We start from the raw sequence: 72,089 nt of genomic DNA on the forward strand, positions 1-72,089 counted from the left end.
GAAGACACATCGGAATTTAAGGCTTCGACGTCCTCAACCTCATCAGGATCTTTTCATGTGTCCCCATTTCAGTTTTAAGGATCCCATTCCTTCCTAATCAATGCATTCACTTTAACATTAGGCACCCTGAAAGGCTGGGAATTCGATTTGATTGTAATTCAGCTGCTTGCAGGAAAAGATTCTGGGTTTGGCTTTCAGCAATCTCACCTATCTGGCTACAAGAGATAAGGGACTCTTTCAGGGAAAACATAGAAGCTTTCAGGTCACATATGTAGCACTTGAGCTGGGAATTTGAATTCCTAAACTCATCCTTTTCTTTCCCCACTTTGCCTAGTGAAGTTAGGAGCAACAAGCCATTCTCATTCTACATGTTTGACAAAAATGTCCAAAGGTATCCTATATATGGTCACCTAGATGCTTACCTCTTATAAAGTATTTGGAGTATCCAATGGTGATATTTTGCATATGTCTATTGCCACATCACACTATGGACTATCAGTGCTCTTTTTACTACTGAAAATAGTCTTAGTGTCTTTAAATCTAACAGATCAGAGAAACAATTCCAGAATCTCCAGAACCAATTCAGAAAACTCATCCTTAAGATTCTGTTCCTCTGGAACCACTTCTGGTACCAAAATCTATATTAGACTCAACAGAAACTGGAGAACCAACATGATGAGTGTATATAATAATGATAATAATTATATATAAAATCGTTTGCCTAATAGATAGATACTTAGATCTAAGACAAAGCTTTATTTTAACAAATCGGCTCATGCAGTTGTGGGCTAGCAGGCTGGAGATCCAGGGAAAAGTTGATGTTGCAGCTCAAATCCCAAGACAGACTGCAGGAAAAATTACCTTTTCCTGGGAGTTGTCAGTTTTTTCTCTTAAGGCCTTCAACTGATTGGATGAGACCCACCCACATTGTGGTGGAAAATATGCTTTACTCAAAGTCTACTGATTTAAATGTTAATCTCATCTATAAAATACCTTTGCGGCAACACCTATGCTAGTGTTTATCAAATATCTGGGTACCTTGTCCTAACTAAGTATTGATAGTATTCTACTGAATGGAAATACTACAATTTGGTTACCCTTTCACATGCTTATGGACATTTTAGTTGTTTCTAGCTTTGAATTAGTATGATTAAAGCTGCAATAAACAGTTCTGTGTAAGGCTACTGTGGACATATATCTCATCTCTCTCTAGGAATTGAGTTGTGAGGCACAGGCTATATATAAGTTTAAATTTTTAAGAAACTACCAAATGGTTTCCAAGGTGGTTATATCATTTTAGACCCCCACCAGTAATGTATGAGGGTTCCAGTTGCTCTACAACCTCTGCAATACTTGATATGGTCACCATTTTTTTTTCATTTTAGCCACTCTAGTAATTGTGCAGTCATATCTCATAATGGTTTTAATCTGAATTTCCCTAATGGTTAATGATGCTGAGCATCTTTTCATGAGCTTATTGGCCATAGATCTTATTTTGTAAAGTATTTGTTCAAGGCTTTTACTTTTAAATTAGGCTGTCTTTTTATTATTGAATTTTAGCAGGGTTTTCTGTATGTTTGTTTCTTGAAACCATTCCCTTGATGATATAGTTGAATATTTTCTCCTAATCTATGGCTGACATACTAAGTTTCACAATAATGTCTTTTAATGAGTCAAAGTTTTAACTTTTGATAAGGTCCAATTTATCAACAACCTTTTCATGGTTAGTGCCTTCTATGGTTTCTCTAACAAATTTATGTGTAACCACAAAGCCATGAAAATATTTTCCTAGTTTTTCTTCTATAAGATTTATATTTTTAGTTTTTATGATGAGGTCTATGATTGATCTTGAAATAACTTTTTTGTGTGATGTGAGGTGTTAGCCGAGATTCTGTCTTTCCCTGTCATATGGATATCCACTTGTTTCCACACCATTTTTAGAAAAACAAAAATTATTTTCCCATTGAATTGCTTTGGCATTTTGCTGAAAAATCATTTCATCATATATGTGTCAGTTTATTTATGGAACTTCCACTTTGTTCCACTGATTTATTTTGTCTATTCTTACATAAATACAGTATGTCTTCATCTCTCTTGCTTTATATAAAATTTTGAAGTAGTTAAGTACACAAAATTTGCTTTTCTTTTTAAATAATTTAATCTATATTCTTTGAATTTCTTTTTCTTTTTTTCCCTTCCTGAAATGCAATTTTCCTCTATAATTCTATATAGTAAAGGAATGTCAATAACTACTTACTTTCTTTTCTTTTTGGTTATCTATAAATTATACATGACTCAAGTTAAGAAATATGCATTGCAGTAACTTAGAGCCACTCAACATGGTCCATTCCACAGCATTTCCCTATCTACTGCCACTGTTGTGAATTTTGAGATGACTATTCTTATGCTTTTTCTTTATAGTTTTTTTAAAACCTAGGTATGAATTCATCAAGTACATTAAATTTTCATATTTTAAAATTTTATTTAAATCAAAACACTCTTTTTCATTCTTTTACAACTGTTATTATACTAAACAATTTATTTGTGCAGTTTAACCATCATGACTCATCTTTCTGTAGTTTGGTCATTTTCACTGTTGTATAGTATTCTGATGAATAGCTATACTACAATATATCAGTCTAATATAGTATCAACAGGCCTTTTGTTGGATTCCAGTGTTTGTTATTATTAACAATGTTGTTATGAACACATTCTATTATATATGTACAAGAGTTTCTCTGGAGCATATACTTAATATATATCCTATATATCTCTTCTTCTAGGGCAAGGATTTTGACATGCATAATTTTTTATGTTCCTCATTTTCCCTACTGATATATAATAGGTTCAAAATACATAATTTCTGCTGGATGCATAGATGAATTAAATAAAATCAATTACCCTGGTTAAAAAAAAAAGAACTTATAATTCAGAATGTGCAAAATTTCTAAGAATATTCATTATAGCTCTGCTAATAATAGCAAACAATTAGAAACTAAACTAAGTATTAAATAAAAGAGTGATTAATTAAATAATATATTAATACATGGATTATTTTATATTAATAGATCAGCCAAATCCTGTCAGACTGCTAGATGTGTAGATGAACCTAGCAAAGACACGGAAAGTGCCAGTGTGCCTAGCCTAGGTATCCAACTCTCAAACTGATGGGGTAAATATATGTTTATTTTGTATGCCACTAAAGACGGATTTTTGTTTGTTATGCAACATTATTATTACAATAATAACTGATGACACATATAACTGACAGAACACTAAGTAATCAAAGATTTTAGAAGTTTCTTTGTATCTATTACAAAGAAAAAAATGAAAGAACCACCGAAAAAGAAAGTCTAATGGCCAATAAGCTAAAAAGGATGTGTAATATTAGAAATCAGGGAAATTCAAATTTAAATTACAAAGAGATACTATTATATATCTATCAGGTCTGATATCGTGTATTAGCAAGAAAGTTCCAAGCAGTGGGGACTCTCCTTACTGTTGGTGAAAGTGTAAATTGCTATAACTTTGGAAAATAACTATCATTTATTTACTACCTAATGAGGTAAAAATCCATATACCCAATATCTAATCAATTTTACTTCTAACTATAGATCCTTTGAATTTCTATAAAAATTTCAGAATCAGCTTGTAAATTTATGTTTTCAAAAACCTAGAGATTTAGATTGGGGTTGCACTGCATTGATAGATAAATCTGAAGAGAACTGACATTTTCACAGTATTGAATTTCTATCTATACCATATATATTTCTATTTTTTTAGGTTTTTCTTTTATTTCTCCCAGCAATGTTTCATAGTTTTCACTATGGAAGTCTTACATTTTGTTAAATTTATCCCTCAGTATTTCATGTTTTGGGCTGCTATTGTAAAGGGTATTTTTAAATTTTTATATTCAAATGCTACATAATAGTGAATGTATGTGTGTATTGTATGTGGAGGGGGTGTGTACATATGTATGTGAGTGTATGTATATACAAATGCAGTTTAGAGTACCCTTGTTTTTAATCTCAATTGCTCAGAACTGCATAAATACACTCCTTAGTTCATGGTACAGTCTCACAAGCTCATCACTGATCCCTGCATAGCATATATATTCCATGTATATATGTATGTATTTTTAACAATATAATAAGTACCCTCTAATCCACCTCCCAAAACAGGACTTCACTGGCATTAAACTATATCTAATCATATGGTCTCCTGCCTTCAAAACCCTACAGACTGCTTGTTCACAATCAAGGTACCCTTCATTGGAAAGAGGTAAGTAAAGGGATGGAGAAGGTACAGAATTTGGGAGAGGACTGGAGAGGGTGAGGAAGTTCACTTGATTTCTTAAGCTTAGAAACAGTCTGAGTCAACTTTTCATCTACAGTTGGGAGGAAAGTAATTTTCTCAATGTTAAGCTTAGAGTCCTCTAGATACCAATTAAAATATGCTTCAACTCATTTTGTCTAACTCTGATATTTTTTCTAGTGGTGTATGAAGATAGACTAATTTGGGAATTTTGAGAACTCCCCACCTTGGACAATGTAAATTTAAATAGTCCCGGGTTAAATGGACCCATTTAGATAAATAGTTACAGGACAGGGGTCCACAGGTGTTAAATATAAAGCCGGCTGAGGTTCCTCGGTGGGGCACGGGGGGGTGCATCTTCCTTTAAATTCTTCCTGTAACAACTTCTCATTATTCTGAGAACTCACTAAAAGTAGAAAGAAATCCTGAAACCCAAATCTCTTACCAAGCGGTGAAGACAGAAAACCTGGAACCTGAATCACAAGGTGGAAAAACCTTGAACCCGAATCTTGAGATAGAAAAACCTAAAAGAAATCCTCAAATAAGGACCTGAACCTCAACCAAATGGGAGGTTCGGATCCAGGAGCACTCACCTTGCAGCTCTGATGCAACTGAAGAGAAGGCTGGACACAATGGGTTCGTGTAGGTACCATACACAGAGTCAGAAAAGGTGCTGGACTGCTGAGTAGGGGGTCACTCCAGATCCTGCCAACTACGCCAGCTATGTTCACCAAAATTTCAGAAATGGAGACCTGATTAAAATAAAGAGGTGTTTATTGGGGGACTTGTTAGGACTGCTGCCCCAGAGACACAGATTCAAGAAGCACTTAGATTGTGTTCCCCCAGACTACGAAATGGGGGAAGCTATAAAGGCAAAAGCTGCAAGGCCACAGTTTGTTTCATAAGTTGTTTGTCAATAATTATAATTGGAGCTGGTAAGAAGTGAGGGTTCTTGTTAAGCAACAGTTGGTTGGAGTCTGAAATGACTGCATAGTTACAAGGAGGAACCTTGAGACCATAAGGCTGCAGCTTACAGATGTCATCCTGAATATGGCTTGTGGTGTCCTTGGGTTTGGTACAGTTCAAAGAAAGTTCATGTCCTCAGTGGTGCAGGAATATGTCTGATCCCGGATCCTCAGTGGCTGCCTGATTCCATTTTTGTATGCTTGAATGTTAACTTTTATGGTCAAAAAAGGAGAGGGGAAGTCTTTAATGATGTGATTACAGATCTTGAAATGGGGAGATTATCCTGGATTATCTAAGCAAGCTGGTAATAAAGGCAATTAATTGTAACCTTAAAAGAGGAAGATAGAGAGAGATTTGACATACACACAGGAATAGGTAATATGAAAATGGAGCAGAGAGAGATTTGAAGATTCTGACCTTGGAGACTGGAGTGTTGTGAACATAAGCCAAGGAATGCTGACAGCCACCAGACGATGTAGGAAGCAAAGAATGGATTCTCCCCTAGAGCATGCAGAGGGAGTGTGACCCTGTGAACATTTTGATTTTGGTCCTGTGATACTGATTTTGGACTTCTGATCTCCAGAATGATGAGAAAATAAATTTCTGTTGTTTCAGGCCACCAAGTTTGTGATAATTTGTTACAACAGCTATATGAAACTTATATAGCAGAATATAGGGTTATATAGGGTCGGCTGTGTGGCTCTTTTGGATACTTGGGTCAAGGAAGTCCCTGCTGCTCAAACCTAAAGTCTAAGAGCATGGAGACAGGATTGCAGGAGACCATGGTGGTTTGGGAAGACCAGCTATCATGGGAGAACCACCGAGAGATGATACTGGGTTAGAGGGGGATTAAAGGTTCAGCAATGAAGCTGCTGACCATCTGAGAGATTCAAGAGACTTTTAGGAGACAAAGCCTACAATTCTTCTTACTACCCTGGATGTGAAAAATGAACAAGAGAGTTAAGAAGGATTCCCAGCTTGAGCAAAGAATGAGGTAATTGTTCCTGCCAACCATGGGAATTGGAGACATCAAGAAGAGGCTCTGTGAATTTTGAGGCCATAAGACCTGAAAATATTTAGTATTTTAGGATGACTCTGAATAATTTGAATAGAGCTGTTGAATAGCCATTTGGATTTATGAGTCTGAAAGCTCACAAGAAATGTCTAAGCTGGAGATGCAAGTTTTGGTCATTAAAACAATAAAATTAAAAGATGGAAGGTTTGGACATTGAAACAAGAAACTGTTGGGAAGTGATGTTGCTCTAAAGCCCTCCTAGCCCTGGTTAACACATTCTCATAATGGAATCAGAACTAGCTGGTAGTGGCATCAACCCCCGCCCCCCTTCAGCACACAGCAATCACCCTGCTCTCCCTCTTAGTGAAAAATGATGGTTTATTTAAATAGTTGCATAAGGAAGCATTATCTTCTCCTCCAGCTTTATCTGGAGTAGCCCTCTGATGCCCAAACCCCTCTCATGGATGAGGATATTTCTGAAACACCTCTTCAGGACTGTGCAAGACCACCTCCCACACAAGGCTGATTGTGGGATGAGGTCCTTCTGCATACTTCTCATAGGACAAGTCTTATAAAGCCAAGTTGAGGAAGATAATCATGTTGTTCACAGAATGATCATCATTATGAAACTCCTGTTAGACACTCACAATGCATAAGTCCTTATTAAAATGCAGATTTGGATAGGATCTGTGCCTAGGCTTAATTATATACTATACTATGATTAATGAAAATATGATTCTTAAACACCATGCAAAAATGATTTTTCATCTAGCCCACACTCTTAGCTCCTGAAAGTCATCCACTCATTCATTAATTTATTCAGCAAGTAGTTACTGAACAAGGTACCAAAAGAAAAAAAGTCACTGTCCAAAACAGTAGATAATTGACTTGTAGACATGTAACCTCAGTACAAGGCAATATACAACGCGAGGCAGGAGGAGCAGCATGGCAAAAAAAAAGCAAAAACAAAAACAAAACGCTATAGACCTCACAAATCAGCCTCTATTTCAGAGGTTCCCAGATTTTGAATTTTATTGACCCTTACCATTACAACAATAACAAAAACTTAGGGGTTGCCAACTTTCCATTTTTCCAAATAATAAAACTTTAAAAATTACCCTCATAATTTCTATCATTTTATGAGATAACTTTCCTGAACTTTTTTTTTTTTCTTTTCCTGTTAGAGAGACAACTTCCCCAGCCTGTGGCAGCCTCAAAAGGGGATATATGAAGTCTTCGGGGAAGGCTGATCTAACCAGGTGTACACAATGGCCCTGGGGAGATTCTTCTCTTGTTCCCACACACTATCAACCAATCATCAGCAAGTCCTGCCAGTTCTACTTTCAAAATATGAGCAGGTTCTAAGCATGTCTCCTTACCTCCATTGCTTCCACCCTGTTCCAAGCCACCTTGTTCATCTCTCTCCAGGATGCAGTTGCCTCTGATCTGCCTTCCCTGTCTTTCCCCCTCAGTCTATTCTCAGCACATCACTTAGAGAGATACCTGTTAAAAGTCAGATCATGTGACTTCTCCACTCAAAACCCTCCAACGGCGTCCCATTACGCTCATGATACTACCCCAAGCCCTTACCATGATCTACAAGGTCAACAAAATCCATCCCCACTATCTCCTATCACAGTCTCCCTCACTCTGCCCCAGACACACAGCCTCCTTGTTTTTTCACACACACCGAGCACATTCCACTCCAGGGCCTTTATACTTGCCGCTTATTGTCTGGATACCGTTATGGCCACGGCTTCGCCCATTCTGGTGCTCAGCTCAAATGTTACACTATCAGAGAGATCTCTTTTGTTTTGTGAATCACCTGTGGCTCCAGAACACTCAGTAAGGATTTGACCTCAACCCTATTACGATCATTCATGCTAGTTGTTGGTGTTCTGACTTCTACTTGGAATCCTGGGAAACTCCCATGCCAGAGCTTCTCAAATTTTAATGCGCACATGAACCAGAAAGACGACTAGTCTGTGCTTCTCACACTGCAACATGCAAATTCACTTGCAGATTCTGACTTAGATTCTGCATCCCAAACACATGTCCAGGAGATGCTGCTGCTGCTGTCCCCCTCCCATATTTTAAGCAGCAGGGTTCTTAGGTGAGGAAACTCTGACCCTCATCCCAGACATACAGGCCGAAGGCTGGGCCCCCACCTCTCTCTTCCCTACCTGTTTACAAGTTACTCCATGAGTCAGAGGGCGGTCAGCTCTTCCAGCCCCACGGATCTAACGACATGACAGCTGAGTCACCTTGGGGTACCAGCCCGTGGGGTGAACACTTGGCTGGACTGAGACGACGGCTCGCGGAACTTTACAAACCCCGCGGTTCTTTCCCAGGCATGCGCACCACGCCCACCACGCCCACCACGCTCACGACCGCGCACCACGCACCGGCCGCGCCGCGTACACACGCACCACGCAGGTTCAAGGTGGCGCCGCGGTGTAACCTGTTGTCGGCCCTTGGCACAGAAAGGGGCCTGTATAAGTTGAGAAAGCAGAGAAAACCAGAAAACCGTGAGAGGAAATGAGGTATGTGTTCTGAGATCTGAAGGATGGGAGGGTTGGGGCAGGTGGAGAACGTAGGTGGTGTCTCTGACTGGGGAACAGGAAGTAAAAAGGAGCAGCTCACATTCAGGGACAGTAGGGTGGCAGAGTAGTGGGGGAACACTGTGATCTGAATGATCAAACCCCAACCTGGGTACATTTAAACTGTCTGTTAAAAAGTTACAAAATAGTAAGTACTTTGTTTCAATAAAATACCAATTTTAAGGAAGCATATATTGTTAAAAAAAAAAGAAAGAGAAGGAAGGAAAGGGGAGAAAAAGCTCCTTCCTGTTCGCTGGAGGAAGGAAGAGTTCCCCCAAGTTCCCTTGGAGAGGGAACTGCCCTTCAAGAACTTTTAAGGGAATCTTCTAAGTTGTTTCACACCTGGTTATTTCAACAAAATATACTGGATCTGTTTATGGGCCGATAGTTTAAATTCAATTATATAACATTCTCAAAATGTCAAAATTACAGATGATAGAGGTGGAAAGCACATTAGTGCTTCCACATTAGGGGTACGGAGGTGGATGTGACTACAGAGGTAGCATAAGGGAGAACTTTTTTTTTTTTAATGGAATAGTTTTGTATTTTGGATGCCCTTAATTGTATGTAATGAATGTCATAGAACTATACACACATATTGTGCCAGCATCAAATTCCTGGTTATAATTATGTAATATGTCACCATTGGGAGAACTGGGTAAAGAGTACATTGGCCCTCTCTGTACTGTCTTTGCATCTTTCTGTAATCTTCAATTATTTTATAATAAAGTAAGTCTAAAAAGTTATAAATCTGGAACTGAGGATATCACTATAGAACAGTTTCCCAGGCCTACTGAGCTCTTCATGAATCATTTATCAAGATAAGCCCCTTCTGGCTTGTGGACAATGGTAGAATTCTCTGTTCCCAGGGACGTAAGTGTCAGCTCAGAGAACATTTCCAAAATTCTTCCAAAATGTGCTTTCCCCAGTGAACATTTTCTCTGATAAATGACTGCAAGTCCATCGGGGAAGACTGGAAGGAAGATGTACTTATGGAGTTCTCTCAGGATTCTTTCAAAATAAAACCCAGCCTCAGCTTCTTTGAAGAAATTCTGTATCTATGAATTGACTCAGGGCTGGGAATTACATCAGGGCCATTGAAGGAAATTCATATTAGTCTCCAGAATTAGAGGGCTCCCTCCTCCCGCCTTTCCCCAACTCCAGTTAAGTTAATCAAAGAAGATCTTGGTGAGACTTTAGTCCTAGGCCTCATACCACTGGTTGGCCAAAGATTCATGAAGTTGATGTTCTGATTACAAATGCAGGTAGTTGGCTGTTAGAGAAACCAAGACAGCATTGCTTTAGCAATTCTGTGTTACTGCTTTGTTTCTGCCACTCCAGGAATCCATCAATCGATTCCAAATAGAGAATCTACTTCAGTGGTAGCATTTCTTCTATAACAAATAGAACCGTTTTAAGGAACTGCAAGGCTGATATTCTACTCATCAATGTATGTCTCAGTGCTTTGGAAAATACAGTGTTCTCTGAATTCTCTCAGGGACATAGGTAGGAGGTGAATGTTGTATCACATATAATTCATTAACTCCAACATTTCAATTCTCTAAGTGTTTGGATATCTTCCTCTGTATTTTATCATGGTATCAACTTCAAGTAAAATAAACCACTAATAACTTCCAGATTAAGCCAAGAAATGAATCAGCAGTTACAACCACTCCTAGCTTTTCAAACTAGTAGGTTGATTCAGAAATTTCTGGCAAGTGTTCCACATTAATAAATTTGGCCTAATATACTATTATTTTCTTCTCCATCTAACAATCTAAAAATCTCCACACATAACTCCTAGGTTCCTGGCCTGAATGTATGAGCCAAATCTTGCAATTATGTTGGTGTATAAACCATTTTATACAAGTTTTGGCTTTGCAGTTTCTCTCTTGGAACATCTTGAGTGTTATGTATATTGTAGATCTGGTGGCAATAAAAGAAGATAAGAAAGGAGTATGAGGGGAATTTGCATTCTCATCAATGCTATTTCCTCATGTGGATTCATTATATTTGTTTGAAAAAAGGCTAGAAAGCCTTATCATATTTTGCCAGAGGTTTTTGGAGAGGTTTTAGAATCATGTTCCTGTCACTTGAATCCTATTAAATGATCTGTTTCCAAATTTCACTATCCTGCTTTCACTTAATAGGTGTCCTAATTTTTAACATATTTGAAAAGGCTATATGTTCAACCTACACTTATTATGGATTGAATCGTGTAACTCAAAAAATATATGTTGAAGCCCTAACTCTCAGTACCTCAGAATATTCCCTTATTTGGAAATAGGTATACTTTACAGAAAGAATAAAGTTAAAATGAGCTTATTAGGGTGGGCCCTAATTTAATGTGACAGGGGTCCTTATAAAAAGGGGGAAATTTGGACACAGAGACAGGCATGCAACAGAGGGAAGGCATTGTGAAGACACACAGGGAGAATTCAGTCATGTGACTGGAATGATGCATCTACAAGCCAAGGAACACCAAGGATTGCTATCAGATAATAGAAACCAGAAGAGGCAAGGAAGGATTCTGCTCCAGAGCTGTCAGAGAGAACATGACTCTCCTGACACCTTAATTTTGTACTTCTAGCCTCCAGAACTGGGATACAGTAAACTTCAGTTGTCTTAAGCTACCATTTTTTAGGACTTTGTTAGGGCAACCCTAGGAAACTAACGCAGTGCCATAATTCACCAAACTGAAGGGTTAGATTTTATTTTTGAATTTATACCTATGTGAACCTTGCCGTTAACAAGATAAATGGTTACTTTATTGAAAAAGAAAATCCTGGTGTTCTCACCAGGCTTTGAGGTGAGAATTTAAATCTAGAGCTGGTCACCATCTTTGTAGCGTAGTAGAAACTGCCAGCCCTCCCTCCCTCCCTCAACCCTACTGACCTGTGTGAACATTGTCATGATCATCTGTCCTAATACCACTGCATCTCTTAACGCTTAGCTCTCAATAGGCAATTCGTTTCAGGCAACCTTAGGTAATATTTAAATTAAGTATTTTGCCACTGCGTGCCATGGATTATTAGTGTCTTGCCTTTTTGTGTTAATTGACTCCTCACTGACTTAATCTCAACCTTGTGAAATCACTAATCCTAGATATCCTTGAGAGTGTCTTTTTTTGCAAGCACCTTTGTAATCAATTACTGTATTGCTCATAATTCTTTAGTTTCTGGCAATAATACGCATGCTACTTTATGAAGAAAGGGTCATATTAAATAATTTTCAGAATCTCCCAAATAGGCAACGTTTAAGTACTACATAGCTCGGAATGTGTATATATATATTTGTTTTTCTAGTTATAAATAACAAGATACACTATAATACTCTTCTAAAAATTCTTCTGGAAATTCCATTGATGCACCACCACATTACTCAATATCTGAGATTCTAGGGAGGCTAGGAAAGATAACAGAAAAGGTAGCCTAGTGTAGTGGTTTAAAGCATGGACTCTGGAGCAGGACTAGCTAAATTCAAATCTTGCTTTCACCATTCATTAACCGTGTGACCTTGGCCTTGTTAGGAAATCAGCTGTGCTTCGGTTCCCTCCACCTACAAAAAAGTAATAGTGCCTATCCTCTAACGTTGTCATGAAGATTAAATGAATGAATATTAAAAACATCTGATACTCATCAAGCATTAGCTAAAAGCTTGTGAAATAGGAGATGAATAAGTAAATAGGGATTGAACACTGTAATGTCTGCCTGATTTGTTCCAGATAAAACTACTCCAACCATGCTAGAAAGATAAATCAATTTATTGTGAACATTTTAAATTTTCTGCTTTCCAATCTCATGTGTGTGTTCCATCTTCTACACATCTAGAATCCTGGCAGCAAGTAAGTTTGAGAAATATGGTTTTTAGATTTGGAGTATCCCTATTGAAAATGCACAAGTCATTTCATACTGTGCATGGTACCCAGCCACAGCCTCTTCCCACCCAGACATCACTGTGTTTGGATAACAGAGAGCATGTGATATGAAACCCCATAACTGCCTAAATCTCTTGGAGAAGAATTTCTAAAACATACTACATAATAAAAATATTACAAGATCAGAATTTAGGAAAATTCACTCAAACATCTTTGTAAATCAGAAACTCATTCCCAGCTGCGTAAGTGGCATCCCCAAGATCAAATTCCAACTCTCTGCTAAATGCAGCAAGCAGCAGCTCCAGGAACTTGTTTATAGTGACTCCCCTCGGCACATAAATTTCCTTGGCCATATTGCTGTTTCACAAAGACCATGTTTGGGGAAAAGTAAATTTTGAAAACATTGTTTTTTACATAAAGTTCAGTCTGGCTAGCCTATGGTGAGCTCGTACTGTTGGTACAGAATGATTATTGATCTAGCTAAAACTTTTTGCTCTGGTTTCTCATGCTGTCTGCCATGTGTGATAATACACACAAAAGTTGTCTGAATGTTTCCAGTGCTGAGTTTTTCAATTATTGCTGTCTTTATCTTGTGGCCTGTGACCAGGAACAGTCAACCTGGTCTTAGCACACCTTCAATCCAGTGATACTTTCTCCAAAGCCATGCTAATGTTTTTTGGATTCATTCATTCATTTTTATAGTAACAGAGAATGAGTAGAAGGCTGTTCCATTAGCATTGAAATTATTCAGTTACAGCTTTCATAATTTCATTACTGAAGCAAAGTTTTCATTGTAAGTTTTGGCTACTTCATGATGAAAAAGAATTTTTACCTTGTATTTTCATTTACTTTGCATCATAACACATTTCTGCAGCCAACCTTTTGCGTAGTCACACTCACTTCATGCTGCATATGAGCTTGTTTCATATCCAGAATAACTGGTGGTCTTAGATACATCTTCACTTCCTTGTCAAAAATTGTCCAAGTTTGTCAAATTATTTCTTCATTTGTCAAATCCTTTCAGTTATGACATTGTCATGGTTTTCAGTTTTCAAGCTGTGGACTGGTCTTTTGTTTTTAATTGTTTCTAGATCATTACTGTCTCTAATAAAACACCAACAACTTATGATTATGCTTTTTAAATTAAATATGGTAGTAGTTTCTGACCCCATATTTTCAGTAAATTGTCTCAATTCAATAACACATTCAAACTTCTGTAATAATTTATTTTTCTGCTGTACTATTAAAAAGATGCTTCGTTTTCTCTTTGCTCTGCTTTTTTGCTCATTTTTATATGTTCACACAGTATTGTCACTGACATGCACACACAATGCAGTATTACTGAACAGCAGAGTTATATGTAATTGACTGGTGGGAGTACTGAGATAAATTGATAGGCTCACATGGATTTAAGTCAGGTGTAGCTGCCAAATAACCATGGACAACAACCTCCAATGGTTTTAGTGGGTTTTTTTTAGTGGATGCAGGAGATGCACATATAACCTTATGGACCTATATTAATAAGTGAAATAGGCTGGTTTAATCATCAGATTCAGAGATATCAAAAATTATTTTTCTGATACTTGTAAGTTAAAATTATAATTAAAGTTATGCTTTAATCCATGTTCTGAAAACATTAAAATAAAAATTATTTTATTTCTTATTACACTTTTATTTGGAAACTGGCCTCTGAGAGCTTTTGCCTTTCATCAAAATGTCAATTACTGTTGTTTGTTTTATATTGCAGTATCCAGTACAGAAATTACTTTTGAACTCTGGGAGTGATATTTAAAATTATTCAATTAGAAAACAGAAATCAGCTAATGAAAATTGTAGTTACTCCTAAACACTGATAGAACCTTTGAATTATTATTTTTTTAATTTTGTAAGGTAGCTACTTCAGAGGTGGTCATTGAATTCTGATATGTCAAAAACATCATTTTAGTTTCAAGTCCCAAAAAACAGTCCAGGTAAATAATTCCCATTTGTAAACCTTTTTTCCTTCCTCAACAATGTAAGTTGAGAAAGCTGATCTGGACACTGGTTAATTCATTTTTCTAAAATGTGACATAAAAAAAAATTCTGGACTTTAATATTCCATCCTGCAATTTTACAGTGTGGTAGGGAGTATGATATCTCTGAAAATTAATTTTAGCATAGGGAAATTAATCTGATTTTTCCTTGACAAATTAATAGTTTAGAGATAGGATATTGCCAAGAGTGAGACATTAAATTATATATTCAATTTAATAAACTACTCCACCTTTGATGATACCCACTTGCCATCTTTGCCTATGACTTTTCTCTTGCCTCTCCCTATTCTCTTGCAGCCACCCTAGATGATGTGTTGTGTTCAGACACAACATTTCTCCCAACATAGTGCATTTATGTTATTGTCTCATTTTCGAAATCTGGACAGATCTTTCCTCAGATATTTATATGGGTTACCCTCATTTTTTTTAGTTTATCCATTAAAACATCAACTAATCAGAAATTTTTCCTGGTCACCATAGACAAGACACTCAAATCACACTTATTCATTATCATTTTTGATAACTTGTTTGTTCATTAACCTGTCTCAGTCTCACCCTCCTCACAACACTTAGAATGTAGATGCATGAGATCAGTAAATGACAATTTACTGTTTATTACTGTATTCCATGTCTTCTGATACTTGAAAATTAAATAAGTTCTGTAGACATTTTTGAACACATCTTTGTTTTTATATTTATGTTCTCAAAGCCAGTAGGGAGATATGAAGATAATATAAGTGAAAGATCAGTACAATGAACTAATTTCTATGTAACTGAAAATAAAAATGTATGTAATACATGCTACGTGGCAGACACTATTATAAATTCTTTAGAAATTCTAATTTATTTACTCTTCATTTTGAGGAAAAGAAAAATGGCCCCTAACTTTCAGCAACGGTCTAGCAACAGCTAAGTCTCAGTGTTATTAGCTGGGATGTCAATACATGAACTGTGGATAATAGTTTTTGGAATGGAACAGTCCATAGTATCTCACTAGAGCCTGTAAAGTTTTTAAAAAGTTTTAACTTTGTAGCTTTGCTAACTTTATTAATTGCATGCTAATATTTCTTTTTCATGGGTTAAACTCATTAATTTGATATATCAAGGATATGTAAGTCTCCTGTTATATTTGACAAATAATACTACACAACTGTAAAATCTCACTATTAAAAATAACAGTATCTTTCACCATTCCTTTATATTTTATTTTAAACTAAATTATTTATACAATTGCAATTATGAGGAGTACTATCCAGAAGAAGGAAGACTACATGTTATTTATAAACTGGATTTCATCTGGTTATAGCTGAAAGTGAGACGTTGCTCTATATTTAAAACGTGTTCTTCTCTACATAAATATCTGACCAAAATATGTTATAACTATTCATTAGATGAACGTGGTTGTCAATGTGTATATAAGGCAGTAGCTGAAGTGAATAGTTATTACAATCAAAGGCTTTAATAATTCCTTTGGTAGAAACATGGGGATATAACTCCCTTGGTAGAACTCCTTGCAGTTTTTATTAAGACTAAGAGAAAATTTTCATATGGTTAAACACAAGAGTATACCCCAGAGAGTTAAATAGTGAAAAAAATTAAAAATTCTTACAAAATAGCGAAGTAGTTTAGTTGATCTATAAACACTGAAATAAAAGGGTAAGATATAAAGGCTTCACAATCTGTAAAGCTGTATAAATACAAACAAATATCCTGTTATATAACTTCTTGGACAACAGTAAACTTTAAATTAATATGCAGGTTTTTTTAAACCGCGTTAGAATAGAACTATTCATGTAGAAAATTTAACATTATTCCAGTTTAACAGTTTTGCCCTAAATACCAAGGTAGCTTCACAAGTATAAATTCTATTTCATCCTAATGAGGTTTAGGATCAAATATCACTTCATAATAAAATTTCATGTTTTTATTCACAAATGCATTTGGTAACTTTTATAGGGAAGAAAAAGATTTAGTTGCTCTTCCCAAATGCTTTCAAAGTGACTTTGAGTAACAAGAGCTGTTAAATATTTCTATATTAAAACTTTTTTTCAGAGATTTGAGATTTCCATAAATAAATCCAGAAACAAATCCAAAGCAAATTCATTATTCTCATATGTGAATAAGTTATTTAAATCAGTAGAATTATCACTTATTATATTCATATAAAATGGCAATCACAATTATATGCTTTTATTATTAATAAAAATTATCCATTAGACAAAAAATACCTTTCAAACCTTTAATAAAGCTTCAAAACTTAAAAAAAATTCATGAAAGTTGTATCGATGTGTGTCAAGTTCACTAATAGTCAATATTATTTCTCTGATGTTAAAATGGCATTTTATCAGTTTTGATACAATAAAGTAAAATAGAGATTTCTTTTGATATTCCAGAATAGAACAAAATGGCTTTGAAGTCTATTTTTGGGGAGCCCTGTAGCAATGATAAAGAATTGATGAACTGATGGTAGCAAACTTAGATTTTATGTCAATCTAAAAATTTATATAAAAAAATAGTGTAACGTGACTGAAAGTTTTACTATCAGGTATGTTAATTGTGTATTCCTAAAATTTATTTTGAAATATTTGAAGCATTTCCCCACAATAATAATGTCAAAAAACTTTTAAAAAGAAAATGTTATACTTTACAGTTACGCCATGTAGCAAAACTTAATATTCACACACATAAATAAAAGTTGTAATTTTATAAACATATGTATTTTTATTTATGCAAGGTTGTGTATCTTCCTTAATCCAAGAAGAGATATTTTAGTGCCTTTATCTGATATTAATACTTAGTAAAATGTGTAGCATGGAAGAAGTGCAGGTTAGTCATTTAGAACAGTTGTGAAAATAAAGTCATGAAAGAAACCTTGTTTTTGAAAATATGTTAGTTTTCTATCATACTCTTATTTCCAAGATACATTTTTATTTGGAAAAAAATGTCATGGCAGCTTATCAGGAATCTCAGAGATAATGAAGATTCTCTTTAGTTCACACTGTTTAATACCAGAATGATCCTTTTTTGTCCAGTCTGTCCCACCCTTAGAGTGGTAGGTGAGCAAGAATACTTGGACTTTCCCCATATCAGGCCCATCCTTCCATGCAGACCTGCCTTTGCTTTTGATGTTTACACTTACCTTATAGACCAACTACAATTGGTTAGGTTAATAAGCAAAAGAACTCTCCCTACCTCACTGTTGCCAGTCACTTTGCATTTTTTTTTCTTTTTTTTTTAAAGTTTCTTTGGAAGTACTTTGTGCATGTGTGTGTGTATCGGCGGGGGCTGTTATCTGGTTTAACAGTAATTGGAAATCTGGGTTATGAGATCCTTAGTTTGTATCTGATCAAGTTATTTGGTATTAAAAAAAAAAAAATGAGATATGGATATTTCCAGAGATGACTTACTTGTTTCCAAAGTTTTTCAACAAGGTCTGGTAAAGTTTCGCCCTAACCTAGATGTTAGCAAGATGACTGGTGAAAATCCTTTAAAAAAAAAAAAAAAGTTGTCTATTCTACTTGATTTTCTGTCTCTTCTTATCATTATTCTGTTTGCTATGCACTATACTAAGAAATAGTTATCCTTGATGTCCCTTTAGGTGACAGTTATCTTTAAGAAAGTTTATCAAATCTTCCAAGTTCTTTTTTGTTTTCCTTATCTTTGCCTTATTTGTCCTGATTATATGAGTATCATTATGTATTAATATTTTTCTGGTTATTGATTTGTAGCTTTGTCTCTGAACCTTTATTTGAAAATATGTTCTTATGAATCTCTATATTCAGCATCCTAATTCATGGTAGTTTTGGAAAAAATGTCCAATGAATAATCTATTGAGTGAATGGATAAGTAAATAAATGAACATAGGACTCTTTGGACCATTATCTTAAGCATTTATTGTTTCGTTTTGGGCAGTCTTATTTCCCAGGCTCTTCTTATCTCAGGTTTGTCCATTTTATTTTTGTCCTGTTATATTCCATTGCACTGCAGTATTTCTGGCCAACCTTAGATTATCTTGTTTCCTATATATCTAGTTTTTGTATTTATAAAGTCATTGTTAATATTAATTTATTAACTTTATCAGGATTATAAAATCTTTGAAGATAGTGATAATTTATATCAATATTTTTGAATCCTTTCCAATGCCTTTTACCAAAGTAGAGACCCAATCAGTTCTACCATTGATTCTGTTGAAGTCATAAGAACATCTTGTACTTGTCTCTCTTCATCTGGTATGAATAATCCAAATTCATCTTTTAAATTTTCTTTAATATTTTATAATTGCATATATGATGCCTCACTATTTAATCCTCAGTGGCTTTCCCTAGTTTTCAAAATGAATTTCTAACTTGTAAACTACAGAAATAAGTCTCCTCAGGTTCAGCTCCTTACCTCCACCTTCAGTATCATCCCTCACCTCCTTTCAATTCCATGTTTGTTTGTTTCTTCTACTCCAGTCATACTGTAAGGTATATTGTTACTAAAAGGGAATATGTTGTATAACATCTAAGCCTTTGCATATTATTTCTTTTTCATCTCATGTAATTTAACTCATAAACAGCCTCAAGTCTCAGCTTAAATTTAAACTCTAGGAACCTTGTTTGGCTCTCAAGATAGCATTATAGGAATTTTGGTTTACTTTTCTCTCTCTCAAACTTGGTTGGAAACTCCTTGAAAATTTTCACTACCATTTCTTATCTACTAGTCTAACACTAGCAATCACTATAGTGCTTCACATTTTAGATACTGCTAAATGAGGAAATTAATAAATTCAACTGGACCAGTATGAAACAGTTGCCCCTGATCATGCAATCCACAGATTATGTAAACTTTTCAGTTCTTGCATACAAATTAGGAAGGATGAAATAAAACTATCTTTGTTCAAAGATGACATGATTGTCTGTGTATAAAATCCTGAAGAACTAACAACAGCAAAAGCCCTAGAACTAATAAGCAGTTATAGCAAGGTTTCGGGATGATTCTAATATACAAACGTCAATTGCTTTTTTATATGCCAGCAAAGAATAATTCAGATTTTATAGTGAAACAAAACACCATTTACATTAGCACTAAAAAAAGAGAAATACTTAGGTATAAATCTAACAAAATATACACACAGTATTTTGTAGTGAAAAACTACAAAACTGATGAAAGAAATTAGAGTAGACCTATATAATAGAAAGATAGTGAATGTTCATGGATAGGACCCAATATTATTAATATGTTAGCTCTCCAGATCTCTGCAGTTTGATCTAGAGATTCAATGCAATCCCAAGCAAAACCTAAGTTACTCTGTAAACATCGAAAAACTAATTCTAAAATTTATATGGAAATGTAAAAGACCCAGATTTGTCAACATAATAAATTAAAATTAAATCTTCTGCTCTGAGAAAGACAGTGTTCACAGAATGAAATGATAAGCCACAGACTGGGACAAAATATTTACAAAACACATATCTAATAAAGAACTTGTATCAGGAATACACAAAGAACTCTTAAAACTCAACTGAAAGAAAACATATAATGTAATTAAGAAGTGGGGAAAAGATCAAAACAGACACCTCACCAAAGAAGATATACAGATAGCAAAAAAGCATATGGAAAGATGCTCAATATTGTATTTCATTAGGAATTGCAAATTAAAACAACAATAGGATACGACTGTGCCCCTATTAAGCTAAAACCCAAAACACTAAGAACACCAAATGCTGGTGAGGGTGGAGCAATAAGAACTCATTCATTGCTGGTGGAAAGATAGAATTACATATCCACTCTGGAAGACAGTTTGGCAGTTTCTTACAAAGCTAAACATAGCCTTGCCTATAATCCAGCAGTTGCAGTCCTAGGCACTTGGTGAAATGAGTTGAAAACTTACGTACACGTGAGAACCTGCACACAAATGTTTATATTGTAGTTTATTCATAATCTCCAAAACATGGAAACAACCAAGATATCCTTCAATAGGTGAATGGAAAAACAAACCGTGGTACATCCGTACAATGAAATATTATTCAGCGCTAAAAGAAATGCTCTCTCAAGCTGTGAAAAGACACAGAGGAACTTTAAATGCAGATTGCTAAATGAGAGAAGTCAGTCTGAAAAGGCTGCATACTGTATGATTTCAACTACAGGACATTCTAGAAAAGGCATTACTAGAAAGTTAATAAAAAGATCAGTGGTTGCCAGGGGTTGGGAGGAAGAAGGGAGGAAAGAATAGGTTGAGCAGAGGGAAATTTGAAGGCAGTAAAATTATTCTGTATCATCCTGTAGTTGTGGATATATGACAGTATGCATTTGACAAAACCCATAGTGGATTCTAAAATAAACTATAGGTTTTTAACAATGTATCAATATTGGTTCATCAATTGTAACAAAAGTACACATCAGTGCAAAAGACTAATATTAGAGGATTTTGACGGGGCAAGGAGAAGGGAATATATTAGAACTCTCTGTACTTTCTGCTCAGTTTTTCTGTAAATCTTTAGCCACTCTAAAAAGAAAGTCTATTAATTTAAAAAAATAAAATACACAGTGCCTATACAAATGATCATGATACAAAAAGAACTGTGTTTATTCATTTAACCTCAACTACAATGTTTCTATTTAAATAAACCTTTTGGTTGGTAACAGGGTAATAACTAGATTTCTATAGAATGTCTGCAATGTCAGTAATCTTTTTTGAGAATATTACTTGACAAAAGTTAAAATTAAATATGTGCTAATTTTCATAAGAAACATTTTTTAAATCAGTGAGTTGAGGTTATAGTTCAACTGAAGAACAAATGAATCATTACTGCATCACAATAACATTGACAATAATGAACAGTTTTTATAAAATATTTTCACAAATATATTCTCACTGAATCCTGACAGTAATCCATTTGAAGTTGATTCTGTTTTATCTGAAGTTGGTGCTGTTTTCTGTATTTGAAAAATGGATCAACTTTCATTCTGAAGGATTCTTGGACAAATGGTGGTACACCCCAATCATGATTGTGATCTGTATTTCCTAAGCCCAGGACAAGTGAACCTGCCTTCTCACACTGCTTCCATCTTCATTAATAGGAAGTTCAAGAGCAGAGCTAGTGTCTTCAGTGAACTTGGGAAAGGAGAGGAGTACATAATACTGTTGTTTGAACAGCTTATTACACAAGTGAATTGTAGTGCTTGCTAACTAATGTGTACTTAGCAATATGTGCCATTTGTTTTGAAAGTCTCAGAATACCTCATAGAATCTTTCAACTTTCTGCAAGCTCCATATACATAAATATGTATCAGTTTTTTTAAAAAAGGCTTCAAAACAGCATGAGCTTCTGTATTATTGCCTCTGGAAGTATTTGCAGTCTAAAACACAACTGGTTTAATTATATGCTGACTGCTGAAACCATTACATACACAAGTATCATCCTAAATATTTAAACAATTTCTTTCCAAATTTTAAATAAGCAAACAAAAAGGAAAACAGGGAGATTCATTGAAATCTCAAGATTAAAAAATGTTCTGAGTGTAGGGTTGCCAGATAAAATACAGGGCACCAGCTAAATTCGAATTTAAGATAAATAATGGATTTTTTTTTTAGTGTAAGTATTAAGTATTTAGTATAAGTATTATGGGGATATTTATACTAAAACATTATCCATTCTGTATCTGATTTTCAAATTTAACTGTGTGTTGTCTATTTTTATTTCCTAAATATAACAACCCTATCTCAGAGAAAAATCCTCTTTATATCTATGAATTTTTTAACTAAGTCCTGCTGTTAAAAATCAGTGACTAAAAAGATTAAACAAGAATGTGTGGAAAGTGTCAGGAGTTAAGAATGAGACTGAGAGCCTTTAAGGAATTGGCTCACACAATTAAGGAAGCTAACAGTGCAAAATCTACAGGGCAAGCCAGCCGGCTGGAAATTCATGTAGGAGATAATGTTGTGGTCTTGTTCGGACAGGCCAAAGGGCTAAAAGCTCAGGCAGGGTTTCAGTGTTGCAACCTTGATGCAGAATTTCTCCTTCTTCAGGAAACTTCAGTCTTTTGCTCTTAAGGCCTTGCTCGAAATGATTAAATGAGGCCCGTTCACATTATGGGGCATAATTTGCTTTACTTAAAGTTACAGATTGTAAATGTTAATCACATCTTAAAAATACCTTCACAGCAACATCTAGACTAGCGTTTGACTGAGCAACTGGGCACCAAAGCTTAAAATTAAGAAAATTAATCAACACACTAATCTAGGCACTACTGTAATGGATTTTGAAGATGCAGTTAAGATCCTAAATCAGCTGATCCTAAGATAGGGTGAATACTGGGGTAAGCCTGACATAATTACATGAGGCCGTTAAATCTGGGTTAAGTGGTCAAAAAAGGAAGTAAGATATGTTTAAATCATGAATGGCAACTGAGCCATGAGAAATTTTCCATTGCTGGCTTTGAAGAAGAATGAGGCCCATGGCAAGAGGGCAGGTGGCCTGGCCCCTAGGAACCAAATGCTCCAGCTGACAGCAAGAAAATGGAGACCTCAGTTCTACAACCATAAGGCAATGAATTCTGCCAACAATCTGAATGAGCTCTCAAGCAGAATATTCCTCCAAGCCTCCAGATGAGAACAACCTGTCTGACGCTTCAGTGCTGCCACATAAAAACCCTATCTTGTGATAACCTGAGCAAAGAACCCAGTCATGCCTTGCTGGACTCTGACCTAGGGAATTATAAGCTGATAAATAGGTGTTACTTTAAGCTACTGTCTGTGGTAATTTGTTAGGCAGCAGCAAACTGATACACACTATTTATATTTTATTATAAATAGATTGTCTTGAATCCTCTATATATATGGAAATTGAATATGTTAAATATATAATATACATTATGCAGTGTAAATATGTTTACACATACGTGTGTATATATATTTCTAGTTTTTTGAAAATTTAACATACACATTTTTCTTTAACTTGTCTTAATTATCTTCCTAATATAAACTGGATATATTGCCTTCTTAGCTCAGGAAACTCTATGCATTGTATGGTGGTTAACAGTGTAGCATGTGGAGCCAGCCTGCCTGATTCAAATCCCAGCTCTGACACTTCCATGTTGTGCAACTTTAGGCAAGTTAGTTTTTCTAGTGTCACTTTTCTCTTCTGAAACATAGGGACAATAAGGCTGCTGTGAGAATTCAGCAAGACAAGGCCTGTGAAAACACCTGGAACAACTCATAGCACATAGTTCTCCAAAATGTTAGCAAGTAGTGCTATTCCTCTTAAGTTTTTAAATTGTACAAATAATATACAAATGCATTCTCTTGTAATAAGAAAAGGAATACTGACACATATAAGTATAAAGAGTGAAAGTACTCTCCTCACTCTACCCACAATAATGTTCTCTTACCTGCATCAGTAACTTACTCTCTGAATTTTTACAGCTTTACAGTTTGCTGTTACCTCATGTAACAAGTCCTTCTTCATATTCATTTGATATTCTTGCATATTTTCATGTGTAAAGATATTAGTTGATATTTTTAAGTATGTAGTTAGCTTGTCAAACCCATCAAACATCCCATTGAAAGTTTTTTTAATGCCATTGATTTATTAGATTAATTTGGGGAGAATAGTCATTTTCATATGGTGATACTTTTTCATGGATTTGAATTTCTACACAGAAGTATTATATTGAGCAGAACCTCAAGGGAAAGAAAAAATGTGAGCAAATAAATTAATAAATGATCTAATAGTTGACATTTTCAAATTCCCTCCATCTAGAACTGGCAGATAATTCATTATGACATTTGTGCTGATCTCTTTTAGTTACTAAGGAATCTATGTGATCTATATGTGTTCAAATTAATACCTTGAGTTACACCGGTAAAGCATTGGGAAACTAGTGTTAGAAATCTATGTCATGTTTACTACCATAGAATTTGCTTCTAATTAGAAAAAGAAAAAAATTGTAGAAACAATTTTTTTGTTTATTTGTAGCTTTTATTTTTTTTAGAGCAAATTTAGGTTCACAGCAAAATTAAGAGTACTTCCTATATACTCCCAGCCCTCACACCTTGTCAGCATTCTCCACCAGAGTGGTACATTTGTTAGAATCAGTGAAACTGTACTGACAGATCATTATCATCCAAAGTCCATAGTTTACATTAGGGTTCATTCTTGGTGTTGTCCATTCGTTCTGTGACTTTGACAAATATGTAATGACGGGTCTCCATCATTATAGTATCATACAGTGCATACAGAGCAGTTTCACTGCCCCAGATAGACTCTGTGCTCAGCCTGTTTATCCCGCTGCCTCCCCAACTCCTGGCGACCACTGAGATCTTTTTGCTGTCTCAATACTTTTGCCTTTCTTAGAATGTTATATAGTTGTATCATACAGTATGTACACTTTTCAGATTGGCTTCTTTCACTTAGTAATATGCATTTAAGGGTCCTACATGTCTTTTCATGGCTTGATAGCTCATTTCTTCTTATCGCTGAATAATATCCCATAGTATAGATGTACCACAGTTTATGTTTTCATTCACCTTCCAAAGGACATTGTGGTTGCTTCCAAGTTTTGGCAATTATGAATAAATATGCTATAGACGTTTGTGTGCAGGTTTTTGTGTGGGTGTAAGTTTTAATCTCCTTTGGGCAAATACCAAGAAGTGTGATTGCTGGCTCATATGATAAAAGTATATTTAATTTTGCAAACTGTCAAACTGTCTTCCAAAATATCTGTATCATTTTACATTCTCATCAGCAATGAATAAAAAAGAGTTCCTCTTGCTCCACACCCTTATCAGCATTTAGTATTATCAGTGCTATGGATTTTGGTCATTTAAATAGCCGTGTAATGTTACTGTGTTCTACTTGTTGTGCTTATTTTTTGTTCCTAATTTTTATCTTCCATTCTTTTTTCTGCTTTTTTAGATTATAATTGAACACTGCATACGATTCCATTTTCTTTCCTTTCTTAGAAAATCAGCTATACTTCTTTTTTTACTTCATTTTGTGGTTGCCCTAGAGTTTGCAATGTACACTTATAGCTAATCCAAATTCACTTTCAGATCACACCACCATACCTCACAGGTGGTGGGAGTGCCTTATAATAACAACATAATCCTAATTTTTCTCCCCATCCCTTGTCTTATTGCTGTAATTCACTTCATTATATAAGCATATATATGTGTGTGCGTGTGTGTGTGTGTATATATATATATATATACACACTATATGCATAAGCATACATAATCAAATATATTGTTACTATTATTATTTTAAACAAACTGTTATCTGTTAGACCAATTAAAAGTTTTAAAACAACATCATTTTCTTTCTGTTTAAAGTATTTCTTTTAACATTTCTTGCAAAGCAGGTCTACTACCAACAAATTCCATCAATTTTTCTTTCTCTGGGAAAGTATTTCTCCCTCACTTTTGAAGGATAGTTTCTCAGGGTACAGAATTCTGGTTTGGTGGGGGTTTTTTTGTTTGTTTTCCTTTCAATACTTTCAACATTTCAGTCCACTCTCTTTTCCTGGCATAGTTTCTCGAGTAGAAGTATGTAATTGTTATATTTGTTCCTCTATAGGCAATGCATTTTTCCCCCTTTGGCTTATTTCAGATTTTTTTCTTTATCTTTAATTTTCTGTAGTTTGAAAATTATGTGCCTCTGTGTAGGATTTTTGGTATTTATTCTACTTTGTACTCTCAGAGCTTCCTGGATCTGTGGTTTGGTGCCTAACATTAATTTGAGGAACTTAACAGTTATTAATATTTCTAATATTTCTTCTGGTTTTTTTTCTCCTTTTGATATTCCCATTATATTAATGTTACACATTTTGTAGTTGTCTCATAGTTCTTGGATATTCTGTTCTTTTTTTTCAGTCTTTTTTCTCTTTACTTTTCAGGTTTGGATGTTTCTGTTGAAATAATCCTCAAGCTTAGAGAGTCTTTCCTCAGCTGTGTCCAATGTACTAATAAGCTCATCAAAGTAATTATTCATTTCTGTTGCAGTGTTTTTGATTTCTAGTATTTCTTTTTGATTCTTTCTTAGCATTTACATCTCTCTGCCTACATTGCCCATCTGCTTTTGCATGCTATTTTATCCATTAACACCCTTACCAAATTAATCATAGTTATTTTAAATTCCCAGTTTGATAATTCAACATTCCTATGATTTCTTGTTCTGATGCTTGCTCTGCCTCTTAAATTGTATTTTTTTTCATCTTTTTTTTTTTTAATCTTTTGGAATGGCTTGCAATTTTTTCTTGATAACCAAACATGATGAACTGGGCAAAAGGGACTGCTATAAATAGTTCTTTAGTAATGTGCAGGTAAGGTGCAGGGAGAGTGGAAGTGTTCTATGGTCCAATGATTAAGTATCAGCCTATGCCTCTGGACTGTGAGCTTCACAAGAATTTCTGGATTTTTTCTCAATCTTTAAATGGGAGTTTTTTCTCCCATGGGCTGGAGTTGTGTTATTTCCCTTCCCTATGTCAGTTAAGCTCTAACAATACAGCAGGTTAGGTTCTGGTTACTAGTTTCACCTGAGGGCAGGCCTAATTAAGAAGAACAGAGTGCCTTGGCGTATTTCAAAATGGTTCCTTTTCCCTTCTTGCAGGAAGCAGGAGGGGATTTTTCTCCAATATTTACTGTGGGAACCTGGCCAAGCTCCTGGAAGCAAATCTCCCATTATTGTGGGGTACCCCCTCCACTGCCGACTGGTTCTTCATGAAGTTTTTAACTCTCAGAGTTGTCCACACTGAGCCTTCAGCAGTTTGTTGACTACATTTTCAGTTTTCCTATCCTGGCACTGGTTCCTGTGGCAGTTTCACTCTCGAATCTCTGCTCTGGTAAGTCATGACTCCCCATGTTCACCACTCTGTCTCTAATATTGGGGTCAATGTTTTGCTCTGCATCCTCTCCTCTCTTATTGATCCAAGAAGAGTTTTGTTGTGTTTTTTTTCCAGTGTCTCCGGTTTTTTGCTTGTTGTTAGTTTGGAGTGCTAGCTTCCAGGCTCCTTACATCTGTAACTGAAAACCAGAAATCCTCAATATTTTTTTTTTATTTACTTTTAGAATGATTGAACTTTAATATGTTGATTGTAGCACAACCAATAAATACAGTGGATAACTTATAAAATGTTCTAAAGGACTTCTATTTGAATTTAAATGAATGTGATTGCATAATGTGCCTGTTAATTGGACAGAGCTTAAGAAAAAATAAAATTATAAATTTGGAATCCTTTAAGTTTACAATTTCCTGGTTAGGAATCTTTCCAGTGTTTGAAGAATATACGGTCTCTTATCTAAAAAAATCACTCCTTTGACATGTGTTTCTCTTCCCTCACCACATTGATATATATCACAACAAAGCATTGAGATAAGTCATGTGTGAAACAAATACTATTAGCACTCTTAGAATTTAATTATGGAAGAGTTAAATGTAACACACATGTCTGGTATCAGTGCTAATAAGTGGTACTTTTAACTTTGACAAGCTGATAGGCTTCTTAGTAACAATTTCAGTCATTTGATGGGGTAATGGTACACCTGATGCCTCAACTTTCTATAATACACAGAATGACTGGACCGTAGATAATTCCACATAGGAGTTAATCTATGCAAAATATCCAGTACATAGTAAAAACGCAGTAAGAATGAACCAGTGTTATTTGAAAATATCAGCAATCCCTGAGAAGTGTGATCCTAACTTGGAGGCTAAAAGGTTGAAAGTGTCTTTATTCTGAATAAGAAAAAAACATGTTGTTTAAAGGTATATTTATAGATAGTAAACCACTGATCAGTATCACCAGAACAATCCAAATTTCATTCAATTCTCTTTAACTGCTTAATTCTTGTGCCTGCTTTTTTTTTTAAAGACTTTTGTAAAATAATATAAAGTAATAAATTTTGATGATGAATTAGACTTTTATAAATTTTGGTTAAGTAATAATACCAGTTAAAAATATGCTCATATATTATAGCACAGAAATTTGAAGCCTCAATTGACTGTGCTACTTTGTGTTGGATTAGACTCCAAACAGTATTTAGGGGAAAGCCTGTGTCTGGCAATTGTACTTGTCAAACGCCTGTAAGTAGGTAGTGGGGCTTTATAATTAGGAAGGGGAGCAGGTCAAACCTTTCTGTCACCCTAAGGGATGGGCACATGTTATACTGTAAAATAATATTTGGTAAATAAAAATAAAAAGAATAAATAAATAAAGCTCCAACCCAGTTGATAAAGCATGTGGATCTGTACACAGCTATCAATATAGGCTATCAGATCTTCATTTTCATTTCAAGATAGGGCCAAGTAGAGAAAATAGAAAAGTTAATAATTTTTTTCTTTTGTTTTTAATGTGACATTTTATCTTCCAATCTCTCTCAGACTTTAGCTATACTGTGTCCTCTGAAATCAGTGATTTTCATAGTCCATTAAAACTTCCTTGGAACATATAAATCTTTCTCTTTTAAATAAGATTAATGGAGAACCCAATTATTAAAACACACACACACACACACACATACACACATTTTTCCTAGCAACATAATATACTGAATATGAAAAAACTAAGCACAATTTCCCCTACATTATCCCTTGCTGTGTTTTTTTTCAGTTTAACCCTCAGCAAATGGATTTTCATAGGGGAATTAAACACTCATATTGGTACTTACAAAATTTTGTCCATAAACAGGATTTTGTTTCAGGCACAAAACATTAGATGGGTGAAATAAGATAGCATGGTACATAAATGCTTTGAGTAAAGTAAGTCATCTGGGAATAGAGTGATTTGCAATGTATTACAAATGTAGCCCAGAATACAAAAGGAGTTTAACTATCTCAAATTTATTGCAAAATCATAGAAATTTGTACACTCATTTTGATATTTAAGTTCAGCCACTTCTTAGTAAATGAGGTAAGACCTAGACATAGTAAACTGTTTTTATCCTTTGCTTTTTAATTGCAGTATAACCCCACAAATTAAAATGAATAAATTTTAAGCATATAGATCACTGGATTTTTAAAAGTAAGCATTCCTGTAGAAATATCAAATATATCAAGATCTAGTGTATTACCAGCCTCCAACATATTCCCTTATGACTTTACTTAGTTACTAGCCCTTCCAAAAATGTAATCACTCTACTAATATCTACTACCGTAAAAAGGCCCTGCATGTTCTCAAACATAATCGGTGTTCACTGTCCTTTCTATGGATTTCATTTTTACTAAACACTGTGAGGTTCACCTGTGTTGTTGTACATAGTTATAGTTTGTTCTTATTAATGTATAATATTCCATTTTAGTAGTAATTCTGAAGTTTTTCATCCTACTTTACCTATTTTACTGTTGTGATAATTTTGGTAATTTCTAGTTTGGGGATGCTACGAATAGTGCTTCCTTAAATATTCTTGCACTTTGGTAACATATACAGATTTCTGTGAAGTGTATACATAAATTTCTAAACTATATCTAAGAATTTAATTGATTCATAAGTATACATATGTTCAGATTTGGTAGATACTGCTAAACAGTTCAAAGTGTTTGTAACAATTTATACTTTCACTAGAAGTGTGTGAGTTCCTGTTACTCTATATCCCTGCTAACACTCGGCATTGCTGTTTTTTATTTAGTTGTAACCATTCTAATTCTTTTATAATATTTTATTATAGTTTTATCTGTGTTTTGCTAATAACTAAGTATGTTAAGCATATTTTTATAAGCTTACTTTTGGATAACAACTTGTTAAAGTGCCTGTTCAATTGATTTGCTCATTTTTATTTTAGATGTAGTTGTTTATCTCTTCATTATTGATTTCTATTTATTTTTTATGTATTTCTATGAATCTTTAATTGGTTATGTGTATTGCAAATATCTCACTCTAATCTGTGGAGTGCCATTTACACAGTCTTTCAAAATTGTTTTTTAATGAATTAAGAATTAAGAATTTCTTAATTTTAATAAAGTTCAATTTATCAGTCTTTTCTTTCATAGTAAATATTGTGTAATGTTGAGGAAATAGTATGCTATTTAAATGTTACTCTTCTATGCACTGTTGCAGAAAATTTATTGTTTCACCTTTCAGATTATTTATGATCCATTTAGAATTGATTTTGTATGTGGTGTGAATTAGAAGTCATAATTTTTTTCTATATGGGACAATTATTCTGATACAGTTTATTAAGAAGGCCATCATTTTCTCTTGTATTGAAATTATTTGTTAATGTAATTCAAGTGATTTGGCATTTTTAAGTTCTAGCAATTCTATTTTTTTAAGTCCATGTGATTCAGATTAAGAGGCTGATCAGAGAGTGTAACTCAACCACACTCATCTTTTCTATTTTTCTTATAATTTAATCAGTCTTCTATACCTGGCTTATGTTTGGTCTTTCTATTGTTTTTTCATCGAGTTTTGTTTGCTGGCATGCTTGGTATGATCTTGGATACTTTAAGTGAAACGTTGTGAAGTCTCTGGATAGTATTATCATCCTCCAAAAAAGACTTTATCTTTTTCTCTACTGACAGCACACAAACAAATCACCTTACTACAGCAATGACTGTGAATGCTTGAAGCTTTAAAGTTGTGAAGGTTCATCTATTTCTTACTTGTCCTTTCTTTTAGGGCATAACCCTTTAGAACTATGAACTATAAACCTGAAGTGATTGCAGGGTCTGATTTCCTTTTTAGGACTTCAACTATATCAGTGTTTGCCTTAGAACTCTGAGACTGCCAAGACCTTGGTGTAGTTTTTTTGTTTTTTTGTTTTTCTCAGTAGCCGTTTTTCTTTGTTGTTTTTGACCTTTTACTCTAGGCATGTCCAATTCAGGAATTGGTAAATGCCTTTTGAGGGATTGTATACAGAAGGCCTGGATTGACTTTCATCCTTCCATTTCTCTGCCATTCTGTCCTCTTAATTCCTGGTTGCTATGGCATCCATGAACTTCACTATCTGTTGCACCAGCTCAGTGGAAACAACATAAGTTCCTGATCATACTCTCTGATCAGGCTCTACAACTAAAAATAAGGAGAGCAAATAATAGATTTTCAGGGAGAAGGCTACTCTGAATTCAATCTTGATGAACCTCTATAGATAGGGTCTTTACTATCAAGTCCTGGTACCTTAGTTGCTTTCTGATGCTTTCAATCAGTCATTTTTTTATTTGTTTGTTATTTTCATAATTAATAAGGCTCTTAGCTGTTTTCATTGACTGAATATGATGGGGTTGCTCATTATAGGTAAGAATGAAACTCAAGGTTAATTTACACCAAGTTATATGGATGGCAATAAAGAAGTAAAAAAATATATATATGAAATGCAAGTCTTTTGATTTTCCCAACACTCTTAAGTGGTAGATTTATAGAAATTTCCAAGTGGCAGATTTTCAACAAGTCATCAAGTTCCCCTGATGTGGTGCCATATCACATTTTCTCCCAATGAGTGACACTGGTTCCATTTACAAAAAGCTCTGAAAGTCATCCTTTGAGGGTCAAGAGGGGGCTCTTTCTTGAACTCCTTGTATCTTATTCTGTACAGTTGTCTCTCATTCCTTATTATTCCTCTCTGTTAACATTAATTAATTTATATATTAAACTTTCCCTGTTCAGATTACTCTATGATTTCTCTCTCCTCATTGTACCATGACTGATACAAGCACATAAATAAGGGTTTTGAAGAAGATCCAGATATAAGTAGCAAAGATATAGCTACTCTAAATATAGTTTGTGTCCTTGGATCTGAAAAGACTGGTGTACAGAAAAGAGAACAAAATATAGGTCAAATATAAATTCAGAATAGGAATATCAATAATGTAGTCCTGATTCTAAGCCAATGAGATGCATGCCTACTTATACTCAGAGTTCTTGTAACTCAGAACTGCTTAGAATTCAGCAAAGGGTGCCACCATAGCTAGGGTTATATAACCTAATCTATACAGGTCAATTGACTACAGAGTCAAGAAGCTGAGTAGATAAAACCAATAGAATATAAAAATCAGTGGAATAGTCAGAATTTGAATTCTGGAATTGCTTCTAATTAATCATGGAAATTTGTCAATTTTTAAAGCCACCTGGCCTGAAGTTTCTTGAAATGAAACTGAGGGAAAAAAGTCTTTAGTCATAGTATGTAGGATGTGTGCAGTGGAAGAGAAACAGGTAGAGGAATAACAAGAGCCACAGTGGTGGGTTTCAGCATTATTGTCATCATTATCAACAGCAGCAGCAGCAACATCAGAATCCTCAAATTAATGGTAAAAAAGTAGTGAAAACAGAACAAAAACTATTTCTCAAGTAACTCACTGCCCAAGGAGTACATAATCTCTTGATCTTCCAAGTTTTTTGGAGCCTGAAATGTCTGAGGGCATGAGGAGAGTCTTTGACTAGGGATCTCACTTGGGAGATGGACAGGAGAAGGCTTTAAGAAATATTGTTGCTATAATCTATATTTCTCCCAGTATAGTGACTAGAATAGCAAGCAAAACTTTCAACTTTTTAAGAAGATTTTTGTTAAAATTATGTTGTCGTTGTAGAAATATGCTTCTCAAATAGGACATTAATCAAACATTGAACTATTTAAATCATGACTTGTAAGTATCCCAGAGGCCCATACCTTTAACAATATCTATATCTCCTTTTGTTAATACCATGCTCAAAGCATTTTGGTAATTGTATTCAGCATGTCACTTACTCAAAAGGAGGAAATGTGTTTGACAGGCACATAGACAGTTCAGTTCTTTATTTACTTTGGAATAAGTGTACTTTAACATGTTGACATTGTGGATTACATATTATGGTGTTAAATATTCTGAGAATATTTTATGAATATGTTTTCAGTCCACTCTGATACAGAAGAAATTAAGATCCTAACTCATCTGGACGTAGAACCAAATTCATGGCAATGCTGAATTCACCAAGGTTAATGTGACCTTAGGATTTAATAATTTGGTAAACACTCAGCCTTCCCAATAACTTTTTCGTTGGAAACATTCTCAGTATAGGCTAACCAAGGTAAAACTGGACACACTGATAAAAATTTTTTCAGTCCAATTTATTATGCTCTCCTTATAAGATACCTCAAGCCACAGATATTAAAAATAGCCACTCCAACAAGTTAGAGAGCTAAAATAATATAGAAATAAATATAAGAGGAGATAAATTCCGTGACTTATAAATAGTAAAGTGTCATATGAATTCATGTAATATTCAAGAAGAAAAATATAAAATATAACCTTGTTCATATTTATAAAACACGTATCTAGCCAATATGATGAATAATCTTCTTATAATTGTGTTATATATATTGTATACACAGTACAAATTTAACTCCTAGTTAAAATTGTATTATCGTTGCTGGAGTTAAAATTTCATACATTTTAATATTAAGCTGGAAAAGAATGCTTAGAGGATTATGACTTTTTTCTTTCATTTATAATATTGTCATTTTCTATTAATGAGAGATAATTATGTGATAAATGAATAACTCTACTCGGGAACTACTTTTTTTCACATTTTTATAGAGTTTACCATCATCACTGCTTGTACAACAGACAATGATTTGAGTCTTTGAAGATCCCCAAACTGTGTTCATTAAGGTGATTAACTATTGTAGAATCTAAGAATTTAATAACATTAAACAACATGTAATTTTTTATATAACTGTGCAAAGTTTAGTTTTAAAACATGAAAATTTAGTACAAGTAATTAAAGAGAAAAAAACAAACATAAAGAAAGATTTCACTTTCTCCATTAAAAGTAAATTAAGACATTAGCAAACGATTATGTATGCTACCCTCCTACACAGCTCAATCCAGCTGCACCTGTGAGTCAGACTATTTTCAACTGCTTTGAATTAGCAGTTTTTGTGAATATCTCAGAGGTTGCAAATTAAAGAGCACATTGCCTAGCAAATTCTGTACTGTTTAGAAAGGAAATGTCCTAGGGAGAACTCCAAATAGTGATTAAGAATCCCAGTAGTAATGGAAGGTAATAACAGGGCACGTATGAGGAAACTTTTTAAAAAAGTGACAACTACTAAAGTCTCAGACTTGGATGACATAAAATTAAGATTCAGAAGAGAATAGATGAATTTCTCTCCTATGATTAATAGAAATTTGAAAAATAAAATCTACCATCTCACTAAAAACAGTTTAAACTGTGGTACTGACTAAAGTGAGGTGATCTGATTATTATAATTTTTTGTGTATGATATAGATTTTCAAAACTTTACCAAATTTAGAACACATGATATTGTCAAGATTTTACTTCTACTCTTACCCATATCACATAATAAATACTATAGCTCAAACTATGTAGTATGAAAAATAAAAAACTGTGTTCTTAGAGAAGTATTACAGACATAGAGATTCAAGTCTGGTTATTCAAGATTTTTTATATTCATTTTTTTTAATTCATTTTTAAGACACTTATTTTTTAGAGAAGTTTTAGGTTGACAGAATTGAGAGGAATGTACAGAGATGTCCCATATACCTCCTTTTCCCATATACATACAGCCTTCCCTGTTATCAACACACCCCACCCCCTACCAGAGTGGTACTTTCATTACAGTTGATGAACCTACATTGATGTATTATCATCCAAAGTTCCATAATTGACTTTAGGGTTCACTCTTGGTGTTGTACGTACTATAGGTTTAGACAAACGTATAATGACATGTATCCATCATAATAGAGTAAAATACAGAGAAAATACAGAATATTTTCATTGCCCTAAAACTCATCTGTGCTCTGGTGTTCTGCCTAATCTTTTCATAATCAGGGTATCTTGAATGCCGGATTTTTTTTTGTTGTTGTTAGAATGAACTATGAATAAGATACTGTCCTGAAACAAACAAAAATAATTATTCCAAGCCTATCTCCAATTTAGAACAGTTATTTTTTTCTACAAAATCAGCTGGTAAGTTAGTTTAAAAAACAGTGGGATACATTTTATAGAAATACTACTGAGGGGTGATTGATTTATTAGGCTAGCCTATAAAACTCCCATCTATCTCATATGAATGTGTATGTATGAATAAATATGTATTTATTCATCTACACTTCCCATCTCCACTGTCCCCAAAATAGAGGTTAAATCAGTTTTAAAATCATACAATTCAGAAAAAATTAGGAAAAGATCAGAGGAGAGGTTTTGCTCTTTTGAGGTCAAGAGAACCTTGACATGCTTTGGTTTAGAATATTTGATTTTTGTTTTATTTTCAGTTCAGGATATTCATAAACCATGTGTTGAGTAAATAAATGCATAGATAAATAGGAGCTAAGCCACTATTGAACCATTCCAAACAAAACAATTAATAAAACATGTTGGGTAGGGGTTTTGTTTTGTTTTGTTTTTGTTTTTTCTATATACCAATTTACATAGCCATTTTAGTTTTACCTCATTATTGAAAACCATGCTGATTTAATGTGTTTTCTCATATATCCCTCAAATATTATGCACAAATATAATGCTAGATGTTGACTGTAGAGAGACAAAGATGACATTTCCTCACGTTTAAAGGTCAGATCGTTTACAGAAGTTCTTGTATGGTTCTGTTATTACGCCTTAGAGGGCATAGTCATGTGTGATTATTCATGTATTGTTACAGAAGTTAGGAATATTATATTCACTTATTTCATTTAATATATATGTAAAGTTCACTAATATTCAACAGAATATAAATTAGATCTCACAAAATATGCTTATAATAATGTTATCTAGCCTAATGATACTTTTTAGAAAACAATCTATATGTATAAATACTGGAAATGCAATATGTGATATGTATCCACCCAAAGTGCCTAATTTACCTTTAAGGAAGAGCATATGTTTCTGTTGGTTCTAAGGACTTAAACTTGCATTAAAAAATACTGATAGGAAATTCCTTAACCCAAATGTAATGTTTCTTCTTCATGGTAATTTAAGGCAGAATTCTGTATTAACTTATTACTCTAACTATAATGCTTGTAAAAACAATGTAATAAATGAGGTTATTTAAAATAAATACAACCATTTTTCTTATGTCATTCTAAGAATGAGATGATATGCTTATTAAAGTGTCATAACTTCTCTATTAGCTATAATTTGGTACTTAATTCAAGAATGCTGAGCAGATGTTGATGGAACACAAATAGTCTCTTTGAACTTTCTCAACTGATTCAAATATGAACTAAAAGGATGAAGAAATTGGCAAAAAGCAAGATATGCTCCCTACCATCTTCTTTTTCTATGACCATAATTGGTCCAACTTAAAAGACATTGGCCTGTTACAGAAGTTGGAAATCCCCTATCTACTGCTTTGGGCCTTAAAGTTTCCTCATCTGTAAAATTGGGATCAATAACTTAGGGCATTAATGATAATGAAATAATTTAATTATATATGGTATTTAGAATAGTGAGTGCCACATAGTAAGAGAGATGTTTTCTAGGATTATATTTATCATCTGCTGTCAGACAGCCATTCAAATAGATTTTACTCATTTCTGATAGGATTAAATACTAAAGGTTAATTTTTTAAAAGATAATTAGAAATGATTTCCCTAACAGGAATCAAATCTTCTGTAGCATTTTAAAAAATGTATCTTTAACATTATAACATTGATTGAACCATGTCAGTAATTAGGTTTAAGGATAAAATTTTGTTTATTAGATAGATAGATTGACATACAGATGATATGCTGTTAGTTTTTAAACTTCACTCAATATTCCCTGGTCAGTTTTCTTTGTGCTTTGAAATAACTTCAAGTATACAGAATAGTTATGAGAATTTTAAAAGTAACTTTTTATTTTTCTGAACATTTGCAGATAGGTTGCTGACATAAAATGGCCAGCCAAAATAATAAGAAATAACATTGATAGATTAATTATTATCAAATGCTCAAACCTCATCAAGTTTTTTTAATACATCTTTATTGAAGTATAATTGCTTCACAATGCTTTGTTAGTTTCTGTTGTACAACAAAGTGAATCAGCCATATGCATACATATACCCCCATATCCCCTCCCTCTTGAGCCTCCCTATCCCACCCCTCCAGTTCATCACAAAGCACCGACCTGTCTCCCTGTGCTATGCTGCTGCTTCCCACTAGCTATCTGTTTTACATTTGGTAGTGTATATATGTCGATGCTACTCTCACTTCGCCCCAGCTTCCCCCTCCCCACTCCGTGTCCTCAACTCCATTCTCTGTGTCTATGTCTTTATTCCTGCCCTGCCACTAGGTTCATCAGTACCATTTTTTTTTAGATTCCATATGTATGCGTTAGCATACGGTATTTGTTTTCCTCTTTCTGACTTACTTCACTCTGTATGACAGATTTTAGGTCCATCCACCTCACTACAAATAACTCAATTTCGTTTCTTTTTATGGCTGAGTAATATTCCATTGTATATAGGTGCCACATCTTCTTTATCCATTCATCTGTCTGTGGACATTTAGGTTGATTCCGTGTCCTGGCTGTTGTAAATAGTACTGCAATGAACATTGTGGTACATGTCTCTTTTTGAATTATGGTTTTCTCAGGGTATATGCCCAGTAGTGGGATTTCTGGGTCATATGGTAATTCTGTTTTTAGTTTTTTAAGGAACCTCCATACTGTTCTTCATAATGGTTTTATCAGTTTACATTCCCACCAACAGTGCAGGAGGGTTCCCTTTTCACCACACCCTCTCCAACATTTATTGTTTCTAGATTTTTTGATAATGGCCATTCTGACTGGTGTGAGGTGATACCTCGTTGTAGTTTTGGTTTGCATTTCTCTAATAATTAGTGATGTTGAGCATCTTGGCCATCTGTATGTCTTCTTTGGTGAAATGTCTATTTAGGTCTTCCACCCATTTTTTAATTGGGTTTGTTTTTTTGATATTGAACTCCATGAGCTGTTTGTATATTTTGGAGATTAATCCTTCGTCCGTTGTTCTGTTGATTGCACTAATAAATCCTTTAGAGAAAAAGAATCCAACCCAGGAGATCATGTTGTATTTATTTTTCATTAATCTCTCAGTTTACTCAAAAAAAAATAATGATATGCCCCTCAGATATACAACATATACTTGAGTTCCTGTTATTTATAGAATTGCTGTTAGGTTCTAGGGACTGAGAAATATAGATTAGCAAAGCAGCAAGGACACATTCTTTCACATATGCATATGATGAAATAAAGATTATTCACAATTCATTAATATTAGGAGTATTAATATTCAGAGTACTGTGTAGTAAAATAGTGGTTGAGGCAAAAAAAGAAACAAAATGTATTTAATGTAATCAAAGGAAAATATCTAATTAGTATTTATGTAATATTTTGAAAATTGAATTAAATTTATAAAAAAATGGTAACTGGTAAAATGTAAAATAACTCCCCAAACGTTCACAATAAATCTGGAATACAAGAATGCCAGTAGGAAACAACAATTTTCCAGTGATTTTAGAGGATTTTTATTGCTTCAAATGGCTGATTGTTATAAAAGCAATTTTCTAGAACTTGTGAAATTTAAGTCATTGAAACAGTTTTTCGTCTGACATTTTGTACTGTTTAGAAATAGCCTTAATCTAGCTTCCATTATCTATAGTTGAATCATGAATCCAAATGCATTAGATAAGTACATGCAGCAAAGGCTGGAAATGTTCCAAGAGTATCCAGAGCTTCTCATTTGTACCATCTACTGTAAGCAGTACTAAGTAAAATCAGCCCTTTCTTATAAATGCTATACTTTCTGTACTAAAACAGACCTGATGACCTCATACACAAAGGTTCATGTGCTTTAAATTTATAAATATGTGTTTGAATAAGACCTCAAGCAAATTAGATAAATGAACTGACATTTATTTGAGAAATATCAATAAAAGATAAATTTTATCTTCCAATATTTTCTAGATCTTAATAGCTGTTTTGAAGTGTCAATTGCTTAAAATTTAGACTATTTTGTATTATATACTATATAGTATTTTATTTCCAATTCTAATAGAACTATTATATTTTTGCTCAGAAAATGAAAGCCTTATTTCAGGTATAGAATTGGCTCTATTGTATTAGTTTCTTTATTAAAAATGTAGTCTGTTAAAAGATTAACTGCTGCACATTAAAATTTTTAAGAGTTTGAGTGAAAATCTGTTTGGAATGAGGCAGCACAAATCAGAAGTGGTTAGGAACACTGCTCCCACAGTAGTTAGGGGAAAAACACAGAGAAAATATGGAAGCAAAGAAAGGAAAATTTTGGTTGGCTATGCCTTAAAGCCTCATTGGTTATTTGTGATTAGTTGTCCTTAGTATTTCAGTTTCATAACCTTGAGGCATTTACAGGCTTAAATTTTAGTTTCCTTAACTAGGCCACCACCACATTAGAGCCATCTCAATCTAATGACCTCATTGTGTAATTAATTTAACAGTTCTGATACTTTAGAGGGTTTGGCATTCAAATTTCAGTATAATAAATTGTGGTTTTAAGAGTTGTTCATTTAGACAATTTAAATTTAGATGGTTTTGACAGCTGCCTATATATATTGTAATACAAAATCCATGACAGCTCTTCTTCCTTATTAAAACTGAGAAAACCGGACAAGCGTTCTTAATTTCCAAGCTTTACAGTGTTGGTGTTCCCTGAAATTTGAAAAATAAGAAATGCTTTACAAGCCTCAGTAAATTTAAGAAAATTGAAATCATATCAAGCATCATTTCTGACCACAAGGCTATGAGATTAGAAATCAATTACAGGAAAAAAAAAAAAAAAAAAAAAAACCTGTAAGAAAAAGAAAAATGAAACACATGGAGACTAAATAATATGTTACTAAATAAGCAATGGATCACTGAAGAAATCAAAGAGGAAATCAAAAAGTACCTAGAGACAAATGACAATGAAAACAGGATGACCCAAAACCTATGAGATGCAGCAAAAGCAGTTCTAGGAAGGAAGTTTATAGCAATACAATCTTACCTCAAGAAACAAGAAATATCTCAAATAAACAACCTATCCTTACACCTAAAACAACTAGAGAAAGAAGAACAAACAAAACCCAAAGTTAGTAGAAGGAAAGTAATCATAAAGATCAGAGCAGAAATAAATGAAATAGAGATGAAAAAAAAAAAAACAATAACAAAGATCAGTGAAAGTAAAAGCTGGTTCTTTGAGAAGATTAAAAAAATAAATAGCTACACTCACCGAGAAAAAAAGGAGGAGGATCCAAATCAATAAAATTAGAAATGAAAAAGAAGTTACAACAGACACCACAGAAATACAAAGAATCATAAAAGACTACTACAAGCAATTATACACCAATAAAATGGACAGCCTCAAAGAAATGGACAAATTCTTAGAAAGGTACAACCTTCCAAGACTGAACCAGGAAGAAATAGAAAATAAGAACAGACAATCACATGTACTGAAATTGAAACTGAGATTAAAAATCTTCAAACACTAATATGTATTAAATGGATAACTAATAAGAACCTGCTGTATAAAAAAAATAAATAAAATAAAATTCAAAAGTTCAAAAAAAAAATCTTCACACCCACAAAAGTCTAGGACCAGATAGCTTCACAGGAGAGTTCTACCAAACATTTAGAGAAGAATTAACACCTATCCTTCCCAAACTCTTCCAAAAAATTGCAAAGGAAGGAATACTCCCAAGCTCATTCTGTGAGGTCACAATCACCCTGATACCAAAACCAGATAAAGACATCACAAAAAAATGAAAATTGCTGGCCAATATCAATGATGAACGTATACACAAAAATCCTCAGCACAATACTAGCAAACTGAATCCAACAACACATTACTCCATGATCAAGTGGGATTTATCCCCTGGATGCAAGGATCCTTCAATATATACAAATCATTCAATGTGATTCACCATATTAACAAATTGAAGAATATAAATCATATGATCATCTCAGTGGATGCAGAAAAATCTTTTGACAAAATTCAACACTGATTTATGACAAAAACTCTCCAGAAAGTGGACATAGAGGGCACCTACTTCAACCTAATAAAGGCCATATATGACAAACCCACAGCAAACATCATTCTCAATGGTGAAAAACTGAAAGCATTTCCTCTGAGATCAGGAACAAGACAGAGATGTTAACTCTCGTCACTATTATTCAAAATAGTTTTGGAAGTCCTAGTGACGGCAGTCAGAGAAGAAAAAGAAATAAAAGGAATCAAACTTGGAAAAGAAGAAGTAAAATGATCACTGTTTGCAGATGACATGATACTACACATAGAAAATCCTAAAGATGCTACCAGAAAACAGCTAGAGCTCATTAATGAATTTGGTACAATTGCAGAATACAAAATTAATACACAGAAATCTCTTGCATTGATATACACTAATAGTGGAAGATCAGAAAGAGAAATTAAAGAAACAGTCCCATTTATCATTGCAACAAAAAGAATAAATACTTAGGACTAAACCTAAGGAGGCAAAAGACCTGTACGCAGAAAACTTTCAGATACTGATGAAAGAAATCAAAGACGACAGAAACAGATGGAGAGCTATACCATTTTCTTGGACTGGAAGAATCAATATTGTGAAAATGACTATACTACCCAAAACGATCTACAGGTTCACTTCAATCCCTATCCAATTACCAGTGGCATTTTTCACAGAATTAGAACAAAAAATTTTACAGATTGTATGGAAACACAAAAGACCCCAAGTAGGCAAAGCAATCTTCAGAATGAAAAACGGAGCTTAAGGAATCAGGCTCCTTGACTTCAGACTATACTACAGAGCTACAGTAATCAAGGAAGTATGGTACTGGCACACAAACATAAATATAGATCAATGGAACAGGATAGAATGCCCAGAGATAAACCCACACACCTATGGCTACCTAATCTATGACAAAGGAAAGAAGAATATACAATGGAGAAAAGACAGTCTGTTCAATAAATGGTGCTGGGAAAACTGGACAGCTACATGTAAAAGAATGAAATTAGAACACTTCCTAACACCATACACAAAAATAAACTCAGAATGGATTAAAGACCTAAATATAAGGCTGGACACTATAAAACTCTTAGAGGAAAACAGAGGCAGAACACTCTTTGACATAAATCACAGCAAGATCTTTTATGACCCACCTCCTAGAGTAATGGAAATAAAAACAAAAATTAAAAAATGGGACCTAATTAAGTTGAAAAACTTTTGCACAACAAAGGAAGCCATAAACAAAACAAAAAGACAACCCTCAGAATGGGAGAAAATATTTGCAAGCAAAGCATCCAACAAGGGATTAATCTCCAAAATATACAGACAGCTCATGCAGCTCAATATCAAAAAAACAAAAAACCCAATTAAAAAATGGGTGGAAGATTTAAATAGACATTTCTTCAAAGAAGACATACAGATGGCCAAAAAGCATATGAAAAGATGCTCAACATCATTAATTATTAGAGAAATGCAAATCAAATCTACAGTGAGGTATCATCTTACACCAGTCGGTGTGGCCATCATCAAAAAATCTACAAACCATAAATGCTGGAGAGGGTGTGGAGAAAACGGAACCCTCCTACACTGTTGGTGGGAATGTAAACTGGTACAGACACTATGGAGAACAGTGTGGAGGTTCCTTAAAAAACTGAAAATAGAACTACCATATGACCCAGCAATCTCACTCCTAGTCATATACCAGGAGAAAACCATAATTTGAAAAGATACATGCATCCCAATGTTCATTGCAGCACTATTTACAATAGTGAGAACATGGAAGCAACCCTAAATGTCCATTAAAAGAGGAATGGATAAAGAAGATGTGTGATATACATATACAATGGAATATTAGTCATAAAAAAGAAAAAAAAATGCCATTTGCAGCAACATAGATGGACATAGAGATTGTCATACTGAGTGAGGTTAAGTCAGACACAGAAAGACAATTATATGATATTGCTTTTATGTGGAATCTAAAAATGGCTACAAATGAACTTATTTACAAAACAGAAGTAAAGTCACAGATGTAGAAAACAAACATGGTTACCAGGGTGTAACGTGGGGGAGGGATAAATTGGGAGATTGGGATTGACATATACAACCTACTATATATAAAATAGATTAATAAGAACCTACTATATAGCACAAGGAACTCTACTCAGTACTCTGTAATGTCCTGTATGGGAAAAGAATCTAAAAAATGAGTGGATGTATGTATATGTATAACTGATTCACTTTGCTGTACACCTGAAACTAACACAATATTGTAAATTAACTATACTTCAATAAAAATTTAAAAAAAAATTCTCTACAGTTTAAACACCTGCTGTTACTGGATAGGTTGATTTATGCAGGAGGTAAAAATAAAAGACTTTGGTCATTTTACTCAAACTTGTAAAATAGGTATACCAACATAAGTACTCGTTTGTCATATCCCAAAATACAAGAATAAAAAAGATTCAGAATGTCAATATCCATATTACTACTACTAATATTATTACTGAAAATAACTTAAGATATTTGTAGTTCTTTTTATGGTATAAAAGAAGAGATATACAACTAGGTTATTGTATTTTAAAGTCAATTACGGTAATTTCTCTCCATGTGGTTATGCCACCAACTAATACACAGATGTGTTTGTTTTGTTTTTGTTTATGAGATTTCAATTTTTAGGGATTACTTTGGTATTTAAACTTCTCATATAATTATAAAAAGTTTACATGATTCTAAAGTCAAGTCTACAAAACAAGGTTTCAATGAATGTACCTTCCTTTGTAGATTTACCAGTATTTTTGGGGGACAGACCTCGAGGTAACTGGATTTGTGGATCACATGGTAATGCATGTACTTTTTGGCAGATATTGCAAAATCTCCCTCCTAGATTTGTATCACTTTTTGCTCTCATCAGAAATGCATAGCATGGCCTGATCCCATTGACCTGTCTGTGGAGTAGGTTTTCACATGTTTGTTTTGTTCCAATCTGATGGAACAAAAATGGTAATTTAGTGTCTTAATCATTTTGATTGCTGTAACAGAATACAATAGACTGGGTGCCTTAAACATCTTTTTTTTCTCACAGTTTTGGAGGCAGGGTATCTAAGATCAAGGCACTGGGCTACTTGATTCCTGGTAAGAGACCCTCTTCCTCATTTGCAGGAGGATGCCTTCTTACTATATCCTCACCTAGTGGAGAGAAATGTGTCTCATGCTTGATTTTTATAAAGACATTAATCCCATGAGGAAGGCTCCACCTTTATGACCTAAACTTACCCTAATTATCTCTCAGAGACCCACCTTCTAATACCATCTCTTTAGGGTTTATGATTCCAACATATGAATTTTGGGGAGACACACTCATGAAGTCCATAACCCTCAGTATAGTTGTAACTTCCAATGGTCTTATTATGAGAGAGGATGAGCATTTTTCACATGGTTTATTGATATTTCTTTTGTCCTATTAAATGCCTGTTCATATATCTCTGCTAACTTCTGTCATCCTATTGGTCTGTTCCCTATTTTGGAAATGTTTATAAATATAAATAAATATAGATATTAACTCTTTGTGAAATAAATCAAAGTTATTTTTCCAGTTTGTCATTTACTTATGGTATTTTGCCATATTTTTAACTTTTTTAACCAACATTAAAATAAAATGGCTAGATCTTCACCATATAAACCACAAAATTACAATATTGTCTGATTTTGTTTCACTGGTTCCCAAAATAGATGAAAACCTTTAAATCTACAGTCGGGTAACAACTACTTATTCCATTTGGAAAGGCCTCATTGCATGGTAGATTTTCTCACTGGTGCCCATGAGAAATTAAGTTAGTAGATACTCTTTAAAAATAGGTATAGGTTGGATTTTTCAGATGAAAGTATTTGTCCAAAAATATCTCCCAAGAATTTGAATAAAACACCCTGACCAGTATTTGTTAAGACTCTCACACTATCACCCAGAAGAGGAGACCACAAGGAACTGAAAGAAGAGGTAGGGCAGCGTAAGGCAGAACCATTTGTCTTTTTAAACAGTTCACTTTTTAATGCTATAAAAATAAGAGAAAGTACTTGATATTTATTTCAGAATGAGTGCTTTCGTAGTTGTATAATGTCCACTTTATCATCTAGAGTTTAACTAATACGTATAAAATGGATAACTAATAAGAACCTGCTGTATAAAAAAAATGAAATAAAATTCAAAAATTAAAATAAAATGGGACTTTTAAAGTGTGTGTTTGTAATAAACCATGACAAGCATCTTATTATCAGATTCCATAATGTTTCTTAATTTCACTGAGTTGTAGAAGATAACTTTTAATTTCTAGGATATACACCAATAATTGATGTTTTAAAACTTTTATATCTTTATTTCACAACAAATTGCACAATTTGACCTTTTGAAATTAATACATTTTGAACATGAACTTGATACAAAGTCTGTATGATAGTAGCATGAGAAATGGTTGAATTTTATTGAGTTCCAGTCACTCAATATGTTAAACATTAAGCATACTGTCTAATTTCACCCTTGAAAATAATGTGTGGTAGGTATAATTGTTCCTATTTAAAATGAAAAAAAATAAGTTATTAAGAGTTAGGTAGAATTCTGTGTCGTACCTAGATAATTAATGATAGTTTGAAATTGAACCAGAATTCTCTCCAGAGGTCATGCTCTCAACTCCTCAATTTCAATTGTTTCTATTTTATTAGGAAAGGTAAATTTTATACTACGTTTCATAATGAAGCAATGCCTACCACCCTGGTAGTGACTCAAAGATACCCTTCTTCCCTTAAATCTATCATAACCTGACTCAGCAGAGAGTTGTACACCAGGTATAATAAAAAAGACAATGACAAACATAGACAGGAAAGGACTCAGAAGCTTTTCTTGTTCCTGAAAAGAACCAGGTGCCAGGAGACCTGGCCCAGTTATAGGTAGTAAGAGAAATTTGAGGCAGGCATATCGAGCTTGTTATACAACAGAAAAAAAAAAAATTAGAGAATTGACTGAAATGTTAAGATGTATTCTCCAGAAGAAATTGAATTTATTTTATAACATAAATATATAATTTATAAAAAGTAAATTGTTGATTTATAAATATATTAATTTATATTAAATATAACAAATACAAAATATTAATTCTATATTACATAAATAGTTATTGATATATATAATTTATAAATCAGTAGACTGCAATTCATATTTATAAAGCCATTTTTAAAGTTTGGAGAAAATACAAGCCATCCTTTCAATACAAGGATAAACTGTGAAATCCAACGTTATATGGGATGTCAGGCAGACATGAAAGTCAGGGTGTACGAAAGCCAGCAGCACATCAGCTGTGGAGTGAAGGAACTACTTCAGCAGAAAGATTACAATGAAAATTCTGCTGGGTCCAGAGTCTAGAGGAACTGAAGAACACAGTGGGTTTTGACCATAGGAAAAATCAACATCTAAGTTACAGGACCAGGGGTGAAATTTTAAACCAGGATAAGCATTAGAGTTGACTAATATTCACACCAATGAGGGCAAGAATATGCCTATCTTTTTCTTTTATTATATTCCTAAAATGCAACACAGCACCGGACCCAGAGTGGACCTCTATAAGTAGTATTGAATAAATTGTTCTCTCAGTTGGACACACATTTCACCAAGGGCTATGATGAATTAGAGGAGAGACTATAGCTGTTGAAACTAAAAGAATCTGGAATCAAGGCACACACTAGTATTTACTGTGTATGTGATGATAGCCATTCTGACCAGTGTGAGGTGATACCTCATTGTGGTTTTGATTTGCATTTCTCTAATAATTTGTGATGTTGAGCATTTTTCATGTGCCTATTGGCCTTCTGTTTGTCTTCTTTAGAGAAATTTCTGTTTAGGTCTTCTGCCCATTTTTTTGATTGGGTTGGTTGTTTTTTTGGTACTGAGTTGTATGTGCTGTCTGTACATTTTGGAAGTTAACCTCTTGTCGGTTGCATCATTTGCAAATATTTTCTACCAGTCTATAGGTTGTCTTCATTTTGTTTATGATTTCCTTTGCTGTGCAAAACCGTTTGTTTATTTTTGCATTTATTTCCAAAACGGCTACTGTAAATGTTTCCATTGCAAGTAACAGAATAGCTTATGCTCAGTTTTGAGTATGCTATCAGAAACAAATTATCTCATGCAAGAAATCCAAAATCATGTGAGTGCCAGGGATGGTGCAACATATATATATTTTTTTCTACACCCAGATCGTCCAGGCATCTTTATCTGAGTGGTCTTTCACCTGCAACAAACATGATATAACAACTTATGTCTCTCAACAATTATTTTTGGAACTTTAATATATTAAACATTTCAGATATATCCATCTCTCTGTTTGGTGGAATTTTCAGATACTGATTGAGGGAAGGAGCCAACCACCTGTGTTGTTTTCTTTTTTATATTTTTTTATGAAACTGAGATATTCAGACTTTTTAAAAAGTCAGTTTGAAGATAGTTTATGATAAGCCTGTTGCAGTCTACTCCAGAAGAACTAAACTCTTATCACCCTTTAAATTGATTTTTTAATGTAGATTATTTACAGAGGCAACGTATACTTAAAATTGTGATAACATGCTGAGCAATAATGATTGCAGGATAGTCCTGTTCATCTTTTTCCTTAATGGAATTTCATCAGAAGACTGCTATAGCACCCAATATTAGCTTTGACTAAGATAATTTCAAATTAATACACCTTTTACAAAATTTATTTAAAATAAAGTGCCTGATAGGGGGAAATCAAGATGACGTGGTGGAGTAGGAGGACACAGAGCTCACCTCCCCCTATGAACACATCACAAATACATCTACATACATCTACATGTGATGCAGTTCTCACTGAAAACAAACTGGAGACTGGCAGAAGGACTGATACAGCCAAGGCCCTAAGAGAGATCCACATGGAATCAGGTAGGAAGGGAAGAGAAGCAATCAGGTCAGGGCCTGTGCTCCTGGGAGGGGACATAGAAAAGGAGGGGATTTACTTGGGATTAGAGATCCTCCCTTTGGAGTGAGCAGTTTGAACCACATATCAGGCACCCCAGCCCTCCAAAACCTGGAAGACAAGTCCCAGGTTTGATAACCAGTGGGATGAACAGGATGGCTATAAGAAACCTAAAATTCTCTTGTGAAGAGTGCACAAATACTTGTTTACTCCTGAAATGAGGCAGAGGAAACAGATTGAAACTGCCTGGGACTCTGGCAGGTTTCCTGCACTCTAGCCTGAGTCAAGTGCCCGCTCTGACCCCTCTTTTGCAGAGGAACAGCTCCACATTTGTGTGAAGGCTACCTCAGCTGAGGGGTACACACAGTTGTGGGCAGTAGAGCTTGTTCAAACCTGGTACAGCATCTGAATCCGGTGAGGGCGGCCATTGCTGGCACTTGAGGTGGCAGCCCATTGGAAGCAGTCTGAAGCTCTGACTGGGGCCTTGACTGACACAGCCCACACCCCAATCCATGCTGAGTACCCGCTCCAGCCCCTCTTGTTCCAGCACTGCTCCCCTCTGGGGTGAGGGTGACGGTACTGGGTGGGGGTGGGCGGAGAAAGCACACAGTGGAAATGGAGCCAGCTCAGAACCTTAGGGCTTCTGCTCCAGCATCTTGGAATCCTACCCTGCCCCTAATAGGGTGGTGTTGGCCACTGAGCAGAGGAGAAGCCCCAGCTCATACCTGACTTTGGCTCTAGCCCCTCCACGTCCTACCAAAGCAATAGCTGCCAGCACACTCTGGGGGAAGACAGAACTTATGCTCATGTCAGATCCAGGTCACCTACCAAGGCCACTGGGTACATGTGGACTGTATAGGGATGCTCCCACACAAGGAAACCCCATCAAGACCAGAATAGGTAGCTGTTTCACCTAATCTCATAGAGATAGAGAAGGTTGAGAATGAGAACACAGAAGAATTGATTTCAAATTAGAGAAAAAGAAAACCCCAGAAAAAACAACTAATGAAACAAATAATTTACTGGATAGAGTTCAAAGCTTTAGTAATAAGAATGCTTACTGAATTAGGGAAAAGAATAGATGAACACAGTGAGGATTTTAACAAATTAGAAACTATTAAAAAGAACCAGTCAGCACTGAAGAATATAATAACTGAAATGAAAATTACACTAGAAGGAATTAACAGCAGATTAGTGATAGAAGAACACATAAGTGATTTGGAAGATAGAATAGTGGAAATCACCCAACCACCAAATCAGAACAGCAGAAAGAAAAAAAAATGTGAGAACAGTTTAAGGAATCTCTATGACATCAGCAATACCACCATTCACATTATAGGAGTCCCAGAAGGAGAAGACAGAGAAAGAAGTCAAAACTTGATGAGAGTGTTCTAATTTCATTCTTTTACATGTAGCTGTCCAGTTTTCCCAGCACCACTTATTGAAGAGACTGTCTTTTCTCCACTGTATATCCTTGCCTCCTTTGTCATAGATTAGTTGACCATAGGTGCATGGGTTTATAGGAAGAACACTCTTTGACATAAAGCACAGCAAGATCTTTCTTGATCCACCTCCTAGAGTAATGGAAATAACAAAAATAAACAAATGGGACCTAATGAAACTTAAAAGCTTTTGCACAGCAAAGGAAACCATAAACAAGATGAAAAGACAACCCTCAGAATGGGAGAAAATATTTGGAAACGAATCAACAGACAAAGGATTAATCTCCAAAATATATAAACAGCTCATGCAGCTCAATATTAAAGAAACAAACAACCCAATCCAAAAATGGGCAGAAGACCTAAGTAGACATTTCTCCAAAGAAGACATACAGGTGGCCAAGAAGCACATGAAAAGCTGGTCAACATCACTAATTATTAGAGAAATGCAAATCAAAACTACAATGAGGTATCACCTCACACCAGTTAGAATGGGCTTCATCAGAAAATCTACAAACAACAAATGCTGGAGAGGGTGTGGAGAGAAGGGAACCCTCTTGCACTGTTGGTGGGAATGTAACTTGATACAGCCACTATGGAGAACAGTATGGAGGTTCCTTAAAGAAATAAAAATAGAATTACCATATGATCCTGCAATCCCACTACTGGGTATATACCCAGAGAAAAACACAATTCAAAAAGACACATGCAGCCCAGTGTTCATTGCAGCACTATTTACAATAGCCAGGTCATGGAAGCAACCTAAATGCCCATCGACAGATGAATGGATAAAGAAGAGGTGGTACATATATACAATGGAATATTACTCAGCCATAAAAAGGAACGAAATTGGGTCATTTGTTGAGATGTAGATTGATATAGAGACTGTCATACAGAGTGAAGTAAGTCAGAAAGAGAAAAACAAATATAATTAACGCATATATGTGGAACCTAGAAAAATGATACAGGTGAACCAGTTTGCAGGGCAGAAATTGAGACACAGATGTAGAGAACAAACATATGGACAACAAGCAGGGAAAGCCGCAGGGGGGTGGGGGTGGTGGTGTGATGAATTGGGCGATTGGGATTGACATGTATACACTGATATGTATAAAATTGATGACTAATAGGAACCTGCTGTATTAAAAAAAAAAAGAAAAACCTATTTATTAGGTCTATAGACATGTGTGCAATTAAAAAAAAAAAACAACACTACTGTTACCTTGAAAAAAATAAAAAATAAAAAAAATCCAAAAAAAAAAAATTTATATAACCATCTAAATCCTTTGTGGAAAGAGTCAGAGTATAAATAAAAATTAGTAAGTATACTGATTCTGAATAATAAAATAAATTATGTATCTAAAAAAAAAAACCAGATTATGGCTGAATTGATGAATGGATAAAGAAGATGTGCTGGGTGTGTGTGTGTGTGTGTGTGTATGTATACATACATATATATACACACACATATGTACATACATATATATATCTCACACAATGGAGTATTAGTCATAAAAATAATGAAATTCTTCCATTTGCAACAACTTGGATGGACCTAGAGGGTGTTATGCTTAATGAAATAAGTCAAACAAGAAAGACAAATACTGTATGTTATCACTTATGTGGAATCTAAAAAAAATTTTTTTAATGGCTATAACAAAATAAACAAGTAACAAATATAGAGAAAAAAACTAATCATTACCAGTGGGGAGAAGGAAAGGAAGAGGGGAAATATAGGGGTAGGGGACTGAGATGCAAGCTACTATGTGTAAAGTAAATAAACTATAAAAATAGGATAACAATACAGGGAAATAGCACCATTATTTTGTAATAACTTTAAATGGAATATAATCTACAAAAATATTGAATTGCTATGTTATATACCTGAAACTAATATATTGTAAATCAACTAACTCAATAAAAATAATATAAAAGTAAGTAGTTGAGAGAGTGCCTGTTACTATGAGAGACTTTGTAAGGAATTAAATGAAAGATGACTTCATTTCTCAGAGATGATTTTTTTGGGGGAAAAGAACATCCTGCCTTACATTAATATACTTATGATATGCTTTATCAATAGATTAATGTTGTAACCTAAGCAAATAAATACAACTTTTTCCCTATAAAAGTTGTCTAATAAAAAGTAATTTAATAAATTCACAAATACAAGCAAAATTTTCTTCTAAGTTTTACATTACATTCACATATCTGTAAAAGTAAAAGTGAAAATTTTACTGAGAGGCATTCTTATGAGAATTCTTAATTCAATGGTATAGTACTGAAAATTGTGATAAAGCCCCTTCTATCAAAGAAAATATATTTCAAGTCTAACTAGCAAAATCATCTTGGGAAATAAAGGAAATTCTCAGAAGAGACTTGAGAGAACAGTGTATGTTTTTGTAAAAGATTATTTACCTAAAATCTTTGCTTACTAAGATGATGCAAAATAATATATGTGAAGTAATGTTTCTTATTTGTCATTGGATCAGATTTTAGCAAAATTTTCTCATTTTAAATGCAACAAATCTACCCAATAGAAAAGTTACTCTCTCTTATTCAATTAAATATTCATTTTAGAGTTTGGATATTATGGCTATTTAAATGTGGAATAAATGGAAGTCTATATCATTGATTCCCTGTTTACAAAGAAGGAAACATCCAAATTAAATCCCTACTCCTCAGCGCATTCTCTCTGGGAGACTAAATATTTGGTCCACTGATTTTGGAACACAACGTATATTTTCCTTAATTGGAAAAAAAATCTTCCCAAATTACCTACAAAGTATCTAGCACATTGTGGAATTTTCTTAGATATTCTTTTGAATTAATGCGAGTTATTTTTTAGAATATTATCATGTTTAGAAGTACTGATTTTTGAAGGTATGTTTGAATTTTTGTTTTTGTTGTTTTTTTAATAGAAAATGAATTTAATTAGGCCAAGTTCAATGAATAAGTGAGTGATTATGATATTTGAAATTTGTCAAAAGTTGACATAGGCTTATCAAAATTTATTGCCTTCTATATTTATTTCCCCAAAATGACTCTAGTCCAGATTGTTTATCATAAGAGCTATAGGTGGATTTACTGAGAAACTAATTATATTTTATACATTTTAAAAGTATATGATGAAATACTATAATTTACTTTTATATGAAACTTTAACAGCTTTGAAAAATATACAGATGTCCATATCTCTATTTCTTTTTAATTATGGCCATTAAAAAGTAAGTGACCATTTATTAAGAATTATAGGTTTTATCTGTCACTGCAGTACCATCTCCTTTTCAAGGAGAAGGTAATGGTAATGGTCAAGGTAGTGATCTTGGGTTAGTTTACCTTCTATTCAGTACACTGAATGTATAAAAAAAACCTATTGCCACCACTGGAAGAAAGAGAATTGCAACCCAGTGTTTTAGATTTTTATAGGACCTATTTCTTTCCTAGAGTAAGGCTTCTCCTTAGGTCTATAGAAACATCACAAGAAATGATAGGAAAAGAGGGCTGTCTTTGTAGCTTGCTTGCACTATGTGGAGATTAATAAACACTCTATCCTTGGGCAAATGACCTGTGTTCCTACAACCATCTTATTTTCCTCTCACAAAGTAACTTGGTGTTTCATTTGCTGGTTTGTTTATTTAATATTGTAGAGTCTCAGTTCTTGATTACAGAATCTGGGCAAAGTCAAGGTGGGTTGACTGTCCTAATATAAGAGAGTTTGTCTCAAAATTGGTTGAATGGAGGGATATCAGATTGCCAGAATGTCAAAATCCTTTGCTCCCTCCCACAGAAAATCCTCAAGGTCAGAGGGTCCTAATGGGAGCAAATGTTCTTTAAACACTGTGGTCTTGGAAACTATAGTAACTGTTCAGTAACTTATCACGGAGGTCAAAAAGGTCATGGGCATAAACCCCACCAATTTTAAGCAGACCATAAAAATTTAGGCAAGAGTAGAACATTTTAATATCTTTGGGAGGTATTTACCACTGGTGAGCAAATTGAAAAGAAGAGTTAGGAGAATTTTCTTGAAACTGATTTTACACAGTAAACAATCAAACAAAAAGATGTTTGTTTTATATTGGTTTTTGGGTGGTGATAGGGATTAGGGGGAGACTAAAGTCCAAATTATATTTCAGGAAAGCCACTCTTGGGCAATGTTTTAAAATTGGCTTCATAGTAGAATGAAGATAAGAGTTCCTTACCCAGTTCTCTTGGTTTGCTTATTCCTTTTTTTTTCTTTTTTTTCTTCCTTTTTATATTCCTTTTTTTTTTTTTAACTCTCCAAAAGGAGAGAAGGGTCTCCCTTGCCACCAATGATGAGGTTATATATTCTATTTTTTTTTTTTTTTTTAATGTCTGAAACATTTATATTAACATATTTCCATACAAATAACCCAATGAAAGTTTAGTATTAGTTGTTTTGTTTGTTTTTTTATACTGCAGGTTCTTATTAGGCATCAGTTTTATACACATCAGTGTATACATGTCAATCCCATTCGCCCAATTCAGCACACCACCATCCCCACCCCACCGCAGTTTTCCCCCCTTGGTGTCCATATGTCCATTCTCTACATCTGTGTCTCAACTTCTGCCCTGCAAACTGGCTCATCTGTACCATTTTTCTAGGTTCCGCATACATGCATTAATATACGATATTTGTTTTTCTCTTTCTGACTTACTTCACTCTGTATGACAGTCTCTAGATCCATCCACGTCTCAACAAATGACTCAATTTCGTTCCTTTTTATGGCTGAGTAATATTCCATTGTATATATGTACCACATCTTCTTTATCCATTCGTCTGTTGATGGGCATTTAGGTTGCTTCCATGACCTGGCTATTGTAAATAGTGCTGCAATGAACATTCGGGTGCATGTGTCTTTTTGAATTACGGTTTTCTCTGGGTATATGCCCAGTAGTGGGATTGCTGGGTCATATGGTAATTCTATTTTTAGTTTTTTAAGGAACCTCCATATTGTTCTCCATAGTGGCTGTATCAATTTACATTCCCACCAACAGTGCAAGAGGGTTCCCTTTTCACCACACCCTCTCCAGCATTTGTTGTTTGTAGATTTTCTGATGATGCCCATTCTAACAGGAGTGAGGTGATACCTCATTGTAGTTTTGATTTGCATTTCTCTAATAATTAGTGATGTTGAGCATCTTTTCATGTGCTTCGTGGCCATCTGTATGTCTTCTTTGGAGAAATGTCTATTTAGGTCTTCTGCCCATTTTTGGATTGGGGTGTTTGTTTCTTTGATATTGAGCTGAATGAGCTGTTTATATATTTTGGAGATTAATCCTTTGTCCGTTGATTCATTTGCAAATATTTTCTCCCATTCTGAGGGTTGTCTTTTCGTCTTGTTTATGGTTTCCTTTGCTGTGCAAAAGCTTTGAAGTTTCATTAGGTCCCACTTGTTTATTTTTGTTTTTATTTCCATTACTCTAGGAGGTGGATCAAAAAAGATCTTGCTGTGATTTATGTCAAAGAGTGTTCTTCCTATGTTTTCCTCTAAGAGTTTTATAGTGTCCAGTCTTATATTTAGGTCTCTAATCCATTTTGAGTTTATTTTTGTGTATGGTGTTAGGGAGTATTCTAATTTCATTCTTTTACATGTAGCTGTCCAGTTTTCCCAGCACCACTTATTGAAGAGACTGTCTTTTCTCCATTGTATATCTTTGCCTCCTTTGTCATAGATTAGTTGACCATAGGTGCGTGGGTTAATGTCTGGGCTTTCTATCTTGTTCCATTGATCTATGTTTCTGTTTTTGTGCCAGTACCATATTGTCTTGATTACTGTAGCTTTGTAGTATAGTCTGAAGTCAGGGAGTCTGATTCCTCCAGCTCCATTTTTTTGCCTCAAGACTGCTTTGCCTATTCGGGGTCTTTTGTGTCTCCATACAAATTTTAAGATGATTTGTTCTAGCTCAGTAAAAAATGCCATTGGTAATTTGATAGGGATTGCATTGAATCTGTAGATTGCTTTGGGTAGTATACTCATTTTCACAATGTTGATTCTTCCAATCCAAGAACATGGTATATCTCTCCATCTGTTGGTATCATCTTTAATTTCTTTCATCAGTGTCTTATAGTTTTCTGCATACAGGTCTTTTGTCTCCCTAGGTAGGTTTATTCCTAGGTATTTTATTCTTTTTGTTGCAATGGTAAATGGGAGTGTTTCCATAATTTCTCTTTCAGATTTTTCATCATTAGTGTATAGGAATGCAAGAGATTTCTGTGCATTAATTTTGTATCCTGCAACTTTACCATATTCATTAATTAGCTCTAGCAGTTTTCTGGTGGCAGTTTTAGGATTCTCTATGTATAGTATCATGTCATCCGCAAACAGTGACAGTTTTACTTCTTCTTTTCCAATTTGTATTCCTTTTATTTCTTTTTCTTCTCTGATTGCCGTGGCTAGGACTTCCAGAACTATGTTGAATAATAGTGGTGAGAGTGGACATCCTTGTCTCGTTCCTGATCTTAGAGGAAATGCTTTCAGTTTTTCACCATTGAGAATGATGTTTGCTGTGGGTTTGTCATATATGGCCTTTATTATGTTGAGGTAGGTTCCCTCTATGCCCACTTTCTGGAGAGTTTTTATCAGAAATGGGTGTTGAATTTTGTCAAAAGCTTTTTCTGCATCTATTGAGATGATCATATGGTTTTTATTCTTCAATTTGTTAATATGGTGTATCACATTGATTGATTTGCGTATATTGAAGAATCCTTGCATCCCTGGGATAAATCCCACTTGATCGTGATGTATGATCCTTTTAATGTGTTGTTGGATTCTGTTTGCTAGTATTTTGTTGAGGATTTTTGCATCTATATTCATCAGTGATATTGGTCTGTAATTTTCTTTTTTTGTAGTGTCTTTGTCTGGTTTTGGTATCAGGGTGATGGTGGCCTCATAGAATGAGTTTGGGAGTGTTCCTTCCTCTGCAATTTTTTGGAAGAGTTTGAGAAGGATGGGTGTTAGCTCTTCTCTAAATGTTTGATAGAATTCACCTGTGAAACCGTCTGGTCCTGGACTTTTGTTTGTTGGAAGATTTTTAATCACAGTTTCAATTTCATTACTTGTGATTGGTCTGTTCATATTTTCTATTTCTTCCTGGTTCAGTCTTGGAAGGTTATACCTTTCTAAGAATTTGTCCATTTCTTCCAGGTTGTCCATTTTATTGGCATAAAGTTGCTTGTAGTAGTCTCTTAGGATGCTTTGTATTTCTGCAGTGTCTGTTGTAACTTCTCCTTTTTCATTTCTGATTTTATTGATTTGAGTCCTCTCCCTCTTTTTCTTGATGAGTCTGGCTAATGGCTTATCAATTTTGTTTATCTTCTCAAAGAACCAACTTTTAGTTTTATTGATCTTTGGTATTGTTTTCTTTGTTTCTATTTCATTTATTTCTGCTCTGATCTTTATGATTTCTTTCCTTCTGCTAACTTTGGGTTTTGTTTGTTCTTCTTTCTCTAGCTTCTTTAAGTGTAAGGTTAGATTGTTTACTTGAGCTTTTTCTTGTTTCTTTAGGTAGGCTTGTATAGCTATAAACTTCCCTCTTAGAACTGCTTTTGCTGCATCCCATAGGTTTTGGGTCGTCGTGTTTTCATTGTCATTTGTCTCTAGGTATTTTTTGATTTCCTCTTTGATTTCTTCAGTGATCTCTTGGTTATTTAGTAACGTATTGTTTAGCCTCCATGTGTTTGTCCTTTTTACGTTTTTTTCCCTGTAATTCATTTCTAATCTCATAGCGTTGTGGTCAGAAAAGATGCTTGATATGATTTCAATTTTCTTAAATTTACTGAGGCTTGATTTGTGACCCAAGATGTGGTCTATCTTGGAGAATGTTCCGTGTGCACTTGAGAAGAACGTGTAATCTGCTGTTTTTGGATGGAATGTCCGATATATATCAATTAAATCTATCTGGTCTATTGTGTCATTTAAAGCTTCTGTTTCCTTATTTATTTTCATTTTGGATGATCTGTCCATTGGTGTAAGTGAAGTGTTAAAGTCCCCCACTATTATTGTGTTACTGTCGATTTCCTCTTTTATAGCTGTTAGCAGTTGCCTTATGTATTGAGGTGCTCCTATGTTGGGTGCATATATATTTATAATTGTTATATCTTCTTCTTGGATTGATCCCTGGATCATTATGTAGTGTCCTTCCTTGTCTCTTGTAACATTCTTTATTTTAAAGTCTATTTTATCTGATATGAGTATAGCTACTCCAGCTTTCTTTTGATTTCCATTTGCATGGAATATCTTTTTCCATCCCATCACTTTCAGTCTGTATGTGTCCCTAGGTCTAAAGTGGGTCTCTTGTAGACAGCATATATATGGGTCTTGTTTTTGTATCCATTCAGCCAGTCTATGTCTTTTGGTTGGGGCATTTAATCCATTCACGTTTAAGGTAATAATCGATATGTATGTTCCTATGACCATTTTCTTAATTGTTTTGGGTTTGTTTTTGTAGGTCCTTTTCTTCTCTTGTGTTTCCCACTTAGAGAAGTTCCTTTAGCATTTGTTGTAGAGCTGGTTTGGTGGTGCTGAATTCTCTTAGCTTTTGCTTGTCTGTAAAGCTTTTGATTTCTCCATCAAATCTAAATGAGATCCTTGCCGGGTAGAGTAATCTTGGTTGTAGGTTCTTCCCTTTCATCACTTTAAGTATATCATGCCACTCCCTTCTGGCTTGCAGAGTTTCTGCTGAGAAATCAGCTGTTAACCTTATGGGAGTTCCCTTGTATGTTATTTGTCGTTTTTCCCTTGCTGCTTTCAATAATTTTTCTTTGTCTTTAATTTTTGCCACTTTGATTACTATGTGTCTCGGCGTGTTTCTCCTTGGGTTTATCCTGTATGGGACTCTCTGCGCTTCCTGGACTTGGGTGGCTATTTCCTTTCCCATGTTAGGGAAGTTTTCGACTATAATCTCTTCAAATATTTTCTCTGGTCCTTTCTCTCTCTCTTCTCCTTCTGGGACCCCTATAATGCGAATGTTGTTGCGTTTAATGTTGTCCCAGAGGTCTCTTAGGCTGTCTTCATTTCTTTTCATTCTTTTTTCTTTAGTCTGTTCCGCAGCAGTGAATTCCATCATTCTGTCTTCCAGGTCACTTATCCGTTCTTCTGCCTCAGTTATTCTGCTATTGATTCCTTCTAGTGTAGTTTTCATTTCAGTTATTGTATTGGTCATCTCTGTTTGTTTGTTCTTTAATTCTTCTAGGTCTTTGTTAATCATTTCTTGCATCTTCTCAATCTTTGCCTCCATTCTTATTCCAAGGTCCTGGATCATCTTCACTATCATTATTCTGAATTCTTTTTCTGGAAGGTTGCCTATCTCCACTTCATTTAGTTGTTTTTCTGGGGTTTTATCTTGTTCCTTCATCTGGGACATAGCCCTCTGCCTTTTCATCTTCTCTATCTTTCTGTAACTGTGGTTTTTGGTCCACAGGCTGCAGGATTATAGTTTTTCTTGCTTCTGTTGTCTGCCCTCTGGTGGTTGAGGCTATCTAAGAGGCTTGATGGGAGGCTCTGGTGGTGGGTAGAGCTGACTGTTGCTGTGGCGGTCAGAGCTCAGTAAAACTTTAATCCACTTGACTGTTGATGGGTGGGGCTGGGTTCCCTCCCTGTTGCTGTGGCGGTCAGAGCTCAGTAAAACCTTAATCCACTTGACTGTTGATGGGTGGGGCTGGGTTCCCTCCCTGTTGGCTGTTTTGCCTGAGGCAACCCAACACTGGAGCCTACCCGTGCTCTTTGGTGGGGTTAATGGCAGACTCTGGGAGGGCTCACGCCAAGGAGAACTTCCCAGAACCTCTGCTGCCAGTGTCCTTATCCCCACGGTGAAACAGAGCCACCACTCGCCTCTGCAGGAGACCCCCCAACACCAGCAGGTAGGTCTGGTTCAGTCTCCCCCAGGCTCACTGCTCCTTCCCCTGGGTCCTGATGCACACATTACTTTGTGTGTGCCCTCCAAGAGTGAGATCTCTGTTTCCCCCAGTCCCGTCAAAGTCCTGCAATCCAATTCCCACTAGCCTTCAAAGTCTGATTCTCTAGGAATTCCTCCTCCCGTTGCCTGACCCCCAGGTTGGGAAGCCTGACGTGGGGCTCAGAACCTTTACTCCAGTGGGTGGACTTCTGTGGTATAAGTGTTCGCCAGTCTGTGAGTCACCCACCCAGCAGTTATGGGGTTTGATTTTACTCTGATTGCGCCCCTCCTACCGTCTCACTGTGGCTTCTCCTCTGTCCTTGGACGTGGGGTATCCTCCTTGGTGAAGTCCAGGGTCTTCCTGTCAATGATTGTCCAGCAGCCAGTTGTGATTCTGGTGCTCTCGCAAGAGGGAGTGACAGCACGTCCTTCTACTCCGCCATCTTGGTTAATCATGTGACTATATATTCTATTAATTCTAGCAGGTAGTAGTTGAGCAAGCACAAATTTGGTTTATAAATGTAACAAAATATGACATGTTTTATGCTTAAATATATTGAACAAACCCACACAGGCAGACGCCTGACATGAATTTATCCATTTGTTCAAATCTAGACACAAATCCCTTAAGAAATTGTTTTGGTATCTTGGCAACCACATTAAAACACATACACACCTAAAACTTCGTAATACCTAATCCGTACATTAGAGTGAAAAAGTTTAACTAAAATAAAGTCATATAGAAAAAAACAGGGTCAGGTTTTAGGTGATTTTCATAAAACATAATAAAAATGCTATTAATACCCCACTTTTCTAGTCATTTACCTACCTTCTTATACAGGCTCAAAATTTCAAAGGCACTGGAAACTATAAATTTTTGTAAACAATCAAGTTAATTATGGAGATATGATGTTCATTTTTCAGAAAGAATTTACACTTGACTTTGATTCTGTTTCCAGATCCTCTCCAATGTACTGATTGAGTACAGCTAGAAAATAGATTTGAGTCCAAAACACCCAGGTGAGAATTGAATTAGGGATTATATATTCAACTGTAGCTCACTTATGCTCAAAGGTAACTAACATTCTGAATTAATTTCTGCCTTAGGTTTTGAGAAAGCAAATCCTCTCTATGGAAACATCCAGCATTTTAATCCAACTAATTTACACTTAGAGTTGACCTCTTTTAATAAATAAAAATTAAAGTTCATACAACCATAATTTTTAAAGTAAGATCAGAAGAAATGTAAGTATCTATCTGGACAACACATCATTATGTGAAAACCCAGAAAAAAATATGATTAATTTTATACGCAAAAGGATATAGAATAAAACAAAAAGTGTTATCAGAAAAACTGAGAAGAGAAATTTAAATTTATTTTTAAAATAACATATCAGGAAGTACTCTTAGCTATCTCAAAGAACAATGGAGCTAAACATGTGGCTAGGAGGCAGAAACACAGAATCTTAGGAGATGATCAAAATGTAGCTCAGATTTGCTGAACACACCTGACGATGTAAAGTTATAAAACTTAGGTGAATAGAGTTTAGAGAAAACACTAATCTACTTGAAGCTATTTGTGGGGGTGGGGGAACTATGGGAAAAGCATGGATTAATACCCTCTTAAATGAAAAACTATATGTATGTATATCTATATGAATGCTTATGTATTAAGGCAAGCCATTTAGAGAGAAATCTTTTGGCTTTATATTATTATTATTATTATTATTATTATTATTATTATTATTATTATTGTTTGATTATAACATTTTATCCTGATTCCTCAGGAGGTTATGAGTACCACTTTTTCATTGTTAGTTACTCAAAACAATGAGCTTAAAAAACAAAAACACTCCTGTTGTTACATTAAATTACTGTGTGAAGTCAATGGCTATCAGGCCATTGCCCTTAATTATAACTTGTATTTTCCAAAAAATTATTTTGTTAGTAAATCTCTCCCTAGATTCTATAAGCATGATTTGATTGTATGCATTTGATTTTGTTTGAATGTATTCTATGAGGAGAACATGCCACAGGGGACTGAAAACTCTTGAAGATAAAATGACTGCCCATGGTTAAATGTTCTTAGAAAATGAGGGGGGAAGGCAAAAAGTCAGCAGATTAAATTAGCACATGATTGAACTGAAAAGCCAGATCCCATCACAATGTTGAAAGTCCGGTTGAATGCCAGAGGCTGAGCTTGCTTGAAGTCACTTTCTGATGGAAATCTGAGGAAGAAACATCTTTGTTCAAATGAGCTGGAAAAAATGCTGGCTGAATATACTCTCTGTTTGACTTTTCCAAGAACAGAAAACAGCAACGTTGCACATAACAAACAGCACTTGTCTTTTTCAAAGAAAGTGAAGGTTGGCCAGCAGCCAAAGGCAGTCTTGCCTTGAAAATAAAGAAAAGCAAGTACAGCATCACAGCTTAGCCAGGAAAGAAGAGAAGGAGAAGAGAAAAGTGAGAAATAAAAGAGACAGCAAGTAGAGAAAAGACGAACAGAACAGAATGGGTTATAAATGAACAAATAGCATTGCTGAAACTCTCTAATACATTGATGTGCAGAAGTGTAAAGAGGGAATTTATTAATAGAGGAGAGACCGCAGGACTCACAAACCTAGGTATCAGTCTTGGTTCTGTTATGTAGCTAAGGCCTCTCTGGTTCACCTTGTCTTTCTGGGTTTAAATATGCTTATTTTAAAAAAATAAATCAACAAACAGGATGGTTAAAAGAAGGTGAGCCTATGGACCCTTCCAACTATAAGACCTGAGGGATGATGAGTGCTTGGTGTATGATTTTTGTAAAGTAGTGCTTATTTCCTTACCAAGGTACTTCATCAGAATCTAAAGGGACTACACTTCCATGGTTTATACTGATATAATTTGTAGTAAAGGTATAATTTTATGCAATTTGTTTATTGGTGAACAAAGAGCAAAATACAAATAATGCCCTCTCCAAATAATAGTCAACAAAAACAAAACAAAACAAAAAACTTGGCCAATGGAATTTTTTTGGAAGCTAACTTTTTGTTAGATGTCATTGCCACACACAGAAAGTAGTATATGGTTGTAGTTGTTGGTAGTCCACAAACTACTTCTTCCTTTAAAAACATGCTGATTACCAATTCTACCCCTAAAAATAGAAGAGTAAATTTTATGTTATGTAAATATATTTTACCACAATAAAAAGTATACACCAAAATATATATTGATTAATTCCAGCAAGGATGTGTTACGGAAAAACATTGAAATTTTGTTGTTCACTTATCTGGGTGAAGTGGTGTGTGTTTGTGGGGAGGGCATCCTAGTTTTCTCCAAAATATTGTTTTTACAGGTTAGATATATTTACTAAACCTTAGCCATTTCTTCGAGTTGCAGTACGAAACTCTCAGTGCAATAGAATGGCTTAGTGACCTTTAAAAAATATAGCTGCCCAGACTTCAACCTCAAGGGTTCATTTCAGTTACTCTGTGGTATGGGCTATGCATCCAGATTGTTCAATTCTAACATGCAGCCAGGGTTGAAAACAACTGCTGTAGAATGTAGAATCTTTGAAGACAGGAACTGCATATGTCTTGTTCACAAATATAGCCCTTGCATATTGCCTGACTTACTAAGCATCTGTGGGTTGAATGAAGGATTGCATAAACAGTAATCTCCTAGTCTATTTTGCCTGTACATTTACCCTCTATTAGACTTTCTTTGAAACTGCAAGAGTCATTCAGATTCCACAAAATCAGCCAGAAAATATGAAAGTAAATTGAACAAAGTCAATTACCTCTTCTTTTTTCCAATCCTCCCACCACTACCCCATTGATAAAAGCTGGAAGTGTGGTACATGAACTTTCAATCATTATATCTCCCTTAGCGTGCAAATAGACACAAATATAAATATGCATGTGTTTTTTAAAAAATTTCTACCACGCTGTTACTCAGCCAAATGGGATGAAAATATCCACCGTAGTCTACTTTTTTTTTTTTTACTTAAACTTTTCTCAAAAGATCACACCTTAAGGACTAGTTCATTCTTTAATATAGAGCTAAATTGTATTCTAATAATATGTCTGTTCCCTAAGCTATTTAGCTATTTAACCATATTATCTCCATATTATCTCTTCACTTCCTTTCTCTCTTGCACATACTCCAGTAATACTCTGGCTTCCATCATACCAGAAAAGCCAATGTTAAATTGTCAACATCATTCTCAAACTATGTGTAATATTTGACCAAGTCTTCATTCCTTCCTTATTGCAATACTTTTTTTTCCCCCTCTTTGGCCTCTGAGCTGCCGCCATCTCTCAATTTCCTACTTAACTGTTGCAGCAACATTTGTAGGTAGTTCCTCATCTTCTCTAGCTGTAAGTTTGGAACTAAGCCCCAAAGCCTTTTCTCTTTTATATACATTCTTTCTCTTGGTTCATCTAGCCCCACGGTTTTTAAGACCCGTTATATTATGACAGCTCCCCAAATTTTTAATCCAGGCTGAAACTCTCCTCTAAACTACAAAGTAGTTTAGTAGTCTACTGATATCTTCAACTTTGCATCTAATAGCCATCTTATACTTAATGTGCCCAAGATAGAAATTTTGACTTTGCACTAAATTTCCCATTATCTTCCTCAGTTCAGTAAATGGCAGCTCTGTTCTTTGAGTTGTCAGACCAAAATCCCTTAAATCTTCCTCGACTTCCCACTTTCTTTTGCATCCTGCAACAATTTATTGACAAATTCTGCTCTTAACTTAGAAACCTATCTATAATACAACCAGTTTTTACCACTTCCTAGTCAAAGACAGCACCATTTTCCACCTGGAATATGGCAATAGTACTCTAGTCATTCTCCCTGCTTCTCTCTTGGTTTCCTAAAATCTTTATACAACAGCAGCAGTGATATTTGAAGATATTAATCAGGTCACATCATAATACCCGTGTTCCACATTCTTAAGGGGCCTCACATTTTACCTGAATCTCATTTTCCTTCACTCATTGAGATCCCGTCCCTACATACGCGTGACTCCTGCCCCCCGCCACCCCAACACACACACCATTACTCCTCAGATTTCACTTCATAACATTTTTATTGTCATTTCCTCTATTCCCGTTCTACCTCTCTACTTAACGCTTCTTTGGAGACACCAAACATGTTCTAGCCTTTGGGTATTTAGACTTGTCGTTTAGCTGATGTAATTCTTGTGTAGATATCTGCATGGCTTGATCTGTCATTTCATTTATGTCTTAGCTGAAATATCACCTAGAGAGGTCTTCCCTGATAATTCTAAAATACAATCATTAGAACTTGTTACACCTTACCTAGGTTCATTTCTTTTAACCTTTATCATACAATTGTTGAATAAATGAGTTATGGTTGTTACCAATATCTTCTCTGCATAAAAGGCTGTGTCAGTCATCTTACATACATATTTCTTTACATATTGATGTTTAAGAAATGGAGTAGAATTATAAAAAACAACATGGTCAGTTCTCTCAGGGATTTATCAGATTTCTTTCAAAAACTAGTGTAGTTTTTTGTATCACACCGTGTGTTTATATATTTACCTACATTGTCACCTGTACTGAAGCTTGCTGCTTGTTGTCTCTTTCTCTCTGTTTCTCTCTCTCTTTTCTCCCCTCTCTTTCCCTCCCTCCCTTCCTTCTTTCCTTAAAATGTAACCACAAATTCTTTAATATTTTTCATTTAAAAATGTAGAAATGTAATTCCTTCCTCTTGAGTGTGGGCTGGCTTTATATAATATCTTGCTTCCTATAAATAGAATAAAGTGGAGATAATGATGTACACCTTTATGTGGAAGCCATTCTGGATACATGTGTGTGCATATATGCATGTATAATGCAACTGTATATATATATACACACACACACACATATATGTATACACAAATATGCTTATAAATTTGTACTTCAATATTTTTCATAATAGTCTCCAGTAAAATTAGACAATATTTGAACTTATACATAAAAATAATTTTATTTTTTAATATTTTTACAGGTTTATTCTCATGTTGTATCATGTAACTACAGCAATATTTTAATATTTCATGACTTTATATTGGAGTTTGTAAATATTTTCATTTTGTTTAATGTTTTTTCTATTTTGACCCCTTATAAACCTCTTTTAATGTAGTTTAATCTATTTCAACTTATTTTAAAGTAGATGTTATGTTATTTAAGGAAGTTTCAATGTTCTGGGACCTCGATTTACTTTTATAGACACATTATCTCTCACAAACACTAGGGAAATATTTTAGACATATTTTTCTAGGAACTTTGTAAACATTACATGCTCCATTTGTCTAATGTGATATGGAGAATGGTGCATACAGATTGCAGTGGGACTGACTTGAGAATCATAGATAACAGCCTAATAGTTTCCTTTTTTTTTCCAGAAGAGGTAAATTTATTAAGTTCAGGTTGCCTTAATTTAAAGGGAAATATTACCAGACATCCTCTAGACTCTCAGTTCAACTTCTAAGGACATACCATGTTGCAAAAAAAAAAAATAACTAGGATTTAGAACAGATGCTTATTATCAACAAAAATCTATTGATTCACCTTCCTTTTCTTTTACCTGCCTTTTCCATTGGTGGCTGCATGCTCTGTTCCTCAAAGGTTACATAGATTCATCTGGTCACCTACCTTTCACAAAAGTCCCAAAGGAAGCCCACCCAGATTTGTCACCATAAAAAGGACTTCAAAATCTTATTCTTAGTTTTTTACCCTGTCCTGAGAAGAGATAAGAATATTTAGAAGAATATAATTTGATGAAGGCAATTTTTTGTTTGATAGTTTTGCTCTAAAACAAAGACTTTCATCTTCATGAAAGATAGGTGTTTGGGGGAAGGTAATACATTTTTCCTTTTAGGTCTTTATTCCTTCAATTATTTCTGAGCATCCTATGTTTTACATGATATATTAAATATCTTAAGCTAAACTTGTCTTTTGTAGCTTATCAATATATACTGTATTTTATATCCATGCAGTATTTTTCTATCATTTACATTTCATAAATATATCAGACATATAAGTATGTTTTTATTCTTGATGCATATGTATTTAGCACATTTGTCATAAATGAATGAATAATTTATATTCATGTTACTTTATCAAATTATTTATATCTATAAAATTAATTTCATAGTTACTATAGCTCTCCCCCCACCCCAGTCACCACCAAAGTAGTTTTAAAGTAATTGGAAATGAGAAATGAGATGTTTGGGAAATGAGAATGCCAAAACCTCTCCTACTTCTTTACTCCATGCTACTGGGTGGAGGAAAGCCAAACTTTATTGATCAAATTCCCAAAATTCAAACTAGAAAACAGTCTTACGGGTTAAAGCTTTCAAATAGGCTAAAGGGTAAAAGTCACAACATGTAAAAATTTATTTTATCTCTCTTTTTGTGATCTCTTACTCTTTTAGAGCTGTAGGTATGGTACAGGCCCGTGTATTTTCTCATATGGAAGATAGAATCTGTCTTTATTCCCTCTGCTTTGTTCTGAATCTCTCACTTTCAACTGTTAAAGTCCCAAGCTGTTTTTCATGAAATACTGAGCCATCATTATTTTCCCTTTAAGGTTTACTCTTTCTTCTAATAGACAGAAAAATTAAAATAGGTTTGGAGGCTGCTGTACTTCACTTTATCAAGATGTCACTGGACATGTACTCTAGACCCCTCCTTTCGTAGGCACTATGGCAAATGTCCTCTTACTTCTGTTTCCGTTCTTTGGCTTGTTACTCTTCCCAACCCTGGGATGGCATGGTTTCAAAGTTAAGATTTGTGTTAGAGTTGGGGTAGAAGCTGACTGTTTAAGTCAAACCTCTTCAAGCAAATGGAGCCTGAGACATAATTCAGGATAGTTAGCTGAAGCCATTTTGGGACTTGGGACCCAAGCTTCAGTAGGAATACAGTTGACCGTTGAACAATAGGTGTTTGAACTTTGGGGATCCACTTTATGAGTATTTTTTTTCAATAAATATTACAGTACTATATGATCCATGGTTGGTTGAATCTGCTGATAAGGAACATTGGATGCAGAGGTCCAATTGTGAAGTTATGCAAGGATTTTCAACTGCCGGGGGTTGAACCCCCTCATTTTTCAAGGGTCAACTGTATTTTATTTTACTTCTTTGACTTCATTCTCTAGAATTGAATAATCTGATTTGTCCAGTTCCATGTTGATTTTGTTTAAAAAGAGGAATAAAAGGTTTCTTATGATATGTAAGCATGGTTATGCTGTATATTGTCTTGTGTGTGTACACACATGTATGTGTCTAAATGTTTCATTGCGGGTGTGAAATATTAAAACAAATTTTATAATTAAAATTATTTATCTGTATGCATCTGGCATTTGATTCGTAGATATTCTAATAAGCAATACCAGTCATAATACTAGTTCATCAGTCAGTCAAAATGTAAAATTCTCTACAATTATTTGATATTAGCTCTTTTAAAAGCAGGAAAAAATTACTATAAACACATTATCAGCATTTGAGGAATTCATTAAACATGTTAAGTATGTGTCATATAAAATAAAAATGCTGGAATCTCTCTTTGTTACTACCCGAAACATAATCACTGTTGTCAAAAACAAATCTCTCAGTAGTTTTATAGTCAAAGCAGAATACGTTGAATGTCTAAGTTGAAACAAGCATCTTGTTGTAATATCTTATTTGCATCTATTCTTTATATATTTATACATTTAAATGTAGATTATTTTAAAAGTAATAGTGGCACATATACTTTATTTCCTGTACTCTCGTATATATGAACAGTATTTAGTTTTATTAAAATGATATTGAAGTATAACATTTAACAGGAAAAATTCATAAATCATAAGTGTATATTTGATTCATTTTCAAAATCTGAGGCTGCCCATGCGACTAGCAACCAGATCAAGAAACAAAACATACCACAATCCCAGAATGCCTCCATACTATTCCTTCTAAGCAACACTTACAAAAGGTAGTCATAATCTTTCCTTCTAAAATCATGGATTAGTTTTGCCTATTTTTGAATATTATGTAAGTAGAATCACATAATATCTTTTGTATCAGATTTGTTTCCAATTATGTTCATGAGAATAAACCATGTTATTGTGTTATTATTTTGATAAAAATTTTTAACTATTAATAGAATCTGATTTATTATTTTCTCATTTTTAGAAAGAGATTTTCCATTCTGTTTAAAAATAAATTGGCATAATCAAATCATAAGACTATAATCCATTTATTTTTTAAAACTTTAGTTTTTAATCCTTTAGATTTAGCTCTGTTATCCATATGGAATTAATATTTGTTAAAGTGTGAGGTAAGGATAAGAATTTCTTTTGATCCCTTCTGAATATTCAGTTGACTTGGCACCTTGTATTGGAAAATTAACTAGAAGATAATGGGTGATTTTTTTAAGTTAGTAAATATATACAATCAAGAGATTGAATATATTTCTATACATTTCAAACTCATCACCACAATAATTCTAGTTACAGTATGTTGTGTGACAGGAAACTAACAGTGTTGTAGGTCAGTTATACTTCAAAAACAAACTCATTGTAAAAGATAAGATTTGTGGTTACCCTAGGTGGGGAACGTGGGGAAGGGGAATTGGATGAAGGCAGTCAAAAGGTACAAACTTCCAGTTATAAGGTAAATAAGTACTAGCAATGTAATGTACAACACAATAAATATAATCAACACTGCTCTGTGTTATATATGAAAGTTGAGAGTAAATTCTAAGAGTTCTCATCACAAAAAAAAAAAATTTCCCCTATTTCTTTAATTTTGTATCTATGTGGGTTGATCGATGGTCACTAAAATTATTGTGATAATCACTTAATGATGTATGTAAATCAAATCATTATGCTATATACCTTAAACTTATACAATGCTGTATGTCAATTATATCTCAATAAAGCTGGATAAAAAAATTTTAAAACTGTTGAATATGCACGCATATACTCACACTAGCACACACAAATTAAATGTCTACACATAAATGCAAACCAAAGAATCAAATCTAAAGAAGATATTCAGGGCAATTTTAAGTGTACATAACCCAGATGAAAGTTATGTCCCTCAATACTTAAATTAGTTATAAAAATTAACAAGTATCACACTACAGTTCAGCAGATAGATACGTAAATGAGGCAATAGACAACAAAGAATAAAATACAAATTAAGGAAAACAGGTTAATATGTTCTTACTTTAGTAAATTAAGAAAATTAAACATTCTATATTTTTACCCAATTAGCCAATATTTTAAAAATAACATCCCTCCCGTTGAGGAAACAGTGAAAGATAGCATTTGCTTATGCTGTAATTGATCATTCAAATCAGCATATTGCTTTTAGAAAGCAGTTTGAAAATTATATATCAAAATCATTTAAATATACTTATGGTCTCTGTCTCCATAAATAACAAATGTTATAATCATTTATCATGGTTATATTTCATAAAATAGAAAATTAACCAGTATGAAAGGTCCCACAAAATATATACTCAACTGTATGACCTGTGGAACATATTGTTGATCTGAATCCATCATGATTTGTGGTATAAATATAGAAATCAATTAACATAATAGTCCCAACAGGGTATGATATATGATGACCTGAATGGTTAAAAAAAAGAATCTCAAAAATCATTCAGTGTGCAATGATGATAGAACTCTTATGAGAGTACAAGATAAAGACAAGTAAAAGCATAGTTACAATGAAGATTGGAAATACTGCAGTAGTTGTCAACACTGTTGTCATGGAAATGAGGAGCAACTAATACATATAGACTGGGTGGGGGGAAGTTGATGAGAAGTTTTCTAAAGGAAGAGTCATATAAGCAGGGTAGGGAAGGAGAAAGAAGATTTGGTCAAACAAGAAGGGAAATGGGTTAGGAAAGTGTTCTAAGCAGAGGGGACAGCTTGGAGTAAGGTCCAGAGATTAGAGTGAGTCACTTGAGGAACCAGATGTTTCGGTACATTGTTATAGATAGTAATGTGGGATACAGGCTGAGATGCAAAGTGTTATGGTACATATGCATGGTACACTAGAGATGCAAAGATGGGGGGTTGTGCTGATGGCAAGAGATAATGTTGGAGAGGTAAACATGAGCCGGAGAATTAGAAACTGAAGTATTTAAAAGATTAAGGACACTAGTTGAAAACTTAAGGAGGAATTTAAACTTTAAATAGGACCTTAAGATGAGGACTGACTTATGTTCTTTGTGTAAAGAGGATTCTGCTATATGGAAAATGATTTATTGGAGATTAGACTAAAAAGTATAAATTCTATTAGAATCCTGTCACAGTAAGCCCCGCCAAAGAAGATAGTGGGGGGAACGGGATAGGGGCAGTGCAGGTGAAAAAGGATTCCAGAGATCTTTACAGAAGTAGATTTGGCCCAGCTTTGCATATACTGTGAACAGAGATTTAGAGCAAACCATCAAAAATGACACCTAGGATTATGACACAAAAAAAATGAGAATATGAAAGGAAAAGCAACTTGAGGAAAATGATAATGAATTGTTTTCTGTACATGTTAACTTTAATGTGTCTTTGGTCCATCCAAGTTATTAGGCCTACTAATCAGCTGAAAAAGAAAATGTGCCCATGAGAGAGACCTGGGTGAAAGGTATTCAGAGAATAAATAGATGTTTTCTAATAGCTGAAAAGTAGAGGGAAAAGATGAGAGAGATGGTTAAATTAGTAAAATGAGCAAAGGCAAAGATGAAAATGCTAGAAAGTGAAATTATGAAAAGTTATTTGAGGGATAAGAAAAAAATAAACATTATCAGTATAAATTAGATACCAGGACACTCCTACCTAGAAAAGCATAACCCAGCACACGCTGGCATGGGATGCAAATAACCTGAGCCACAAAATAACACTAAGTACGGTTAAAGGAGAAAAAAAGCCAAAAAAAAAGACAGGAGTCAAACAGGAAAAAATACATATGTATCCTACACAAACCTGACTAAGGACTTTATTCCTTCCTGCAGAGTGAAATCAAAGCTGCTCTGTATTATATTTATAGTTTGCATATAGAAATAAGCTGTATATTG

Source organism: Balaenoptera ricei, chromosome 5 (genome assembly GCF_028023285.1).
Source record: "Balaenoptera ricei isolate mBalRic1 chromosome 5, mBalRic1.hap2, whole genome shotgun sequence".
NCBI lineage: Eukaryota > Metazoa > Chordata > Mammalia > Artiodactyla > Balaenopteridae > Balaenoptera > Balaenoptera ricei.